This window comes from Grampus griseus, assembly GCF_964374135.1.
Source record: "Grampus griseus genome assembly, chromosome: 13".
Taxonomy (NCBI): Eukaryota; Metazoa; Chordata; class Mammalia; order Artiodactyla; family Delphinidae; genus Grampus; species Grampus griseus.
The window spans coordinates 86293154-86364662 of NC_139007.1; the positions used below are offsets into that span (position 1 = coordinate 86293154).

The following is a 71509-nucleotide window of genomic DNA, read 5'->3' on the forward strand; positions in this document are numbered from 1 at the left end:
CTCCTGAATTCTAATTTCTCTTGTAGGCTAAAGTCTTTGAAAATATACTCTTGTGTATTGATTTATCCGTCTCGTCCACAATATTATCAACTCCTCGGGACAGAGCTGTGTCTTTCATTCCTTGCATGTCTCCGCTGTGCTGTGACAGGGCAGGCACTTAATAGTTATTAATAAGCTAGTTTATTGCTTTCGTCCCATTCAGCCAAACGCACTTTGTCGGAAGATATGCCCCATATGTGCTAAAAAACAAAACAAAGCAAGCAAACCAAAACCCCCACCAAACCCAACTTACATTTCTATAGTCTTTCTGGATTAGAAAGCATTTTACTTCCATTATCTTACTTCGTTTTCTAACAACCCTGACGGTGGACAGAGCCGGAATTTACATCCCTTCTCCAAAAGGAGGAAAGTGAGGCCTTGAGAAGCTCAGCACCTGACGAAGACACAGCTCCTCGGTGGGTGAGCCGACGGCAGAGCCAGTGTAAGCCTTCAGATTTCTCTTCCTCCTGTACCCCAATAGTTCTAGAAAATGTGTAAGAAATGTTACCTAAAATCTTGGCGATAATGCAAAAAGATGCTTCCAGGTCCTTTGAACGTCATCCTGGAACATCACCTCACAGGCCCCCAAGGATGCTTTATTCTCTGCAACAGCAGTTCTCAAGCTTTTTGGTCTCAGAATCCCTTATACCCTTAAAAATTATTGAGGACGCCAAAGAACTTTTGTAAATATGTGTTATATTAACAATATTTACCTTATTTGAAATTAAAACTGAGGAACGTCCAAAAGTTTATTACTTAATTTTAAAATAATGGCAAAAGCCCACCACGGATTAACATAGATAACATATTTTTAATAAAAATTAACATATGTTCCAAAACAAAACCAACTGAGTGAGAAGAGTGGCATTGTTTCTACATTTTTGCAAATGTCCTTAACGTCTGGCTTAATGGAAGAAAATTGGATTCTTATACTTGCTTCTGTTTTTAGTCTGCTGCAAGAGGTTGCTTGCATAAAGAAAATCCAGGCCCACGCAGGTATGTAGTTGGAAAGGGGAGGAGTATTTTAATAGCCTTTTAGAAACTGGACAAATAATCTAAAGTGATAAAAGCTCAGCTGCAATGTGGAATCTGAAGCTCTATCCGTGAACGTTTTGCACTCTTACCTGGGAATCCATTGCTCTTTCTGGAACGTTGAAGGGCATCATTTGTCCACGTGTGGTAGGCAGAATAATGGCCCCGAAACACATCCCCGTCCTACTTCCCTGAACCTGGGAGATGTGGCAAAAGAGACATTTGCTGATGTGCTTGTGAGGGACACTGAGAGGGAGACAGACGGACAGAAGAGAGTGACAGAGATGCAACAGGAGAAGGACTCAACCCACCATTGCTGGCTTCAAAGACAAGGAAGCAGATTCTCCCCTGGGGCCTCCAGAAAGGAGCACAGGGAGACCTGTGTCAGACGGCAGAACCGCAGAACTGCAAGATCACAGAGCTGTGTTGTGTGAGGCGCTAAGTTTGCGGTGGTTTGTTGCAGCAGCAATGGGAAACTCCGACACCATGTAGACTTTGTAATGTCGTGAGCTGGTCATTTGGAAAGTAGTGGTTCACTGGGTTATGTGCAGATTTTCCCAGTGTTGACGTGGTTCATTACACAGTCTCAGAGAATCATTAATATCACACTGATTTCATCAGAAAACTCTTTAAATATTAGGAAGCTTTCAAGGACTCACAGCAGCTATCCAAAATTTTCACTTGAAAACTTTAATTTTATCCTTGGCAACAAATACTGTCAGCGGTTTTCCTTGAAGTGACAGACTAACTTCATGCACTCTTGAAAAATGTCTCCTAAATACTGAAATCTAAACAACCAGCTTGTCTCTCATTGGTTCTTGCAGATGAAAATGGGTCTCGGGCTGGATTAACTGAAGTGAGCAAAGGAAAAGACAAAACAGCTCCGGAAGCCTCAGGTTCCTCTCCTTTGCTTCTTTGTCTCGGGCTCTGACTCCAGGGCCACCTTCCTCCTTTCCTTCTAAACCACCTATACCTCGCTATAACCTCCATCCGGTCACACAAATTTTCCCACCAAACTTTCTCTTTTCTCACTCCCTCTTCCTCTGAACTTGTCAGAACCCGTCCCTTTAAAATTAAGCCTTCTGAGAATCCAGGGACTAAACCCTTCATTTTTCATATTCCCTGGACTAAAGCTGAACTGCAAACTGTAGCCAAGGATTTTCTCAAAGTGACTGAAGATCTTCACAGATTTGCCGAGGAGTTTAATATAGTCAGTCAAACTTATCAACATGGTTTCTCTGACTCGTAGCAGCCAGTTCAGATGCTTATCAGCGAGGGTCAGGCCCAGATTCAATGAAAACTGCTAATTTGGAAAGTCCCAAAAGGTGTCTAGAATCACAACTGGGAGACCAGCCCTCTAACTTATTATATGATCAGGTTCAAGCAATTCCCAGGGCTTCTCCAAAGCCTGTTGCCTGGAACAAAATTCAAGCTTCACACAAAAATCTGATGAACTGTTCATGGTTATTAAAATTGACTTCAGAATGTTTTTAAAGAAAATTCTGGTCTTTCTTCAGATGTTGACTCCACCTGGGTAGCTTCTAGTTCTGTTTATTAATAGGCTGAACTGGGATCTTTCTAGTAATAAGGGCCAGGCTGGAACGGGAGGCTGTGTCCACTCCAGATTTGGTCACCCTGCCAAGTCAGCTCTCCCACACTCTAGATCACTCACCTCCAAGGAAGACCACGAAAATTCTTCACCTTCACCTCCAGCAAATGAAGGCTCCTGAACAAACCCCAGACCCTCCTAGCTCCTGCTCCTGTTGCAAAGAGCCAGGACATTGGAACGGAGAGGGTTACAAATTTGAGCATGTCAGGGGCCTTCCGCTCTCCAAGCAGCCTCTCCAGGGTCCACCCGGTTCCCGGTGACGGCGTCCGAGGAACTACAGGGGCTCTTCCCAACCCTCCCTCTTAATTGGCCTGAACATCTCTCCAGATGGGGATGAGCCTTTTCCAGTCCTAACTGATGCTGGAGTCACATGCTCAGTGCTCAGCCCCACTACTATGGATGGAAAACAGTCCCTGCCTTGGAGTACTAACACAGTTCAAATAGTGGGGATCTCTAATGAACCTCAAAAGGTTCCTGTCTCTGGGCTTCCCTGGTGTCGCAGTGGTTGAGAATCTGCCTGCCAACGCAGGGGACGCGGGTTCGAGCCCTTGTCTGGGAAGATCCCACATGCCGCGGAGCAACCAGGCCCGTGAGCCACAACTACTGAGCCTGCGCGTCTGGAGCCTGTGCTCCGCAACGGGAGAGGCCGCGATAGTGAGAGGCCCACGCACCGCGATGAAGAGTGGCCCCTGCCCGCAGCAACTAGAGAAAGCCCTCACACAGAAACGAAGACCCAACACAGCCAAAATAAAAATAAATAAATAAATAAAAATTAAAAAAAAAAAAGGTTCCTGTCTCTGAATCTATTCCCTTTTGTTTAGGCCCTTTGAGAAATACCCAGCCTTTTCTCCTTAGTTCGTCCTCTCCAGACATTTATCAGGCTGAGACTCCTTAGAGAAGTATCATGCCACAGTTTCTTTCTCCCAAAAGGTGGAAATAATTCTAGAATTTGGGAGTAGTCATCAAGTAACACACAAAGTGAATTAAATGACCCTTTGACGTCTTGTATTTCCTCTGTCTCTCATCGTACTAGAGCTGATGCTGAAAGCACTGATCACCTGTCCCTATCGAATCAGCTACCACCACCTTATGGGCAAAATCTCCAAGTGGCAAAATTAACAGCACATCTCCCACTGAGGTTCTAACAGACCCCTCAAAAATCTCTCCCCAGAATTAATCAATACCCTATAAGTAAAGAAGCCCTTCAAAGCATACAGCCTGCAATAGAAGATTACAAGGCTCAAGGTCTCATCGCCCCTTGTACTAGCTCCTGAAACACTCCCATTGTACCAATGAGAAAAGCCTAAGGGCCAAGGGTGAAGGCTTGTCCAGGACCTCTGAACAATAAACTACATTATTATCCCTGACACCGTGTTATTTCTAACCCGCATATGTTACTAACATCCATTCCCAATGGAAGCAAATTCTTTCCGGTAATTGATTATGCAGTGCATTCTTTAGTATCCCAGTTGATGAACCTAGGCAATACCTTTTTGCGTTCAGTTGGAAAGAAAAACAATTTGCCTGGACAATAATGCCTCGGGGTTTTACTGAGAGTCCTTCTTATTTCTCACAAACCCTGAAGGCTGATCCGGGTGATCTGAAGTTCCCCAGGAGTCCTACTGTGTTGCAATATGTGCATGATTTGCTTCTTTGCTCTTTCTCTAAAGCCTCCTCGCAAAAAGGCAGCGTCCACCTGCTAAAGCTTTCAGCCTTAATCACATCTATATTCTAGCTCTATGTGAGAGTTACTTCTTATGTCTCTGCAAAAGGATGATGGCTCGAATTTTGGACCAGAAGAAACTAAAACTGTTAGAAATGTTGAAAATATTTTATGAATTTCCAACTGTTTCCAGTAACTTTCTCATATTTAAAACAAGAATAGCACGTGAAGCAATAGATAGTGAATCAGCCTCATATGTTGAAGATTCATTGTATGGAGCAATGGGCTGTGTAAGATTTAAATGGACAAGAGTCTGAAAAATAGCAATTGACCAAATTTTTAAACATTAAATTGAAGGTGAAAAGGCTCAATCGTTTCCACAAGAATGTTCTCCCACAACTGACTTATGAATAAATACAATCTTGACTTAGAGTATTTTAATTTTATCCAGTGAAATTAACTATAGAGGTTAATCACTAGACAGAAAGCATCTATCCGTCTATGTTTTTATCACATTCTTTTTGGTTAAATTTTGAGAAGCTACAGTCATGTAATTTAGTTTGGAAGTAATGTCAGTCTTCATGAGAGGTTATGCACACACACACACACACACAAATGTCTTTTGACAGCATCTAAATGCTTCTGTCCATATCTGCTTCTAAATCTAAGAAGTAATTCTCTTTGAAAGAACAGCCTTATATAAGCTTCTAAAATCCTAATTATGAGCTCAGAAATTCAGCTTTGAATTACTTAAATTACATAAAATTGATATTAATCATAGGTGCAGAAAGCCCAAGGTCAAGGCAACTGTCCGGAAAGCCACTCAGATGTCTCAGCAAACTGGAATGGAAACAGAAATGAAAGCTATAAAAATGACTAAGAGTGAAAAATGCACAGATTTTCTATTTGTTATCCGGGTTTTCTCACAAAACTCTGCCTGTGAGATATACATACATGCACATATGCACATGCACATACATATATGTACAGGCACCATGTGTGTGTGTTGATTGAAAAATAACTTTTCTAAACATTACGACGCTGAAGTCATTTCACTTACCTATTCACTCAACAAATTTATTTCCTACTCTGCCAGGCATCCAGTATGGGGAAATAAATATGAAAAGAAAATGCTCTCTTTCCTAAAAGGGTCCATGATCTACTTAAGAGACAAACATTTGTAAATTATTGATGAGTAACAACTAGTTGTAGAAATGTAGTAAATGTTATAATAAAAGTGTAGATTAAGTGCTATGTGGATGCAGAAAAAGAAATGGCCAAGTTGCCTATGAGACATAGAAGGTTCCTCAGAGTAGACAGCATTTGAGCTGAATCTTAGAGGATGAGGACTTTTCAGGTAGACAACACAAGGAAGCATGTTCTGGGTGGAGAGAATGAAGAATACCGAAAGATCATGCTGTGATCAGGGCACGTGAATAACGGCTCAACGTGGCTGAGAGCAGAATTCATACAGAGAGTGAGGAGAAATTAGGTTGAACGGGGCTGTTGACCTAAAACAAATAGGCTGCCAGATATTTCTCCAGCAAAGATGGGTTTATTCGGGACCAGCAGAGACTTGCAGTTCAGGGTCTGCAACCATGGCGTGAGCCACATGCAATCCCTGCACAGGAAGGGATGATGAATGCTGTTATAGAGGGAAAAGGAAGTTGGGGGGCGGGGGCTACAGTAAACAAAGAGTCCGTGGCTTTTCATTGGCTGAGTCCTTGCGGAAAGAAGATGCCTCTTTCTCTTCCGGTTGGGCTCTGCCATCAACCATCGCAGGGAGTGAGAGCTCCTCCTTCTGGTCTCCCAACTCTGGTTAACTGAGGTTTCTGTGTATTAATTTTTCACATTTCCCCTTTTGATCAAGATCTTTCTCTGAAAGCATCACTGATCAAGAGTCAGGTTTTATATTTCAGTGGATTTTTGTCCCTCGACGCCAGGAAGGACTTTTCAGCGTGTAGTGTCCTACGTCGGAGGGAAAGTGCACAGATTGGAAACGTATTGAGGTCACATTTGAGTAGCAAGGAGGACCAGGAGGGAGGGAGAACTCTCAGACACTTTTTGTCGAAGTCTATATGTGGGCTTCCCTGGTGGCTCAGTGGTTGAGAGTCCGCCTGCTGATGCAGGGGACACGGGTTCGTGCTCCGGTCCGGGAAGATCCCACATGCCGCGGAGCGGCTGGGCCCGTGAGCCATGGCCGCTGAGCCTGCGCGTCTGGAGCCTGTGCTCCGCAACGGGAGAGGCCGCAACAGTGAGAGGCCCACGTACTGCAGGAAAAAAAAAAATTCTGTATGTTATCAGGATCGTAGACACTGGAGATCATCTAAAGCACTATGTCATCTTCAAAGGTTTGGAGACAAACTTCCAACCGGCCCGGTCTAGATATCTTGGGAAAGCTATCTCATCAATTCTGGGAAATCTTTACTTTCAGGTCACCAGATGACATGCAGGTCCAGTCAGGGTTCAGTGCTTTTTTTTCAGGTGTACCATGTGAACCCAAGAGTCTCTTCTTCGGAGTTTGGTGGCACAAGGGTGGGTTAGCAGCACCTGATAGGGACCTTTCCAGTGAGATGGAAGAGAGTTCTTCTGGAGGTGACTTTTCCAAGAGACCAGAGCTCCAGGTTGCAAGGTGTGATGCTTAAAGTCTTGTCTCCTGAGGGCACACTGTGAAGACTGCTTTACCAAAACATGGCTATTTTGAAATAGAAGCAAGTAGGCCTTTACAGTGTTGGAGTATCTCTCCTTTTATCAGCTGTGGGTCAAAAGAAGGAGGAGCCAAGTGCGTCGAGTCCCTGGGACTTTCTCAAACGGTGAGAGGTTGTGAATTCCAAAAAACATGCATCTGAGATTTAGAAGGACCAGTGGCAAACTTTTGGCCAAGGTATTTTGCCAACTGAGTCTTAGGAATTCCCTTAGCATGTTCTCTTAAACCAGAGGATTGAAGGTGGTTAGCACAGTGGCAGCGTTGTAAAAGCAGCTGGACAGCACAGGCCTATCCAAGCACCTGGCCAAGGGGTGGGTTCCTCCATCACTGTACAGTTTGAGAGGACAATCTTTTCTGAAAGGACTTTAGCCACCGAAGAGGCAGTAGCCTGTCTGCAAGGGAAGACTTTAGTCCAGTGTGAAAACATACAGACCATGACTAAACATATTTCTATCCAAGAGATAAAGGGAGTTGTATGAAGTCCACTTGCCAGAACTTGAATGATCTATTGGGCAGTTTTAAATGTCCAGGGCAGTGTGAGTTGTCTTCCCTGGATTGTACTTTGGACAAGTGGGACAAGTGAGGTAGGCGGTTTTGCGGCCTTTTAAAATGTTTCCCCACTAGGGACTTCCCTGGTGGCGCAGTGGTTAAGAATCTGCCTGCCAATGCAGGGGGCACGGGTTCGACCCCTGGTCCAGGAAGATCCCACATGCCATAGAGCAACTAAGCCCGTGTGCCCCGACTACTGAGCCCGCATGCCTAGAGCCCGTGCTCCGCAACAAGAGAAGCCACCGCAATGAGAAGCCCGCGCACCGCAACGAAGAGTAGCCCATGCGCGGCAACGAAGACCCAACACAGCCAAAAAAAAAAAAAAAGTTTCCCCACCAATACTGATTCATAATAGCTATCGTTTTGCCAGAACAATGTTTTGATGCATGTACAGCAGTGGAGAGTGGGAACTTCAGAGTCTCCAGTAGGACTGGCTTATTTGGTCCCAACCAGAGTTTCTCTTTCTATCAAACCAACAGTTGTTGAATTTCCAATCTTGTTTTTCCTTTTCTGAAGCCAGTTGTTGGCCTTCTCTAGGCAATTTTTCTAAGTTATTATTTGGGGAAATTTCCCTTTGGACCATGACAGAGGTTTGGCTTCTGTAGGTCCTTTTAAGGGCGGCATTCCTAATATATTATTAATAAGTTAATAATTATTCAAATATTAATTTGATCCCTAGAGGGTCAAGTTTAGAATGCCCTGGAATCTTAATATCTGAAGTGGCAGGTTAAAGTATTGCCTTTAATAATTCCTGAACATAGGGAACATTTTAAATTTTACTTCCACTGGAAGTAAGGAAGCCACGTTGCTTCCACAAGATTCCAATATCATCAGCTACTCCAAATGTACACCTACTAAGAGTATAAATATTGGAAGTTTTGTCCTTGGCTAAAGCACGGGAGTATATAATTCAGCCTGTTGGGCTGAAGAAGCCATAGGTTCTTGTTGTCCTTACCTCAGACGACATCAAAAGGGCTTGTAATAGCACACCCAACACAATGTCTTCTTCTGTCATCTTTTACATAAGAACCCTCTGTGAGCCTTGGAATTGCCTGTGGCCCATCACAAGGAATCAGGATGTGGTCCTTCAGTGTTGAATGGTCACGAGGGACTTTGTCATTGTTGGAGGGCAGAGAAGTAGCCAGGGTAAGGCTATTACAGTGTAAAAGAGGTATGTGGGGGGCAGTTAACAGAAGGGCTTCTTAAGAGGTGAGGTGGCTGGCTGAGAAATGTTGAGTGTGGTGGGAATTCAGGAGGGCTTCCGCTGCATGGGGTAAAAATGGTTACAGAGAATCCACCAGGATTTTGTCGGTGGCCTTAACCAAAAGGGCAAAGGCAATAATGGCTCTGAGGCAAGGGGGTAGTTCTGTGCCAGAGGGTCTAGTTTTGAGGGATAATAACCTTATGGGTCAATGGTGGTCCCCATGTTTTGGGGTGAGTAACCACAGGGCATTCCCTTCCTTTTCACGTACAAAGAGGAACGTGATAACTGAGATGCCCAAGGGAAGGTGGGTTCATCAAACTTTCTTTTAAGGCCTTGAAAGCCATGTCATCCAGTTATTCCCATAAAACTGGGTGTGCGGTGTTACTGTTGAGGAAAACATATAGAGGTTTGGCTCTAAGAGAGAAATTTGGAATTCAGTTTTGCGATAACCAATTATCCCAAGAAAACCTCACAGTTGGCGATTAGTTTTGGGTTTGGGGAAACTTAGGACCCCATGAAATCCATCTGGATCTAGGTGTAGCCCTTGTTCTGGTATCAGAAGCCCTAAATATAAAACTCAGGTTCGGGCAAACTAATTTTTTCCTTTGTAACCTTATGTCCCTTTATAACGGGGTTGGCCGAATGTAAATGACATTCTAGAAGTTCTCTCATTAAGAATGTTTTGTCTTAAATAATGATGTTTTAAATATAGATGTAAACACATATGTGTATACATAATATATATGTATTGAGAAAAAGCCTAGAGAAAAACTCTGAAAAAATTTCTTTTATTTATTTTCCAAGGTTTTATGATGACCACATGCTACTTTCGTAAAGAGATACAATTTAAAAAATTAAAATCTAGAAATACAAAACTTCATCTTCATCTGGTTTCTTGTCAATCTAATTAAATTCACAAGTCTTAGCTGTTCTAGAATACTGGGCACAATACTGAAAAGCAGGCATAGAATTCTCACTCAAAGTAGAATAGAAGTATATAGAAAAACGCTCAATCAAACCTCCAAATTAAAATCTTTCAAGCTGCACGAAATGACTGATTATCCGTCCGAATAATACTTTGTTTTTTTAAGTAACATTTGGAGGTCAGTGTCTGCCACGTGAAATTTCCTATAAAATATATACTAAACACAAGAAGTTAGTAAATGAAAAAAGTATAACATTTTAATGTTATAACATGTGTCATAATAGTTTCACTTAATGAAGAAATATTCTTAAAGTAAAATGAAAATCTTAAAGTAGAGCATACTTTGTTTCTAATTAAAACATTCATTTTATTATCCTTTCAAAGTTATTTTAAATTATGTCCCAACTGATTCGTGAATAGTTTCCAGTCATATCTTACTGTTCCCAGAAGCAGCCTTTTTCAACTCCTTTTGCTGTTTCCACAGATACTCATTTCCCTCATTCTGTGTTTGTACTTACATCTCTCCCTGTATCACTTTATTTATTTATTTTTTTACTTTTAAGTGAAGTTTTTATTTATTTATTTATTTTTATTGGAGTATAATTGCTTTACAATGGTGTGTTAGTTTCTGTTTTATAACAAAGTGAATCAGTTATACATATACATATGTTCCCATATCTCTTCCCTCTTGCGTCTCCCTCCCTCCCACCTTCCCTATCCCACCCCTCTAGGTGGTCACAAACCACCAAGCTGATCTCCCTGTGCTATGCGGCTGCTTCCCACTAGCTAGCTACCTTACGTTTGGTAGTGTATATATGTCAATGCCACTCTCTCACTTTGTCACAGCTTACCCTTCCCCCTTCCTGTGTCCTCAAGTCCATTCTCTAGTAGGTCTGTGTCTTTATTCCTGTCTCATCCCTAGGTTCTTCATGACATTTTTTTTTAATTCCGTATATATGTGTTAGCATACGGTATTTGTCTTTCTCTTTCTGACTTACTTCACTCTGTTTAAGACATTCTTGGTGGTCATCCAATAATGGAAGATAAAGACTTAATGGCTTCTCTAATCATCTTCCCAAATTTTCCTCTTTCCTGCCATGCAGTAAGGATTAAAACAACATTAATTTACCCTTTATGAAAATATAAGTACTTTTTCCTGAGAGACAAGTTGTATACCATGATTCTATTTCTTATTTCTTTCTTTTACAGTGTTTGCTTTTCCTAGGGTTAAAAATTTAGGTGTCTTCTATCATTTCTCTTCTTAGGCTCGCCAAAAGAATTATGTTAAAAAACAAAACTAAACTAATTGCTATTTCCAAATGGCCAAGCATATCAGCACATCGGGGAGTTATTGTTTTAGCCTCTCTGGCATCATCCTCCGTTCCAGTAGCAATAGGTTTCTTCCTAACCCTTCTGTACACCTGTCCTCCCAGGACTTCCGTTTACTTCTCACTTCTGCTGTATTTGCATCTCCACAGCCAGGAAAAATTCTCCGCTTTTAAGGACCTGTGTGATTAGATTAAACTCATCCAGATGACCCAGGGTAATGTGTTGAGAGCGTTAATTTAATCACACCTGCAATGTCTGCTTTGCTAGATAAGAAAACATATACACAAGTTCTGGGGATTAGTATGCGGATATCTTTGGGTACCCATTATTCTGGCCACCTCACATATCTTTTGTATCTTCCTAATTTTGTTCACTTATTTCTCTTAATGCATTATCAGTTTGGTTAATTTGCTCTCGTGTTATTATTTTTTATAAATTTATTTATTTTATTTTATTTTTTGGCTGTGTTGGGTCTTCATTGCTGCGCGAGGGCTTTCTCTAGTTGCGGTGAGTGGGGGCTACTCTTCATTGCGATGCGCGGGCTTCGGTAGTTGTGGCCCGTGGACTTCAGTAGTTGTGGCACACGGCCTTAGTTGCTCCGCGGCATGTGGGATCTTCCCGGACCAGGGCTGGAACCCGTGTCCCCTGCACTGGCAGGCGGATTCTTAACCACTGTGCCACCAGGGAAGCCCTCATGCATTATTTTTAACACACACAAATTTAAGTTCCTTCCTGAGTTTGTCACTTCCTTTCTGAGTTTTTCTAAATCTGACATATGTTGCTTTTCCATATCTTATGTCATTCTTTATGTCTGCTATAAACCTAAAACAATAAAACAGCCAGTTATTTTACCAGCAAAACAGGTTTATTCAGGAGCAGCAAAGAATTGCTATTTGGGACCGGCAACTATGGTGAACCACATGCAAGCCCAGTAAAGTAAATGAGAGAAAACTCTTTTCTAGAGGACAAGGGGACGTTGGAGGCTGTAACAAACAAAATTCCCTTGGAGGAAATTAGTTTAAAGTATAGTGGCTGTTCATTGGCTGAGCTGTTTCCAGACAAGGAGAAAAAAAATCTTTCTCCCCACTGCGGGAGATAGTGAAGTAGCATCCATTCCTGGGGGAGATGCAAGGTACGTCTCCTTTTGTTGGAGTCTGTATTGACCTTGAGTGGTACGTGCATGAGAGCTCCCCCTTCTGGCCACCCCACTCTTTTAGTGAGGTTTCCCTTTAATAATTTCCACCTTAATTTATTTTAAAATATCAGATTATCGTTCCCACCTATGTGGGAGGCGTGACTTTCTGGCTTCCCTAGAGCCAGTGATCCCAGAGAGCAACATAGGAGAGAGCGCCCTCCTCTGGAACCCAGCCTCCGAAGCCAGACGTCACCATTTCCCTCGCATCCCACTGGTTGCACACTTATGTCCTCCCGGTTCAGTGTGGGAGGACATATGGACCCTAATTAAAGGACATTCTACAAAAGACCTAACCTGTACTCTTCAAAAACGGCGATGTCATGACAGACAAGAAAGGCTGATGCCACTCCAGCTTACAGGAGACTAAGGGGACTTGACCAGTGGTGACTGTGGACTGACTGAATCCTGAAATGGGAACAACGTCTGCTATGGGAACAAACAAATGGGAACAAAGTTTGACTATGAATGGCAGATTAGATACCAGTGGTAGTGGGCCCAGGTGGCCCAGAGCTTACGGTTAAATATTGAGGAATCTTGCAAACTGGGTGTTAAATTGTCGGTAACTTGAAGTCAGCCATGGCGAGCCATTTCCCCTGGAAGTGGCAAGTGTTAGGAATTAGGACTCCCCCTGCCTCACCCCCAGTGCACCAGCATGCCACGTGACAGTTGGATTGTGACAACATTCAATTTCCTGATTTTGGTCACTCTACTGTGTAGGGCGACCTTCTTTTTCTCAGGGAGTCCACAGGGAAGTATTTGAGGGTAAAGGGACCCAATGTCTGCTGCTTGCTCTCAAACAGGTCAAGATAGATCAATTAATCGATCATACGTAGATACACATTCACAGGTGATAGACAATAATACAGTAATACAACAAAATGGTGACCTTTGGTAAATCTGGGTAAATAGTTCTTTGTACTATTCTTGTCACTTTCTGTACGTTTTAAATTAAAAAAAACAAAACAGAAACAAAAAACTCCAACTCTAATATGCTGTAGGCTATGAAGCCCTGGAAACATGACTGACTCGCAGAAGTCACACAGGATGTAGCTCTCTAGTCTAAGGCTCTCATAGCACCTTGAAGTGGCCTTTCTTAAAGATTTAAAATTTTCTTTAAAATGTCTTATGATAGGGCTTCCCTGGTGGCGCAGTGGTTGAGAGTCCTCCTGCCGATGCAGGGGACACGGGTTCGTGCCCCGGTCCGGGAAGATCCCACATGCCGCGGAGCGGCTGGGTCTGTGAGCCATGGCCGCTGAGCCTGCGCGTCCGGAGCCTGTGCTCCGCAACGGGAGAGGCCACAGCAGTGAGAGGCCCGCGTACCGCAAAAAAACAAAACCAAAAACAACAAAAAAAGAAGAGATGGTATATGTATATACACGTATATATGAGACATTTGAAGTGGCTGGGGTTTCTTTCAATGGACATATCCTGATCTTTGTGTGTTGTGTATATGTTATTCTTCTTGTTTATTTTTTAGATTCACCAATTAAAGGAGCCTAATTTTCTATATCACCCATGTTTTAGAGAATGAATTCACATCTATCTTGGACTTATAATAGTATTAAATTTTGTTTGATTTAATTAAGTTAATGGTTTTAATTAATTTATCCTAGCTCTAACATACTGGTCAAATTCTGAACTTCAGCGTCAAGGGTATTTAACTAATGGGTTAAAACAATGGATCAAAATAGGAACGACAACTCAAAGTGATTTTTTAAAATCTCAATTCTTCAAGAATGAGTAGTACACAGCTTCTAAAACACAGAGAACGTACATTTCCAAGGTTTGAATGTACCATACACTGATATGGTACCATAGAGATGGCTTCTTGTACCAGCCACTTATGCTTAGACGTGTACTTAGCAACAAGATAATTAAATTCATAAAGAGGGCTAAACATTGTAAAGCTAAATAAATAAATAAAACCTGAGAGAAGTCGTGCAGTAGAAGAAAACCACTTTCATATTGTCCTTGGCATTGAAGAACATCTAATTTAAAGGCATTAGCTAAGTGGTGAATCTATTATCTGACAGCATTAGCTATCATATCTTAGAGCAGTTAATGAAAATTAGTGAGAAAGGTGATCCTTGCCAGTTGTCCTGGTGCACGCTGCCCCCGGTGGCTCTGAATGCATCTTTGAGAAGGTAGACTCCCCTTTCCTATCGCCTGCAGTCCATGTCTTCAACCAATCATTTTTTTCTATTTCTTTAATTCCATTTGATTTAATCAAGTTACATTATCTAAACATTGGGAGGAGTATTTCCATAAACTATTTTGAGAACCAAGTAGACTTGGATGGTTCATCTCAGCTGCTGTGTGACTGTGGGTAAGCTGCCTAACTTCTCTGAGCATTAGTTGTCTCATCCATAAAACAGAGCTTAGAAAACACAAAAATTAGCTCAGAGTGTCATGGAAAAAATGCGATGAGGCTGTCTATAAAACCAACTCATAATAGTTAATATTCTTATCGTGCTCTCTGTTTTAGACATTCAATACTATCTAGCAATCTTTCTAACTATACATATTCCCACACACGGAGAATTTTACCCCGTTTACAAATCGGAAACCAAGGCACAGAGAGATTAAGGAACTTGCTACAGTCAACACAACCAGTAAGAGGATCTGAACTCAAGCAACATGGCTCAAAAGTCCATACTTTTTTTCTTTTTTTTTGCGGTACGCAGGTCTCTCACTGTCGTGGCCTTTCCCGTTGCGGAGCACAGGCTCTGGACGCGCAGGCTCAGCGGCCATGGCTCACGGGCTCTGCTGCATGTGGGATCTTCCCGGACCGGGGCACGAACCCTTGTCCCCTGCATCGGCAGGCGGACTCTCAACCACTGCGCCACTAGGGAAGCCCCAAAACTCCATACTTTTAACCACGACACAAAACCCGTTATCAAAAAATCTTCGTTGAAATAATGAACTAAGTAATTTCAGAAATGTATGATGAATATGCCAACAGGGGAAGTACAGACTTCTCTTTTCCAGCGTGTTAGTGTCGTTCGCACAATCTATGAAGCATTTATGAGAACTCATAGGTCATGAAGCACTTTGTTCATTCTTCACCTCTGTCTAAACCATCCTGACCTCTCAAGCACAGGACGGCTGACCTCAAGAGAGAAAGCATTAATACTCCTGAGTGCAGATGGAGGGACTATAGCCCCATGAGTCAATATGCATTTTCAATTTCTTGATATTAAAGAAACAGGGACTTTCTATGCCAAGAATATGCAAGTAGGAAGTCAGAAGGCATTTCCCCTGCTCCAGCCTCCTGAACTTATTATCAGAATCTAGTAAAAGAGTTTGTTTCTGTAACATAGTCACATCTCTTCAGTCCATCTTCTCTGTACCCTCACTTCCGCAGCATTGCAGCATGAGTCCAGGCCCTTCTTCTTCTTTTTTTTTTTTTAAAGCAAATTGTCTAATTTTAGGTGTCAATCAGAAATACATTGAAAAATATATGTTCACACAAAAAGTTGTACGTGAGTGTTCACAGCAGTGTTTTTCATAATAGCCCAAACTAGGAAGCAATCCAAGTGTCCGCTGACTGATGAGTAGATAAATAAAATGTTATAACCATACAATGCAATATTACCCCTTATTAATAGTAACACGAAACGAAGTACAGAGTCAATGCCACAACATGGATGAAAATTAGAATGCGGTGATGTTGCACAACTCTGCAGATGTATGAAAATCATTGACTTGTACACTTTAAATGGACGAATGTACGACGTATGAATTATTTCTCCACAAAGCTGTGACAGAGTGATACACTGAATAACTCCCATAAGGAGGTGAGTTCAATAATGTCAAATCATCAACTGTGTGCTGTTTCTCTTAAATAAAACACGGAGGCTAAATTAGAAAATACAAGAACAAGCGGAATGTGAGCACATAAACTGGTACCACATCTAAGGGGATCTTTTCTGTCATTTCATTGTAAGTATTTTTTTAAACTTTTAATCCATCAGTTTGGGTGAGATATGGAAATTAATAAATGAATAGCTCTCTTACCTCCCAACTCAAACAATAATGCATTTCCCATTTCTTCTTCCTTAATTTAAGGCTTATTTGGGACATTTTAAAAATTGAATGGTATGTTTCCTTCAGTTAGTAAAATAAACTTTAAGCAGTAGTATTAAAAATCCCATGTTTACAAAGGATAAATAGTGACATCTTCGGCCTTAAAGTGCTCAAGGAAGTGAATGCTTTTGCACAGAGCTTTGTTGACTTTATGATAGGAAAAACGCATGCGTTTTAAGGCAAATTCCCCCGTTGTATAAACGACTCCCTGGGAGTGAGGAGTTATACTAACTTTTATGATAGAGTAGTAATTGAAATAATACCCTAGTGACTTCGAAAGTTATCTTACAAAGCTGCTAAAAGAATCGAAATGGAGAACCGTAGCTTAGCTGAAAGAGGAACTCTAGTTGCAGACCTAGAAAAAGCCAAATAAAGATCAAGTGCACCGTGGCCTACTCACTGCCCACAAGTTCCCTCTGCCCGCGTCCATCTCCCCTCACCCCCATCAGCAACAAATCAGATCCACATTTATGTTATTTTAAATTACAAAACTCTATGAGGTAGGTTAATACTTGACAGCTGAGGAAACCGAGGCTGAGAAAGGTCAAGAGGCCTTGAGAAGTAACAAACGGTACAAATCCTCAGACCCAGGAAACCCAGCGAAGGCAGATGTGCTAGTAAACGTTTAACACCTGGCTCTCTGTTTCTTCTTTTTTTAAAGCCCTCATTTACAGTATTTGTCCGTTTCCTTAGTGTTTCCTACCATAGTGGGTTTCAAGCTACCAATGTGATATCATGGGAACACGCCTTGGGTTGATAGTTGGCTGTCATATTCTTCCTTCAGCATTTTTCTATCATTAATAAAAAAAACCTGACTCCACAGTCTTTAAAATTTACCATTGCCCCCATTTCCACAAATGCTGGAGAGATCGCACAAGTCAGAGCCCCCCGCCCCACGTGCATCCCCTCCCGCTTAGTCACAACTGCAGAGCTGTGACACCACCCCGGGGGGTATGGCCACCCTGCTTACTACCGAGGGTGGGTCCTCGTGGCCATTCGGCTGGTGAGTACCCCGATTCCAGAACCCCCTTCCCAGGTCTGCTTCACATGACCCGATCTGGGGCGACTGTCTTGGTTTGAGTGCCCCAGAAGCAGAGCCTAAGATAAGGCTTTGGGTGCAGTTTATTTGGGACAGGATGCCAGGAAGCACCAGTGGGGAAGTAGGGAAAGGGGACCAGGCAGGGAAGGAACTAATAAAGGCTGTGTTTTCAAGCACGTTTCTGTTTAACTAGAGCTCAAACCCGAAACACTGGAAGCTAGTGGACACAACTTAGATGTGCCACCTGACCCCAGGGGCGAGGGGCTAGCGCTCCTTACCCACTCATTGCCTGCAGGCAGACAGCTTCTTTTCACAGACATGTTACAAACACACAAGTAATTTTTCTACTTCCCTAATTTGGATCCTTTGCTTACCGTCTTTTTTTTTTTTTTTTTTTTGCGGTACGCGGGCCTCTCACTGTTGCGGCCTCTCCCCTTGCGGAGCACAGGCTCCGCACGCGCAGGCTCAGCGGCCATGGCTCACGGGCCCAGCCGCTCCCGCGGCATGTAGGATCCTCCCGGACCGGGGCACGAACCCGTGTCCGCTGCACCGGCAGGCGGACTCTCAACCACTGCGCCACCAGGGAGGCCCCACTTACTGTCTTTTAATTTACTAATTTCACGTCATAATTCCTAATCATCTCTCTCCCTCCCTCCCTCCCTCCCTCCCTCTCTCTCTCTCTCTCTCTATATATATATATTTATATATATTCTGCCTCATTCTCTTTAACTCCTGCATTCTGTGTAAGGATGTTTCACAGTTACGCTTTGTAACTAGACTACGGTCCATTTGCATTTGTTTTGTTGCTGTGGAGGTTACTCATATCAGTGGTTACGAACACAAGGGGAAAATACTGAAAGGTCTGAGTCCTCCCTGTTCCCCTACGCACCACCTGGTACCATACCCTAGACTCAGCTACAGTTAAGGTTGTTTTTAATTCTTCTAGTTCTTTTCATTATAACTCTAAATAATAACATCCTGACCCATCAACCGTAAATAGCATATTTTCAAAGGATAAAATTTTATCTTCTCTTTCAGCTCCTAATTTTAAAACTTACATTACTTTTAGTTCTAATGGTGGAAGATTTTGTGACTTTATTTACCTAAGTCATTATTTAGAAACTTACATATTCCCTATTGGCTCCCTGCAAAGGGAGATGAGGAAATTAGTATATTTACTCTCTCACCCCCCCCACCAACGTTATAAGTCTGAGTTCTACTTTTATACTGTCAAGAATTTGCATTCGCCTCTGCAATTATGATTACATCTTTCAAACTTTGCCCATAATTGACTGAAAACACTCAGCAGCATTCACGATGTTAGGGGTACAGCAGGTCTGTAGGCAGCTCGCATATGCCTTTCAGCTGAACCTTTTCTGCACCCGGGTCAGCCTCCAGCTGTCAGCACTGAGATGACTTGGTGTCAGCTTTGGCTTTTACCGGCCACCCGAACCTCCTCCGCTTCGCCCACCGCCCCCAAAGCCCCCGCCTCCGGAGACGCCCGAGGCCCCGCCCCGCGCCCGAGGCCCCGCCCCCGCTCGAGGCCCCGCCCCGACGTGACGGCTGGCTGCGCGCCGGCGCCGGGAGCGTGGGCTGACCCGCGTTGCCGCGCGCCGTGCGGGCTGCGGCAACCGTCGGCAGTCGGCGCGGCTTGGGCGGTTGTCTTGGAGAAGCAAGATGGCGGCGACGGCGGCCGCGGTGGTGGCGGAGGAGGACACGGAGCTGCGGGACCTGCTGGTGCAGACGCTGGAGAACAGCGGGGTCCTGAACCGCATCAAGGTTGGGCGGGAGGCCGGGGGGCCGGCGGAGGGGAGGCCGGCCGCGGGCGTCACAAAGGGGCAAGGGACGCATCCGGCGGGCCGCCTGGGCTGAGGTCCGAGCTCGCGGGCCACCTCGGGGCGGTCCGCGCTCGGGTCGAGGGTCTCTCCCGGGGAGCTTCCGGGCCGCGCGGCGGCGAGCGGGTGGGGGGGGCCCGGCCAGCCTTCGTCGGAGGAGGCCGACCGCGGCGTCCGGTGGTCGAGTCGCCCGCTACCCACTCTGGTCCCGTTCCAGGCCCGGTGGTCGAGTTGCTCCCCGCCCCTGGGTGTCCCCCGCCCCTGGGTCTCCCCCGCCCCTGGCCTCTGCTGCTGGGCAGCGAGCCCCTCCCGCTGGCAGTGACGAGCGGGTGGCGGGCTGCTTCTCGGAGTGTACTTTGCAACCTTGACGCGACCGATGGGCGTCATGAAGGACCGGAAATCAGGATCGCAGCCAGAGTGATGGGTGCTGACAGTGCCGGGGGACAGACGGTGGGCACGGGGCACAGAGAGCTTGCGCCCCTTCGTCAGGACGTCTCGGGACGCCTTCTGGTCTCTCTTTGCACCTGCCTGCTGAGCGTTATCATCTTGCTAGTTTTCCCTTTGCCTTTTGAAATTTCAGCTGGTGAGCTTCTTGTCCTGAAAATGTCCTGAGATCATTTTTGTTCCTTTACCCCTGCCCCCCGCTTTTTTTCAAGGCTGAACTCCGAGCAGCTGTGTTTTTAGCGCTAGAGGAGCAAGAAAAAGTAGAGGTACGAAATCTACAAAGTTTAATGACTGTATTCGTTTATGTTTAATTTCTAATTACTTAAAAGCCACTCTAAAACAGTGTTTAGAGGAGTGTGTAGCCAGGGACAATTTTGAACTAAGGATTAAACTTCTTTATTGTTGGGAGAGGGTCAAGATTATTCTCTTTTCGTGTATATTTTAGAGGTTTGGAGTAATCTAAAGAAAGTTAAGGCACCACAACTCCGAGGCCAATAGTAAATCTCATAGATCTCTTTCCCTAGGGGAAATCCAGAACACCTGAAGAAACGGTTTCACAGTAAGTGGGTTTACTGCGGGACCCCTTAGAACCTTTAATATGCTAATATGCACTGTGAATCCCCACCAGGTGGGAGGAATATCGTATGCAGCTTTTCTCCAAGTTATCCGGTCACCCAGTTATTTTATTTCATTTATGTATGTATGTATGTATGTATGTATGTATGTATGTTTGCGGTATGCGGGCCTCTCACTGTTGTGGCCTCTCCCGTTGCGGAGCAGAGGCTCCGGACGCGGCCATGGCTCACGGGCCCAGCCGCTCCGCGGCATGTCGGATCCTCCCAGACCGGGGCACGAACCCGTGTCTCCTGCATCGGCAGGCGGACTCCCAACCACTGCGCCACCAGGGAAGCCCCACTCAGTTATTTTAAAATCATGTAGTCTTTCTTATGCCAAAGGTCCTGTCACTTCTCTCTGTATAAGTGTATTTAGTTTTTTCTCTCTACGGCACGTCCTGCCACCATCTTGAGTAAATATCCTGGAACCTGCCGTCAGCAAGCGTTACTCCATAATCAAGGCCTTCAGCTTCCTCTGTGACAAATCAGCCTCTTCTCCTTCTCACTTTAGACCTAGATGCCTTGCTCCTCTGTCACTTCATGAAGGTCTTCACTTCTGTGTTTTTCCAGACATGTCTTCTCTTAGCTGCCTCTTGTTCTTAGCTGGTCTGGACCCCATGGTCCATATCTCAAAAATCCTCACTACCTCGGGCCTCCCTGGTGGCGCAGTGGTTGAGAGTCCGCCTGCCGATGCAGGGGACACCGGTTCGTGCCCTGGTCCAGGAAGATCCCACGTGCCGCGGAGCGGCTGGGCCCGTGAGCCATGGCCGCTGAGCCTGCGCGTCCGGAGCCTGTGCTCCGCAACGGGAGAGGCCCCAACAGTGAGAGGCCCGCGTACCAAAAAAAAAAAAAAAATCCTCACTACCTTGCCTTCCAGCCATACTTGATTTGGGGAAAAATCTTAACGGTCATTTAGTTGAGCCGATTAACGCCCCTCCCCGTTTGTGTCCGTCTGCGCTCGAGCGGTCCCCGCGCTGGACTGCTCATGTTCCTGGTTGGCGGTTCCAGCTTCTGAGGCCGTGAGCTGCTGACCCTGATTCTCGTCTCTGCTCAGCAGCTCCCACTTCGCCTTCACGTTAGCGTCCTACATCACCTGATTCCTTCACTGTTGACAGACGGTCTTGTCTCTCCCTTCACTAAATAATAGAAGCATCAGATCCTAACTTTTTGTGTCCTCCCCCACAATCTGTCACTCATCTCAGAAAAAGCTCCCCTGCATCTGTGTTCATCTGTTTCTCGTTCCTTCCTGCTTTAGTAGAGGCGACTCTATCTTGTCCAAGAATAATCACTTTCTCTGGGTTTTACCTTCTAGGTGTTAGGTCAGTGCCTCTTCTATACGCTGTTAATCTTTGGCCTCTCCCTTTCTGCTGGCTCTTCTGTTGAGCATGGAAACATGTTTACATCTCTGTCAAGGAGAAAGCTGATTCCCTGGACTCATGTTCTGCTTTTTAATACCTCTGCAACTTTTTCCCTCAGTTTTGAAAGACTGTGTCTGTCTTATACCTTTCCTTGTGCTCCAGGCACCCTCTAATTCATTAACATCTTAAATCCATCACTACTACACCTAAGTAATTTCTTTTGTTGCTGTCAAGAAGAATCTCCTAATTGAGTATATCTCAGTCCTTACCTGTCTCAGTCCTTACCTTAGCAAAAAGTAGTTCCTGTAGTAATCAGTAGTTATAGAATGGGTTTAGCCATCATTTTGTGAGTGACAGTATTTAACTTAATATCTTTGCCAAAAAATTAAACTTTAGTCTACATTTTGTAGTCGTTTGGGGATAAATGTATAACACTTAAAATATTTCATTTTTTAACAGAACAAAACTCCTTTAGTCAATGAGAGCCTGAAAAAGTTTTTAAATACGAAAGATGGTAAGATGTTTGTTGTTGTTTATTTTGTCTGTCTCTGAATTTTCAAATCTTGACTCCATTTGGGAGAAATGAGGAATTTCAGATTAGTTTTTGAAGTATCTGATTCTTCTAGGTGCTCATTTTAAATTGTATATTATTGTACAACTGAGTTGCCATTAAATATCAGTGGTCATGGGAAATTGTTGGTTACAGCCAATTTTATTGTAAAAAGCTGATTTTCCTGTGAAAAACAAAACACTCATCCATTTATGAAATGTCACATTGTGTTACTGATAGTTCCAGACCAATGGTCCTAATGCAGAAATGGCGGAACTGAGATGTTCATCACTTCATTGTATTATTCAAGAGAAGAAATTTGCACTTTGAAACATTGAGAAACTTCTTTTCTCCCTTTACTGTAGTTATCTTACTTCCGTGTCAGTGAGGAGGCCTCGGGCTCCTAAAGACCCTCTCCCACCTTCTCTTTTGCTCTTTGCAGGCCGGCTGGTGGCTAGTCTCGTTGCCGAATTTCTTCAGTTTTTCAATCTTGATTTTACCTTGGCTGTTTTTCAACCTGAAACTAGCACAGTAAGAATGATGCTTTTTACGTCTGTCTCTGAAACTGCCTTTGATACAGATGGGTTCATTACAAGCTGAAAGTTAACAAAATTTGACAACTTACTTAGTTTAATCTTGCATAAAGATTATATTTTATAGTTGATTATCTTTTTCTCAAAAGCCATCTGAGCTGTCAGATAGCTGGCATCAGTGTCCCTGCTTCACATAACTTGACAGAAGTGTTGTTATAGAGTTAACTTGTTCTGCTCTAAGCCTATACCTGGTAATGGAGACTTTGAAGGCAGAGACTTGGTAAAAGAAATATATAATTCTTAAAAATGGATGTTTCATTCCTTAGAAAAATGGCCTCTTTGAGTTTAGAGATGTCTTTAAGTTCTGAAAATATTTTTCTTTAATCTCTGAAAATAACTTTTCTATATTTTGGTGCATTTATACTTCTTTATATCTTATTTCTTTCCCAGTTTCAAGGTCTCGAAGGTCGAGAGAATTTAGCCCGAGATTTAGGAATTATTGAAGCAGAAGGTACGGTGGGTGGACCCTTATTATTAGAAGTGATCAGACGCTGTCAACAGAAAGAAAAAGGGCCAACCAGTGGGGAAGTAAGTACAGTCCTGCCCTTTGTTACCTGTTTCTGTTTTCCAGTCATTGCCTGTCTAGTGCGGCCACGCAGATTAGTGCATACGTAATGATCGGATTTAAATAAAAAGAGGTTATTCCTTCAAAACAAAAGAAGACATACTCAGAGATTGTATAAATGCACATTTTGATGATAATTGGAGATGCGGTAGCTCTGAGGCTGCTGCCGCACCTGTCCTGGGGAGTGATGCTCAGATCAGGGAGTTCAGGGGCTGGGCTGTGTGGAGCCAGTCCCAGCTCCTCCACTAACTAGCCTCCGGCCTTGGTCCTCCTTTGTGGGTAGGATGGTAGCCTTCGTTGCAGGCGTCGTGGGGCTTACAAGCGTGAGTTAGTCCACGCGTGAGTTAGTGCATGTGAAATGCTGAGAACACTCAATTGTTAGTTGTTACTTTTACTACTATTTTTAAACGTAGAAGGGCTGAATTATAGACTAGTTAACAATTTTTTGAACTTAAAGGCTTTTTTAAACTAGGCTTAAAACTCTAAGCTGTTGATTTTGCAGTTTCTAAACATTTTCATACTTCGTTTTTTCGATTAGCCATTGTCTTTCTTATCCTTTCTTTTTAGAAATCGTGCTAATGAGATTAATGGTCTGATTTCCTTTACAAACATTAGTGTTACATAAAGATACTGTTTCATGGATGTAGACAACATCGTGACTGTTCCAGATACCTGGTTGAATGTGTGCTTTTAGGTCAGGTTGGTCTGTAGGAATGTGGAAGGTAATGGGCTGTGGACTTGTGATGCTGGAGAAGAACACTAGGTGTGGATTAGCCCGCTGAACTCAGTGAAGCTTGTACCAGAAGTGCATGTTAGCCCCCCCTTAAAAACCAGGTTGCTATGCCCACATCTTTTCAGTCTTTTCTATTCATGATTGCTGAATTAATTCAGCTCTTTCTCTATTTCTTCCCTCTTTAAACGTTACAGTGACTATGTAATGGCAACTGAATAGTCTCCAGGTTCCTCAGCTTGAAGATCCTGCATGATGTGGCACGAACCTGGCTTTCTAGCCTTACGCCTTTTTTTGAAATGTGCAACCTTGTGCGTAGGCCAGGTGGAGCGTACCTGTGAAATGGCTTTTGCTTTCTTGCCTTCCCCCTTTTCTCATCTATTCTGCACCTGAAATGGTACATCCTCTCCCATACCTAGCTGTGCAATGTTACCATCCATTGTCTCTCTCTTTTTTTTTTTTTTTTTTAGTATATTTATTTTATTTTTTGGCTGTGTTGGGTCTTCTTTGCTGCGTGCAGGCTTTCTCTACTTGCAGCGAGTGGGGGGATATTCTTTGTTGCGGTTCGCGGGCTGCTCATTGTGGAGGCTTCTTTTGTTGCGGAGCACGGGCTCTAGGCACACGGGCTTCAGTAGTTGTGGCTTGCGGGCTCTAGAGTGCAGGCTCAGTAGTTGTGGCTCACGGGCTTAGTTGCTCCACAGCATGTGGGATCTTCCTGGACTGGGGCTCGAACCCGTGTCCCCTGCATTGGCAGGTAGATTCTTAACCACTGCACCACCAGGGAAGCCCCACCATCCATGTTCTCTTGACTCTGACTTCGGGGACGTTTTCTCTTGTTTTTACTCACTCCCTCTTGGCAGCCCCTGTAATTTAGTGCCTCATCCCGCATAGTTGTAATAGTTACCTGTTTTTTTTTAAAAATTTAATTTTATTATTATTTCTTTTAGACAGCAGGTTCATATTAGTTATCCATTTTATACATATTAGTGTGTACATGTCAATCCTAATCTCCCAGTTCATCCCAGCCCCCCCACTCAGTTACCTGTTTTTATGGGAGTCGCTTATATCTATGAATAACGCAGCACCAGGAGCCGCTTTTGGAATGTACTCCTGTTTTTATGAGAGTTGCTAGTTGATTTTTTTTGAGACAGTGAAGTAAGGAAGCAAGTCAAGGGAAGGTAGAAAGAGTAGATCTTTGAGAATCACAGGACAGTGTTAGTGTGGCGAGTTGGGAAAGCAAAGTGAGAAGGTTAAATAACTCTGGAAAGGAAGCTTGGGGGCATGTTTAAATGTGGCCTGAGTATAGCCTGTTCAAGGTGTTTGGGTGAAATACTCAGCAGGTAATTAGAATCACAAATCTGTTTGCTTTGTGTTTTGGTAAAATTTGAAGAAAATCTAATGAGGATATTTATATTAATAGGAAGAAATAAAAGTGCCAATATTGTATAGTGGTTTTAAATGCTGTTATTCTGTTGAGGTATAATTGGTATGTTCATGCTTTATTTTTAAATGTTTTAATTTTAAACTGTGAAATATTTCAGGGTGCACTAGATCTATCTGATGTACATTCTCCACCAAAGTCACCAGAAGGAAAAGCAAGTGCACACACTCCTCCCAGTAAGGTGAGTGGGCTAAGGCTCCACGGGGCTCTGCTTTCTGTCTCTACTCTTGTTACAAGTTTTGTTGTTGTTAAAGTGCTTTCTTGTCTTTGATGAAGTATATATTTTAATGTTTATTTATTTATTTATTTATTTATTTAGAGAGTCTTCTAAAACTTTAATAAGCTCCTTTGGGACCATTATTGCAAGACAATAGGTTTTTAAAAATGCCATGTAAATATGCTCTTAAATTTTTTGTCGACAATTTATATGTTGAGCCACGTGAGATTTTGATCTCAGTATACACTTTCCATTTTTAAAATACTGAATTTATTAAAAAAATTTTTTTAATTTTTGAAAATTCTTTTGCTTTGATATTGTTTTGAATATTGTATCGTAGAAAGAAATATGCTGTTAAATAACAGAATTGTAGGATGTTTGGATTCATTTGGTGCTTTGAGCGTTTTGTCCTTCAATTAACAAGGAAATTTACTTTTCATTTATAAATTGCTGTAATTTGAGAATACCAGGCTCCAACATATAGAATTGTTATGTTGAATACTGTAGACAGGGGCCCAGATTTGGAATTGTAAATGACCATGATTTTTTTATACTAATGAGATATTTTAAGGATTTATAAAAAGTCTATGCACTCTGGTTATATTTGTATGAGCTGTTAAAGTTAAGGCCTTCTGATTTCAGGGGTTTGGATTAACGGAGAAAACAATTGTGTGGAACCTTTGAATTTAAAATCAAGGCTCTCTGTAATAGTAGGAATGGATAGAAAGGTGCTGGTCTGGAAAGGCATCTTCCTGTGCCTGGCTGAGCACAGCACGGTGGATGAACCAGCCCATCTTACCCCAGGGCGGGCTTGGGTCTGATTGTGTTGTGTGACTTCCTCTGACTTCTGTTTGGAGAGGTGCCGTGGAGTACATCCCCAAGGTGGCTCCTGGTGCTGTGTTATTCGTAGATACAAGTTGTGTCTTTTTAAATTAGGTGAACGTCTGGAGGGCAGCAATTGTGCTGCTAGGTTCCTTGCTTTTCCAGATGCCTGGGCGTAGACACCAGTGAATGGTTCCTGTTGCTGTTTATTGCTGGTTCTTTGATTTTGTTGCTCCTTTTTATTTTTTAGATTTAGAAATCAGAGGAATGCTGTGCCTTGGGAACGAGGCTCTCACGCTGCTGGTAGCTGTTCTTTCTCCCGAGGCCTAGTTAGCCTTTCCTAATAGGGTCGGTTGGTCTTGGAAGCATTTTCCCGTGATGCTCATTGGAGGCTGGAACCTGCTGTACAGGGAGAACGAGGTCGTGAGTGAATCTAAAATTCACTTCAAATTAAGTGCCAGATATAAGAGCCTTAGTAAAAAGAAAGGTTTGCTTTCTGTGAAAATATCTGGCTTTAGAGGGATTAAAATTAACCATATTCCAAAACACGTATTAACACCTATAGTATTGAGTTATTTGGAAGTTCTCTTTTTAGCATATTATTTTCTAAAGCATATTGGCAGTACTAATTTTCCACATATTGTGTGTCTTCAAGATAAAATGTTAATGCCTGTTTTACATATCCGTATGCTCTCTACATAAAAAGTTTTAAGCTCTATCATGAGAATTATCAAGAGAATCTTAAGTTTTAAGTCAGGAAATGTTGCTCTAAATACAGAGAAGTGATGGTAATTTTTAAGGTGTCTCCAGGTGGTCCCTGCTTCTGCCACCTTCCGATGGTTTTCAGCCTTGCCTGGGCTGTCAGTCGCAGCATCGGCCCGCGGGCGCAGTGAGCACTTCCGGACACCGTGGCCCGTCTCTAGTGGGGCTGGATGGGGTGTGTTTTAAGACAAGGCATTCTTTTGGCAGTTAGACCGCAGTTCCCCTGTCGTCCTACAGGGTCTGGATTTGGGATTCCAGCCCTTGCCCCACCCTTTTCTTGCCCGCTTTCTTCTCTCTCTGAGGTCTTTGAGTGGTTTGGGGGCTCTGCGAAGGGCCTACAGGGCGCCTCATCGGTCTGGAGAGCACTAAGAGTTCCGGGAAGTTGGGGCCAAGCACGGGGTCCAGCCAGGCCCTTAGAAGCGCGCTTTGTGTCCTCCCGGGGAAGGAGAGGTGAGGCCAGGGCGGGCCCCAGAGGAAGCTGCTGAGGCGTGCAGGCTGGCTTTCTTAGCGCGCTGCTGGACGGAGCGCGACAGGAGTGAGTCCCCACCCACAGGAGCTGAGCAGGGGCTCTGGTCCCTACGTTGAACCCTGGGACTGTCGGAGGGAGAAATTAAACGTGAGCTGAACCACTTTAGGAAGAGTGTGAAGAAAAGACTAAAACAGTGGATTTCAAAATGAAGCATATTAGTTAGATTTTCCATTTTTAAGAAATTTTCTAATAGGAATCTGTATTGGTTTGGTATGAATTAGTTTATTTTTAAAGATTTATACTTTGTGGTAAAATGTCATTTTATTCTCATGCTCAGATACCAAGGTATAAAGGACAAGGTAAGAAGAAGCCAAGCAGGCGGAAGTCTGGTGCCAAGGTAACGCGGGGCGGCCGAGGAGGAGAGCGGCCTGGGCTGGGCCGACCGCCGGCCTCACGCGGGCCTCCTCGGGCGCTGAGTTCCCACTGGCCTAGGGTTACGTTTTCCTTCGAAATGTCACTTTCTTTTATCTGTGATCAGAACATGCCAAAGTCATGGTGACGTAAAAGAAAAAGTAGTCTGACTTTCAGTTTTTATCCAGGTGAAAATCATAGTGCTGTATTTTAAAACTCTGCTCTCGGTTTTGCTTTGAGAATTCCTTGTTTTTTTGGCAACAAAAACAAGTTGAAGATACTTACTTTCCTCTTGAATGGATGGTCACCTATGTATTCTTAACGTTATGACTTTTATCTGAGGTAACTAGAACATCAGACTACTTTTTGGATAAGTTCCAGTCGATGAGTAAAGGCCAGCCCTGGTTTCCTTCAAGACACTTCTGTTTGTGTTGAGCAGCTCGTCAGCCCCTGCACGTGTTAGCCTTTCTGAGCGCTGCCCCACAGCAGACTCACGGGGGCGCCGCTGTGTCACCGCCTTGGCTGCTTTTTCTCCTTCCCAAAAGATCTGAGAATTCGACTAAGCTAGTAGATGAGCTGCTTATAAAATTTAAGTATTGGAGTTCTCAGAAGCATTAATTATCTGTATAGTTCTTACACTTATTTCGAATAAGATCAAGTTATTTAACGTTCAACTGTGTGAGAATATCACTAGTCCTGTTGAGCCTGTAGGTTTATGTGTAGATTTTTTCACTAAGTTGAGGGCTTCCAAAATTAAAGGCTTTTGAACAATTGTATTTGCTGTGTTAGCTGGCTTTAGTTCTAGTGGTTTCAATGGTAAGTTCCTGTTACTATATTTGTTCACACTATTCTTTATGCACTACTACATGCGAAGATGTTTTTAAATGTATTTGAGTATGTTTGAACATTTACATAGTGAAAGTCTTTGTTAAGTGCTGGGGGCAAGACAGATTTAACATGGGTCCTCACTTAAGCAGTTTATGGTCAAATTGGAGACGTGAGACAGACCTTAAGAAAAATAATTAAGCATATAAACTAGCATGCTTTTTTATAGATGTTTTAAGTCAGTTTCTTGTACTATTTTAAAGTATATTTCGTAATATTAAATTTTAAAAATCTTGTTGGTGTCATGAGTTTTAAAGAAGTTAAAACGTTTGAAAGAAGTTGATACGTAGAACCAAAGCCACTAGGAGACACATTTCGCTTTGTGTGCTGGACGCAGGGGCGAGGGCGCAGACATCGTCCCCCCTCTGCGCCTCCCTCTCACGTGCTCTGCGGGTGACTGAAGAGGCTGCACAGGCCTTATTCTGGAGCTGCAGGCTGCACGTCGGGCCCCTTTTATTTCACGATTATATTCCTGAGCCCAAAACACTTCCTCAGCAACTTGGAAACCTTTTCCATTCTATTTCCCTGTTCTTGTTTCCAAATTGCGTCTATAAGAAGTCCGTGTTGTACCCAGCGTTGCCTGTTTCCAGCCCAGCAGAGGAGCCGTTAGCTCTCCCTCCCTCTGCCTTCACCTTTTGCCCTGTGCATGCAGCAGGGTCCCAGTACCCTTAGTATCCTAACTTTCTTAACATCTTAATAATCCAAATCCTGAGCTGCATCTGGTCATGGGGGTTGTCCACAGCCAGGCTCCAGGGGGAGCCGTTCACAGGGTAGGTAGTGGCACCTTCGGGTGGGCAGAGCTGGGAGTGGTAGCCCAGGGCGCCCAGTAGGAAGTGTCTGTGTCTTACTGTTTCTTTTGCCTGCGGGGAGGCACAAGTATTAACTGCTCATTCAGAGACTTCTGGCTGTTTTCAGAGAAGCTATATTCATATCAGAAATAAACTTTAAAAAATCAGTTACATGTTTAACTGGTTTGTACTTAGTACTGTAAGCCCGTTAATATGCAAAGCAAAATCTAAGGGTTTTGAACTAATTTAATTTGAGTAAAAATAAAAGTTACGTTTCTTTTTGTTATTGTTGTAGGACAATAAAGGATGCTAGAAGAGTTAGAATACAAGATGCATAAATATTAGATGGGAGGGCATTTCTTTAACGAGTTAAACATTTTAAATGTGCATTAACACTTCCAGAGTATCATCCGTAATAATCCATTTTGGTGTGAACCGTTTTGTTGTACCAAGCATGGTGCTAGTTGTCTGAAAAAAATAAATGCATTTTATTTATTACAACAGACTTTTGGTAGGCTCCACTAAGGTTTTTACCATTCAGTTGAAAAAACTAAATAAGGTATTTGATGTTTTCGTTTGTTTTTAACATGAAGCTGTTCTAATCATCACATTAAATGTAGCATGGAAGGTTATCCTTCCTTTTCATAATCGATTTTTAGGTGTTTTAAAACTGATTTGTGTTGAGGTGTTTTTTTGCTTCAAGTTCTTAATAAATGACATTTCTAAATTTGTTCCTTGTTTTCAAAATTCTGGGATAAGCCCAGCTTTATGTTGATTTAGGGCATTGATGGGGATCACGTGTTGTGTACGTTTGGGAGCGTGTGTTCCCGCATCTTTTGCGGCTGCCTTCGGGTTTTCGAGCTGTAGAAATGATCCCCGAAAGTATAGTCTCACCTTAGGGTTTTCTAGATGAACAAAACAGTATTACTCTGTACACACACGCGCGCGCACACACCCCCCCCCACACCTACCACCCCCTCAATGAAGGGATGCATGTGGGTGAACAAGATGCCAGCACTTGGCCCATAACCCATAATTGTGCCTGGCCTTCTGCTTCAGATCCCAGACTTCTTGTCCGCTGAACCTGCGAGCTGGCTGCACAGGGTAAGAGAGCAGAGCCGCTGGACAGAGGGTAATCTTCAGGCCGATTTCACAGCCAGACATTGGTTCTCATGTGCATCTGTGGGAATTACAGATTGTTTATACGGCATGTACAGAAAAACTGAGTTTTTAGAAAGAGGGGCTTGTATGTCTGTTTTGTGGTTTTCAAATTCCACAGTGTTTACTTTCTAGATAAGTAAATTAAACCTTTAAATATATGTGTGTTTTACACACATATACAATGGTAGTAAAACTACTTTTCTAAAGAATTCATTAGTAAGTCATGGGTCACAAACTGTCTTTGGCGGAGTCGGGGAGGGGAGCTGCAGGCTGAAGTGTGGGCGGGGAAGAGAATTAGAATTGCACAAGTATTTTTGAATACTTTTGCAAAACGGGGATGTTTCTTTGGCTTTGCTGTTCCTCTGTTATGAACAGTACAGATTAAGCCTTTAGTTTAGAAAAACAAAATTATTTCTTCCAGGTTTTTAAGACATTCTACTGATAATTCAGTTTTTGGCTACTGGAAAATTGGTAGTTATTTCTCTGTGAAACTTCTTTATGATGCTGATTTGCTGTTAATCTAGAAATGATTGAAATCTTGAATGTGTAAGTATACTAGTAGAAAATTAAACATGCACTAGAACTTCCTTACAGTTTGGCTGTAATTTACCATAAAGCTTATTAGCCCTGGGGTCCATCCAAGGGCTTAAGTGACTGCTGTAGTGCTGTGCAGTAGGCCTCCTGATCTGGAAAGACAAGACTTTGTTATGTTTTATTATAATTACCTCTTAGTTCCTCGGGCAGCTGTAACAAAGCACCACAAAGTTGGTAGCTGGAAACAGCGGAAGTTTACTGTCTCACGGCTCTGGAGGCCGGAAGTCTGAGATCAAGGTGTCTGCGGGATTGCCTCCTTCTGAGGCTGGGACTCTGTTCCCGGCCTCCCTCCCGGCTTCTCGCAGCTCGCAGCAGTCCTCGGTGCTCCTTGGCTTGTAGACACATCGCTCCAGTCTCTGCCATCATGTTGACCGGGCTTTCTCCCTGTGTGTGCCTGTCCTCTCTTGTTGGGACACCAGGGGTATTGAGTTAGGGGCCTGCCCGCCTCCACTGTGCCCTCCCCTTAACTGGTTACATCTGTAGTGACCCTACTTGTAAATGACTGCACATTCTGAAGTACTGGGTGTTAGGACTTCAACTTACCTTTTGGGGGGATGCAGTTTAACCCATAATAACCTCCAAGGCTTCTGAGGTTGTCCAGGGAATGAATTCTAAGGCATTGCCATAGGAATTTTTTTTTTTTGCTTGCATTTCTTTATTTTAAACAATTCTTAATCTTAGCTGTTTAGATTTATCCTGAGTCTTAATTTGTCCACATCTAGGTGATAGAGACTTAAGTAACTGAAGTTTGTGTATGAGACTTGTCTTAAGCCATGATAAAAGTTTTTTAAACAGATCCCAGTCTATTTCAATTTCAGTTATAAGAAATAGACCATATTTTCACTAGACCAGTTCTTCTTCCTGTGTTCTCAATATCAGTTGATAGTCTCCAAACTTGAAACAGGGAGCCATTCTGAAATCTCACTCCTCTCGCAGTTCCCATATTAAATCCATTACCACGTCCTGCTAACTTAACTTGTATGTACTTGTCTGAACTGTCCGTCTAATTAACCCTTATTCTAGCTGTCAGTTTCCTCATAGGCAAAATGGAATGATACTGTGTCATTCCTGTCAGCATTATTATGCCAGCTTTACAGATAAAGAAATGGAAGCATAGGGAGATCAGGGCCTTGTGTAAAGTTACATAGAAGAGTTGGGATTTACACACAGCATCCAGCTGCTTCTACAAATCCCTTAAATCCCTTGTACCTTTTTTTTTGGAGTTTTACTCAAACAGCCTCCTAACTGCTCTCCTCTTTTAAGGGTTTTGGCTCTTCAAGTTTGTTTTTTACGTAGTCACGTGATCTTTCTAATCTGCAAACATGGCTCCTCCGTGAAATAGCTCTGTGATCTGGGACCTGTCTTGCTTTATTCTGCTGAGCCTCGCTTTAACTTTACACTTTAGCAATTCTGAGCTCTTTGTGTTTCTTGGTGCGTATCCGTTGTTTCTCAGTTTTGTGCCTTTACTCTAGCTAATCCACTGCCTAGAATACCCTGTTCTTAACTCCTGTCTTCAAAGTTCTGTTTATTTTTAAAACTCAGCTTAGACATCTTTACCTCCAAGAAGACATTTTAAAGCTTCCTTTTTTTTAAGTTTGTATTTGGTGTCTCCCATGTGTATCTCCATTATTAAACTTACCATTTAAAAATCTAAAAAATAAAAAAATAAATAGATCCCAGGGTATATGCATCGTGAGTTGATCTGTTGTTGCTCAAAAACTTTGGACTTCCTCCATGGAAAATTGCTCTTAAAGTTTTGCACTACTTTTGTTTCAGTCTACAGAATGTTTTGATAAATGCTTCTCCTCGTAGTGTGGATTTTTTTTTAATAGTAAAAAATATTCGGAATTAAGTTTAGTGAATTCATTACTAACCCGGTTAGGTAATGGTCTTTTTGATAAAAAATGAGCCATAGTTACGAAGTGACGACACATTCCTACGTGATTTAGAAATTGATTTTGACAGCGCTTCCAAAGCAGATTGCGTGTTTTTAAAGTTTAATTTTACTCCATAGATAAATAGAACTATAATTTTAAAACAAATTATTATTTTAAAAAATACGTATTGTGTTGAACATCATAATATGCTACTCCATGAAACTTGTCTTCCTAAAACTAGTCTTTTGTTTCATAGCAAGACTAAAACCTGTCAAAAATAATCATGGATCTGTATTGGTTATTAAGTTCAGATGGTTCATTATATGGACTTAAATTATGTTGCTGTGAATTCATGGGGAGGAAAGACTTTGCTGGAATAATGATTGTTTCCTGTAATGCGCTTTACTTTTGTATTGTCCGTTTCATGTCAGGTGTCCTTTTGAATTTTCTCACGGATGCTTTGAAGGAGACAGTCTTGCACTGTCTCAGTATCTGTAATCATAAATGTGTTTAAACAGCACGAGAATGCAGGGTATTTATTTCCAAATGCATATTCCTTTGAAAAGATGTAAATCAATTTTTAAAATATTTATAAATCAGACATTATAACGGGCATGAATACACTTAAGAAATACATAGGTGGGTGGTGCTTCTCTATAATTGATAATAATAGGAAGACTTCAAGAAAGTTATTGGGAAATTTGAAAATGTGTCTTCTTCTTTGAAAATATCCTATGTTGTCTAAAAGGGTGATAACTTGGTATTTATTTCTCCAGACATCTCTTTTTACAACCATTGATGTATCTGTATTAATAACATATGGAATGTATAGCTCTATACAAGGCCCTAAAAATTGTACAGCATATATCTTACCTTCTGTCAGCTAATCATGGCCTCTAATTAGTGTAAAACTGTAAGTGTATATCTTACTGCATAGTACCTTCTGTCTATACACAGATTGAAAGTGCAGTCATCCTTAGTGTCTCCTTGAGTAATTTCTAACCGGCGTTATTACCACTTTTCCCCAGCTGCCCATCCCTTTTTCCTTACCTCCTGGTAATAATTGGACTTGGAAAAGACTACTGTGGTTCAATTCTTGAGGAAATTCATGCCTGCGAACATTAAATTCCTTAAAATTACATAGTTAGTAGTCGAGTGTGGACTACATCACACATTCCATGTTTCAGGAGATGCTCATCTCACACACTGTGGCATCTGACGCAGCACTGCTCTCTGTAGTGTGAAGGCTGAATCTTGGGAAACTGTCATTTTTAACCCATAAAAACTACAGTTTCATATGACTCAACCTAATAGCAGAGCATAAGCCTTTAGAGCTAACCTCTGGAATCAGACTTTGATATCAGACGCCTTTACTCCCCGGCTTGACAAGTGACTGCAGTGTCTCTACATCTCCTTTTCCATTTCTGCAGAGAAAACAGAACCTGCCCCACACACCATAAGGTTATTTTGAGGATTAAAATGAGGTAACATATGGGAAGCATTTGAAGACTTTCCATAAATGTTAGCTACTTTTATTATTACTATCATGATATTTTGGTTTTGTTGTTATTATTTTTATGTTGTTGACATAGAAGTGTCTAAAGACAAAAAGAAATCTGACCAAGGATAGAATAAAATTAGGTTGTGAGGGTTAGGGCTACCTGAAAACAAGAAAATACAGTGTGCAGTATATTTTCTGCTAGCATCACCAGATCAGTAGGACAGGAGTAAAAATGCTTGAGAATTTTGTATGTTGGTTTCGGATATATAGAAACATATACGTCAGTACATGCATCCATGGGCGTTGAAGGGAGGTGTGGAATGGGGAGTTACTCTGGAAGTCTAAAGACCAGTGATAAAACTAGCAAAACCTTACTTTAGAAATGTGGACGGTAAAGGCGGCATCTTTCACCTTGATGTCCGCTGTATTTGGCACTGGATGGAAAACTAGTTTTATTGACGACCACTTAGTTTTAATGCTTGGTTCATTTATGTGATGAACTAATGATAATGAACTAATCTTCCTTATATCCTTTATTAGTAATGCTTTTTATTTGCGAGTTGAAAACATTAAGGTAATTTATGAAGCAGTGATATATATGTAAGAGGAAATGGGAAAGTTTGTGTATAAATGGGCTAGGTAAAGGTATTTCCATTTAGGGAGGGAGGAGAGGAATGGTACAAACATGTTTGACGCTTTTCCCCTTCAAAAGTTAGTTATGCTCTGAAGCCTGGGGATGAACTGGTAGGTCCGGGGGGTCCCACTGCACCTCATGCAGTTGCAAGACCCCACGTGTGTATGCGTGTGCATACACAGAATTGCGTATGTTCACGTGACTTTTTTTATTATTTAAGATGTCTTATTAAAGTTTTATTTCGCCAAGGAGACCTTTTCTCTTTCCCTCTCTTTTTCTAGAAGGCCAGCAATGATGCTAGTCAGAGTGATACCAGTATCTCATCATCAGAAGCAAAGAGTAAAAGTAGTCTTCACTTACTGGCCCATGAAACAAAAATTGGATCCTTGTTAAGCAACAAAAGTCTAGATGTCAAAGACAAAGCTGGTCCTTGTCCAGATGAAGATGATATGGAAGGAGATTCTTTCTTTGATGATCCCATTCCTAAACCAGAAAAAACCTATGGTTGGTGAGTAACCTGTGCTTTTATATTATCAGACTAGCGGCTTAAAAATAGAATTTCTAAATGTTTTATGTTTAAGAAATAATGAGCTACCAATGGTTCTGTAATTAGTGAATTTGTAAGTCTGATTTTGTGTCATTAAAGCCTTTTATGTTGTCAAACAATTCCAAGTTTTGAAGGACCTAGATGTTAATGATTTCAGCAGGTAGGTTTGTACTGAGTGCCTGCTGTATGCCAGGTACCGTTTCAGGTGCAGGTGCAACAGTGATGAAACAGGCAAAATCTCTGCTTCCGGGAGCTCATACTCTGGACGGCAGCAGCAATAAGTTAAGAGTCCCCAGGTGCTGTGTCGCCTAGATGCAGCCCGTGTTACAGGAACTGAGAGAACGGAACGGCGGAGGGCGGGAGTGTGGGTGTGGAGGGCGGCCGGTTCTCAGTAGCTGTTGGAGAAGGCCTCACCTCAAGGGCGAGCTTATGGAGGGGAGAGCAGGCCAGGCGTTAAGCTGGGCTGCCGGAGCCCTGCACAGGCAGAGGTGAGTGGTGCGGCGGGTCCGAGGACCTGCGGCAGAGGAGCTCGCAGGAGGTGGAGTCGGGCCAGGGGCCGGGGCCACCGCAGGGCTTGGCTTGAACCCGAGGGGCCCGGAAGCCCCGGGCTGTGAGCAGCAGCGTGACTGCTCCGACGTGCGCAGTGACACGGCCCCCTGGACGCTGGGTCTCCAGGCGGGAAGCTCTTAGGGTTTTCCAGGTGAGGGGTGATGGCGGAAGTGGTGAGCAATAGGCGGTAGGGGATGTATCTTGAGTTTGGGTCCAAAAGGATTTGCTGGTAAGTGTGCGAGAGGAGAAGCAATATCAAGGGCAGCTCCGGGGTTCTTCCCAGGGTGAGTAACTAGGAGTTTTTCCAACTGACCGAGGTGAAGAGCAGGGCGAGCGAGGCTGGATCGCGCAGGTGAGCCGCGCGGCGGCCCAGAGCTCACTCTCGACCAGCGAGTTCGAGAAGGTCGTCAGTGGAAAGGTGAAGCCTGTTTTCGGGGGTGGGTGGGCGTTCAGGGGGAGGCCTGGGCTAGGGGTGACAGTTAGGGAGGCGTCAGTCTTGGCTGAGGCCGCAGCCGGGAGACTGGAAGAGGTCACCAAGGAAGGGGCACTGCAGCGGGAAGGGGACCCAGAGAACCGGAGGGAGAGGCGTCCTTGGAGGAGGAGGCCCAAGTGAGCAGCTGAGTTAAGTTCTGCTGAAAGTCGCCCTTTGCACTTCGCCCCGATGCCCCTCGCGGGCGGCCCTGGGGCAGTGGTAAAGGGTTAGCGTGGGTTCAGGAAAGCCTGAGGCGAGAGGACTGTATGTGGCAGAATGATTTCCTGATGAGTTTTCCTGTACAGGGTGCAGAGGGATGCGCGGTGGCTGGAGAGCGGGCATGGGGCTAGAAATGTTAAACTGCGAAGAACAGTAGCACGTACGTGTGTTGATGAGAATGATCCGGTTTTAAAGAGGAAAGATGAACGAAGTAAGAGCGGGAGAGGGGAATTCCTGGAATGCTGCACCTCCGTGCCGGCGCCGGAGGAGGTGAGAGGGCGCCGGGCCGGAGGGCGAGCCTGCGGGCTGCTGGGCACTGCCCCGCGTCCGCTGCAGGCTGGCGGTCGGGGCTGTGTGCTGAGGTCAGCTGGTGGCGTCATTTGCGGCCCGCTCTCCGGGGCACGTCTGGGCTGTCGTGCTGTGCTCGTCAGCTTCTGTGCTGTCCCTTGCCTGCATCTCTGGGCCACGGAAGGGGCTTCCGATAAAATCCCCGACAGTGAAGCCCATGAAGCGGAGCGGTTTAATTTGTGAGACATCACACGCAGTTCTAGAGAGGGGGAACTTCCTGCGCGAACCTGCAGTGATTCTTAGTCTGTTTTGCCTTGCCAGGTGTACTTCATGATTTTGAATCTGTGAAATGTATATTCTTTATTGCCCAGCTCCTGTGTTGCCTACAAGATATATTCAAGCTGCTTGTGTTTTAATGGCAGAATGTAAGAATCCCATTTAACTGTACACTTGTTTCTTGCTAGGAGAAGTGAACCTAGTAAGCAAGTAGGAAGCCTTGCATCGCTCTCGGACGCCCCCCCCTTAAAAAGTGGACTCAGCTCCCTTACTGGAGCTCCCTCATTGAAAGACTCTGAAAGTGAGTGTCTGGAAGTTCCTAGGTTTGCTGACTGAAGACGTGGACTTTGAATGCTGATGATATTTTTTTCTCTAATTAATTAAGTAGTGTATGATCATTGTTTATTTTTTCAGGAAAATATATGTAAAATCATAAAAATAGCCCATAATTTTACTACTCAGTGATATTTTCTGTTAATATTTTATTTTTAAAATTCCTTTTGAGCATGGTCATATTCTCTATATTGTTTTGTATTCTGCTTTTCCTATGCCATGGAAATGTTTTTAGGAAGTTGACTTTTTAACCATCTTCTATAATAAATAGACATTATAATTTTTAAGCCATCTCTTTTTTGGACATTTAAATTGACTTATGTAGGATTTACTTACAATTAATTTTTAAAACTTTTTTTTTGTTTAAAACTTTATTCCGTAGATAGCACAGTAATCATCGTAAGAATGTTAAAATGCTATTCTCCCTTTAGGGATTTGGATCAGATGTATTTTTTATATGCAGCAGAGGTAGGGATTGTTAGCTAGACGTGGAATGGCTCTCCTACTGCACACAGATGGTGACAAGACCAAGGATTTCAAAAGCAAAGCCTTAAACATGTAATCATGCAGATGAGCTTTGTACAGTATATCATAGTAAATATAGGATTTAATTGGCAGAGTGTTTAGAGTATAAATGTGCCTCTTTGAGTAGAGCTTTATTAGGAAATTGCTGTGGGGTTTTGCATAATCTTGTAGTACTTACTAACCATTTTGTGTTATGTGATAGCACTGTAGTAGGATTTCTCGGGGCACATAAAGTAAACTAGCCATGAGCCTGTTAATTCGGCCCAGTTTCCCTCTTCTTCTCCTTTCCCAGGTATTGTCACCTTCAGTGAAGGAATCCAGAGTGTCATGATCATGTCACTCTTAATACTGACTAGGAAATAATGATTTAGAGAGGGCCTTGAGAACTGGGCACTGAAGAAATAAAAACCAATGAGGAGATAAGTTTGGTAAATGAAATAGCGATTAAATTGAAGCAAAATTTAGAAGTTCAAAGGAAAAATAAAACTGATGAGAATAATTAACTGTAGTCCATGAATTCATACCCAGTAGGGCTTCTTATAGAAGGCTGATATCTGATAGTTGGGTAGAAAATGATTTTGATGGTCAGGTTCCAATAAAAAGTAGTATGGCTACAAAAAGGATATGTAATAGTGTGGTTAAAAAAGGGCTGTGTGATACATAGTGTAAGCATATTCTATTGTGTAATGCATAATAATGCATAATGCAGTGTAATTAATCACAGTTTGTAATTTTCTTCTTAGTTTTTGGTTATGATGTATCAACAAACCCTGTACTGCAAAAAAAAAGTTGACATGGTTTAGAGACTATTATATTCTAAAAGTCAATTTAATGTGACTGTTTTTTCCTGTTCACAGGTAAAAGGGGAAACACGATTCTGAAAGATCTTAAATTGGTCAATGATAAAATCGGATCACTTGGTTTAGGTCAGTAGATTTCCAGTTGCAATATGGACTGCTTTAAGGCGATTATTATTATTATTTTTTGCGGTACACGGGCCTCTCACTGTTGTGGCCTCTCCCGTCGCGGCGCACAGGCTCCGGATGCGCAGGCTCAGCGGCCATGGCTCACGGGCCCAGCCGCTCCGCCGCACGTGGGATCCTCCCGGACTGGGGCACGAACCCGTGTCCCCTGCATCGGCAGGCGGACTCCCAACCACTGCGCCACCAGGAAAGCCCTAAGGCGATTATTTTTTAGAATAAAATCTTAAATGAAGTGTCAGTCAGCCTACCGTGAGCACCTCATGCACAGATGGTTGGACGGTTTTTATGTATCCAGGGTTACTGTGTCGGCCAAGGGTGGAGGGAGTAGTAACCACAGCGGATTCTGTCCTCGTGGGGTTTAAACCTAGCAGGAAGATGGGTGTTAAACAGGTGCCTTACGGGTACTTTGAGTGTTAGAAGAGTCAGGTCGCAGCCTTACGGAAGCGGGGAGTAGTTTGACTTAGCCTAGCCTTGGCGATGGGGGAGCCTCTCCCGGGAAGTGACTGCTCTGCGAGACCTGCTGGGGCAGGCAGAGGGGAGAGCCTGCCGTTCGGACCGCGAGCATAGTGCGTGCCGAGGCAGAGGCGCTTCCCTGGGGCTGGCGGAACGTGGTCCGGGCCCCAGGGAGTCAGTCTGATGGGGATGGACGTGTAACAGGAACTCTGGGGTGTTGTGCCCCGTCCTGTGGCCTGGAGCAGCAGCGGGAGCGGTACTCCTGCAGCAGGAGAAGCCTCCGAGTGCCCTGGGCCACTTGTGGGCACCGTACCGCCTTCAGAACCTTGACGCTTCTGGAATAAGGCTTTAGAGCACAGTTTAGTTTGGGAGACAAAAATATTAGTCAAAGGCACTCATGTTCACAGACAGGTGCTTCACATGTGTAAAGCACGAGTCGGCAAACTCTTTCTGTAAAGGGACAGAATGGGTATTTTAGGCTTTGTGGGCCACACGTAGTCTCTGAGTGTTCTTTGTATTTTTACAATCATTGGAAAATGTAAAAGCCATTCCTAACTTGCAGGCTGTAGAAAAACAGATTGTGGGCGGATTTGGCCTGCAGGACAGGCTTGTATGTGTGACCAGGAAGTCAGAGGCTAATGTTAGGCTCCAGCCCACTCTTCAGTGACTATTTTGTCCTTGAATTGGCTACAGAAGCCGGAGGAAGGTGGGGGAGTGGGTGGTTAGTTTCCCCCAAATCCAAACTGCAGCCCAGCTGTTCTTTTTAATGATGCCATATAATTCAGTAGTGTAGTTTTTGAAGGAAATGTGTGTCTAATTGTAGATAAATTGTGAGGTGTGTTTATATAAATATAACATATATATTTTTTCTTAAACTTACCAGGGACTGGAGAGGAAGATGACTATGCTGATGATTTTAACAGGTAAGAAAAATGGTTGGACAAGAAATACATAAATTGTAAACAGTTTCTGAACAGGCAAGTATGACAGAATTACGTTGGTGCTTATTTTAGTCTTTGATTCTCTTGTTCATATTGATTGAAGGTGAATGAAAGATAGTTAATCCAGAATTATACATTGGACTTCGAAGCGTGTTTTTGATTTTACATTAGAATAAGAACATCTGTATTATGTGCAGGGAACTTGATAAGAATAAGAAAAGGAAGTAACATTGAAGGATCAACTCAGAAGCCAGCAGAAGCAGCTGGGCCGCTGGGTTGTCAGTGCTTTCGTTCTCCCCTTTCTGATCTCAGTGGGGGCAGTTGTCTACATTCGGCTTAAACAAATTGCCCCCGCAAATGGTTTTTCTGAGTCATGTGACATTTCTTAATATTTTGTTTTAGGTAATTTTTTTATATATGTAAAGAAAATATAACCTATGACTTGGCTAATAATTAATTTGGAAGTAATATTTGTTGTAGATATGATTAGAAATTTTAAATCAGAGTTTGAGAATTTTATGTAACTGATAGTTTTTTTCCCCCAATTTAGAATTTGTGTTTACTTCCTAACATACAGTTTTTTGAGAGATGAAATTTTTAAAATCTGGGTTTGCTTCTTTCATGCCATTGTGACCATAGTCACTAGTATGAAGCTTAGTGTTCTCATCTGGTAAATGGACTGGACTATTCCTATGCCCTTGCTGAGTTATTTTAAGGCTCAAGTGAGATGAGATGTATGGAATTAATGATGTGTTAATAGTTTATTCTATTTTATTTAAAGAATTAAAATAATTACATGAAAGATTGAAGAATGCTAGTTACTCTCTCTAAATGTTTATATTCAAAGTTCTTATTTTTCTTTTTTTTTCCCCCTGAAATTAGTACCAGCCATCGCTCAGAAAAAAGTGAGCTAAGTATTGGTGAAGAGATCGAGGAAGACCTCTCTGTGGAAATAGATGACGTCAATACCAGTGATAAAGTATGATGTTGTGCTTCTCCCATGGAGTGCTATCTGTGCCTGTTGCCTTGAGTTACTGTAAAGCTTCAAAACTTTATACTTTTTGCAGGGCAGGAATAGAAAGGCAGACTTAGAGAACAGATGTGGGACACAGGAGGGGAAGCGGGGAGGGTGGGATGAATTGGGAGATTAGGTTTGACGTAAATACACTAGCACGTGTAAACTAGATAGCTAGTGGGAACCTGCTAGTGGGAACTAGCACAGGGAGCTCAGCTCGGTGTTCTGCGATGGCCTAGCTGGGTGGGGTGGGGGTGGGGAGGGAGGTCTAAGGGGGAGGGGTGTGTGTACGCGTAGGGCTGATTCACTTTGCTGTGAGGCAGAAACTAACACAACGTTGTGAAGCAATTATACGCCAATAAAATAAAAATTATACTAACTAGGAGAAAAGCAGTTGAAAGTTCCGTAAAGTTTATGACGGAGTTTCCTGGTCCAAATCTAAAAAGAATGTCTGTAATGAATGTGTAAAATTGTTTTCAGTTGTCGCCTGCTTTGTTAACTGAGTGCTTGTGAAATGCTGGCGTGTTATTACTGGGGCTTCAATTGCTGTGGGTGTAACTGGGCCATGGTGGGTCAGGATGAGAGTCAGAATCGACCACCTCAGGGTGTAGACACTGTAGGTAGGAGGTCCTTTTAAGAGACGTCAGTATCGAAGGTTTGTGTGTATATAAGATCCCTGTGAATGCAGGAGCTGAAGCAGAGACTGGGGTGTGGACTGTTCTGAGCAGGCAGGGAGACAAGACAGCAGAAACGGGGAGTCAGGGTGTAAAATTAGGAGTGCGTTTTGGAGATCACATTTGACCTTTTCTTGGGCAGAGAGCAGATACTTAGGTGTATGATAGATCTGCGATGTAAGGTAGCATCTCAGGATCAGATATCAGTGCCCACGGTAAACTGGGGGTGAGTCTGCCTTTGAGGTTGTAGGTCACTACAGCCTGGAGGTGAACCTTGCTCTCCAGAATGAGGAGAGACTCTCCAAGTGCTTGTGACTGTCAGGGACTGTCATGCAGGGAGAAGGCCTTGGAGAGAAGCAGCGTTTTATATGAATCTGGGCCCGCGTTCCTATCCTTTCATGCGTGTGCTTTCTCAGGCGAGCTGCAACCTTTGATCCTCAGTTTCTTTATTCTTGAGAGGAGGTGTCAATGCCTCCCTCACAGGCTTGTTCTGAAGGTTAAGTGATAATATATAACGTGCCTTCTCTAATTCTTGAGACGGTATAAGTTTGTAATAATTTGTCTTTCTCTTTTTACCTTATGTCATCCTAAAGAGGCCTGAAAATGTTGCTTTAAAGTTATGAAAAGAGCTACAGATGGGTTATTTTAACAGCCAGTCTTCTTGTTCATGTAGAGTTCAACTGTTAGCTCAGCTTTCAAAAAAATCTCAGAAAAGGAAGAAGAAAGTGAGGGCGAGGCCTTCTGCCTGTGCAGCAGTTTGTAGAGCGTAAGACGGCGCTTAAGCTACAGCGTAGACGTTAAACATTATTTAAGACTCTGCTTGCATCCTGACACTAGTTCTTTTCTTTCTTTTGAACAACGAAGCTTGATGACCTGACACAGGACCTGACTGTGTCCCAGCTCAGTGACGTTGCGGATTATCTGGAAGATGTTGCCTAGGCGATGAAAGAAGGAAGTATTCTAATCGGCAAAGGGACAAAGGACTCTGATCAGTTCTTTTTTTTTTATCCTGGACAATCTCTCTTTGCTGGAATGTCTGCTCCCTGTTGGTGCCTGTGTTCCAAAAAGATTACAGATATTAAAAAAAATTAACTTTTGGGCTTCCCTTGTGGCGCAGTGGTTGGGAGTCCACCTGCCGATGCAGGGGACACGGGTTCGTGCCCCGGTCCGGGAAGATCCCACGTGCCGCGGAGCGGCTGGGCCCGTGAGCCATGGCTGCTGCACCTGCGCTTCCGGAGCCTGTGCTCCGCAACGGGAGAGGCCACAACAGTGAGAGGCCCGCGTACCGCAAAAAAAAAAAAAAAATTAACTTTTCATTATACTAAACAAAATACTCCTATTTGAGACCATGCATGGAAGATTCAATATTCTTAATGTGGTTTAGCTACGTGCTTCTCTATGGAAGTTGATTACGCTCAAATTCACTACAAGGAGCGAGTCTGTGAAATGCCAGTATTAAGCGCATAACGAAGGCGCCAGTAAAGCCGTAGGTTCCCAAAGCTCCGCGTGCGCACCTGTGGGGCAGCCGCCTGGGGTCAGGCACTTCGGCAGCAGGTGGTTCTGCAGGTAGTTGGCAGGTGGCCTGGGATTTCTGCAGTCCTGAAGCCCATCACTGTAAGTTACATTTGATAGGTTGACTTTATTTTATATTTCCTTCCATTTGGAAGGTTTGTTAGACCATTAAGGTTATATTAAAATACTCGTGTGTGCTACTTAGTTTTGCTTGTTCTAAAGATTAAAATCCAGATGTGGTTATGACTTTTGATTCATGGAATTGTCTCTGACAGCACTTGCAGTCGCCGCGCTATGTCCATGTAAGAAGCTTTATTCACAGGTTCTCCTTGTCATAGTCATAATTTATTATTTGTAAAGATGCCTTGAAACATATTAAATACCAAAATGCATCTGAAACCATTAAGCAGTGCTTTTATTTCAGATCTATAAGTTGGTTATATTAAAATCCAAATTGGACTGTAACAGTAGTAATGGCCTAAGACCATATCCAGTTTGACAAGCTTTATACACTGTACATAGTTTCATTGTAACCCTTAGAAGTTGAGCCAGTGACAGAATTTCAGGCAGTCTCGTTTACATTCTATCCATTGTGCTGCTGTTTATGTAGGTTGCAGACATTACTGTTCCTGAAGTATCAAAAAGAACAGTTGGAAGTGATGCATGCGTGTTCATGTTGATGTAAGTAAAGCTGTGATTGTGTTAAATTTTGTACTTTTTAATTTCAGTTAAATTAAAGCTTTTTATTGTCACCTTTATTAATAAAAGGAGCGAATTAGACCTAATTCATTGATCTCAAGAAGTGAACAGACTTTGTGGTTTGTATAACATTAGTTTTTCATTGCATACTAGTCTAAACATTTCAGAAATATTTACTAGGCTCCGAAATGTAAAGGGAAGTGATCATGTATGGATCAAGGTTATGTGACATTAGAATCTGATTTTATACCATTTAAGTGAAGCTGAACCATGAACACCAAGAGGAAGCAGGACAGAATGTGGGCCAGGGCAGCCTGGGAGCCGCTCCGCCAAGCTGCCCTCAGTCTGTGGGCCGTGATCTCAGTCTCGGTCAGGCTTTTTGTTTCACGTGAGGAAATAGCGCTGCGTGAAGATGTAGTCTGTTGCTAAAAGTCCCCCAGTGTGCTCGCTGTAAAATGTATTTCCTTGGATGTCATCTCTGTAAAAAGTCATTTTCTATAAAGATTGTGGTTCTGTTCTGGCCCTCTGGAATCTGTGTCAAATGTGTGATTTATTTTTGATATTATTTGATAGGAGCTAGGTTTCTGTGCAATGATTTGAAATCGTTTCAATGGAATGATCATCGGGGTGTGGCGCTTTAATTTTGCAGAAAACTTTTGAATAGTAGCATCTGAAATCTGTCATTTTTCTGTTACCCACAGAATCTGATCTTTTTATGGTATCTGGGAGGATGGGGAGAAAATGCCAACTATGAGACTCGCTTTGTCATCAGCAATACATACATCTGATCCGATAGTTTTAATAGCTTAAAATTCAGCTGTGAAAAAGCTCTCTTTCCACATGGGTCCCTTGATTAGATAGAAGGTTTTGAGTGTGATTAGCGTTTTCTTTTTGTTGAGAAGTACATATTGAAACATTAACCCAGGAAATAACATTTTTATGGTAAAACCTGTATTGTACGGTGCAGTTTTTCAAATGTTTCTTTGTCAGATGTCAATAAAAGTCTTGTTTTATTGATGATGACTAAAGTGAGTGAAAGCTCACGCCCTTTGTATTTCATATTGACAGTAACCAGGCCCCAGTTGTGCTGACCTTGGTCCTGCCCCGATGGCCGCCGCCTGCCTCTGCCCCTCGCCCCTCGCCCTTCTTTCCTCGCTCCCTGCCCCAGCGCCACACAGCACCTGCGAGCTGCCAAGGTGGGTCCTGTCTGGGGTGTATCTGCCTCTCCTTGTGTGGATCGTCCTTCCCGCAGAATCCTGCCAGGCTGGCTTGTTTCCGTCTCGTTCTCAGAGAAGCTCCAGCCGGAAGGGGGTGCCCGTTTTCCCTCCCGTCACTGTCACGTTTGCCCTGTGTATTTTCTTCATCTCTCATTGCTGTCTGAGGTGCGCTGGGTTATCATCCGTAAGCTCCGTTGGAGCAGGGACTTTGTAAGCAGTGTGTATCCCTGGTGCCTGGAGCGGAGGTCAGCCCCAGTACGTGCCCGGGGAGGATCCAAGGCGACCACATGCACAGATCCAGGGGTCTGGGAAGCAAAGGCTGGGGCTGGGCAGCTGCCGCCCGAGGACGACACGGTACGCTTTCAGGGGGACAGCCATCCTTACCCTGAACCCAGGGAGGCCCCCGCTTCAAGTCTGAGGAGTGGCTCAGGGACAGCGGGCCTGGCTGCCCCGCCCCCCCCAGGCTGGTCAGAGCATTGCTCCTGACGGACGTGGGCAGGCCTCCTGTCTGTGGCTCAGTGTGGACACTGGCACAGGACAGCAGCGGGGTTCGAGGTTGTGCACTGACGGCCCCGTTGGATGTGCCGGAGGGCAGCGCTCACCTGGGGAAGAGCACGCCCCACGGCCCAGGTGCAGACCCTCCTGGACTCGGCCTCGGGCTGCCTGGGACCCCACCTGGTCTCTGCCCTTGCACGCTAACCCACGCCGCCCTCCTGACACGGTCTACACTGCCAGCCCCCATTGTACGAAGGGGCGTATTTGGTGGAAACAAGTGCAGAGGAAATGAGGGCAGCCACTCTCCTGGGTCATCCACGCTGGACGGAGGAGGAAAGTGAACAGCATGTGACAAAGGCTGAGATGAACCAGCAGAATGGCTTTTCTTGGGGGAAACGATTCAGAGAACAAAGTAATTTTAAAGTAAAAACCTAATTGAACTACTTGAGATTTGAGACCGTTTGTACCCACAAAAGGCCGCTATGAAAAAGGGGCAGTCAGAACGATCTTTTAAAATCAATTATCTTCGGCTGCGTTGGGTCTTCGTTGCTGCGCACGGGCTTTCTCTAGTTGTGGTGAGCGGGGGCTACTCTTTGCTGTGGTGCGCGGGCTTCTCATTGCAGTGGCTTCCCTTGTTGCGGAGCACGGGCTCTAGGCGTGTGGGCTTCAGTAGTTGCAGCACGCAGGCTCAGTAGTCGTGCCTCACGGGTTCTAGAGCGCAGGCTCAGTAGTTGTGGCACATGGGCTTAGTTGCTCCGCGGCATGTGGGATCTTCCCGTACCAGGGCTCGAACCTGTGTCCCCTGCCTGCATTGGCAGGCGGATTCTTAACCACTGTGCCACCAGGGAAGCCCCCAAAATGATTTTTGATTAAAAAATTGTTGTGCCAAGTCATTCGGTGGACGGATTGAATGATGGGATAATGCAAAAAAAAAAATAATAATTAGTAACCTCAAAGGTAAAGAACTCCCTGCACGTGTAGCAAAAAGACCAAGGTGGAAACAGAATGGTCAGGAGATGCGGACAGAGGATTGACTAAGGACTGCAGCAGCTACGTGTCCATCCACAGGGTTAAAACTGAGGCAGGAAACATTGGCAGAAACGTGCACAGGTTCAGAGACACCTGAGTGTCTGGATGAGTGAAAGCCAGGCCCACAGCTGGGTGGATCCTGCTTAGTGATCATTTTAAAGGAATGAGAATGAAATTGCCTGACCGGCTGCTACAAGTAATAGAGCAATAACTACAGAGTTAGGAGGGAAAATGAATTTTGAGCATAGAATTTCTACCCTGATGGAAAAAAAAAAAAAGCAACCTTCCTGCCTTGTCGGAAATGGATCGCAAAGCAAGGTAAGATGGGTCTGGCCTCTCACGTGGCATCAGGCTCACGTCACGTCTCCGCGGGGCAGTCTGTGCTGCTACCGGCAGTGGGAGGGGACTTGTGGACCCCTCCCCATCTTCTGGAGCACATTGGGCCTTTACCAGGGCTTTGCCTCTGCAGAATGGTAACTCTGGGTAAAGTCGGGCCTGCTTCCCCGGAACCAGGAAGGAGAAGAGAGGGCAGGGGGTTCTCAGGCCTGCATCTCAGGGTGGATGGAGAGGAATAGGGACAGGGGAGCAGCAGGATAGAGGTGTCTGGGCCATGCCTTATATACAGGGGTCATTTTGGATATTTTCACCTGAGTTTGTTGTTTTGGCAATTTATGAAATCTTACAGTTTGATAATGAAATTATTTTTCCCGTAAATGTTTAATTTTCAAACCCTTCTAGTTGCTAAAAGCCAATTTGGGCATGTTTTATAAATCACTAGACTATTGGATATGGACCTTAAACTCTCTTTTAAATCATTTATAGTTTGTAAAACTGAATGGTAGCTCTTCCGAAATGGAAATTTTTGATGAATGAGTTCCCTTTTTACTTCAGGCATTTTTACTTCAGGCATTTAGCATTTCTCTCCCCTTTCTGTCTCAGTCCATGTGATGTGTGATTTTTTATCTGATCTTCTGTTGAAATTTTGGTATACAGAATGCTGTGCTGCGCCCACCATCCTTAGTCTGGTGTTGGGTCTCGATGGCAGGCGCTCCTGCAGCCCCCGGTGCGTTGGCTGTTTGGCTGGGGTGCCACCTTCCCTGACCCCTCTTCCCCATTGCACACACCTGGGCTACGCTTACCCTTTCTCCTCTTTCAAGGCCCAGGTTAGAGGAAGCAAGTGTTTTGTCTCCTTCGTGTGCCAGGTACTTGTCATCTGTCCCTTTGACTCCCTGCACATCCCGTTGTGGGGGAAGTATACCAGAATTCCAGCCGATGTTTACAAACGTTTAAGGTGCTGGGTGCCAGGTGCTGTGCCGGTGCGCGCACGCTCTGTGCACAGTCGGCAACGGGGACTTGGGAAATACCACATCTGTGCCACCGCGTGCTGCTCACGGGCCCTGTGAGAAGGTTACAGCAGGACCACCAGAAAGATGATGTCCGAGATGATCTTTGGACTTCGGTTCCCTGGAAACTGGTGGGCTGATGGGTTCTGCCCAGGGTTGCCGGACTCACGGGGAATGAGCCAAGGGCCCTTCTGAGGAGGAAGGGTGTCACCAGCAAGGAAGTGTGGGGCAGCAGAGGTGCAGGGGGTTGAGTAGCAGACGGGTTGGGTGTACATGTTGCAACCACTGCACAGATCAGGATCCTGGACACCTAACTTCCTGGCTGAGTGCTGTCGGGCAAGTTATTTATTATCAATGTTCTCAGTTTGCTCAGTACAAGGGGGAGTGAATACTGCCTGACCGAACGGGGCGGTTGTTGTGTAACATAAGTAACGTATGCAGAGTGTTGAGCAGTGTTCTTGGCAAATAATACTCAGTAAATATTAATGGTTTTTTTTACTAAGAAGGTAAGAGTCACGGGACGTAGTTTAACTTGGATGTGGAGGGAGGAGAAGAGAGAGTGCCTTGGGTAATGGCAGATGAATTTCTGTTCCTCTCCCGAGGCCTGATTCAGATGCCACTTCCCACCAAGCCTTCTTCCCCCCACCTCGAGCTACCCGCAGTGTAACGTGTTCATGGTCTGGGTTTTCCTTGTGTCCCCGTCAGTGGTGTCCCAACGGGGGTTTCTAGCTGTGACTGCACACCACTTAAAGGAGACCTGGTGTGGTAATGGAATGAAAAACACCCAGACTGTTTGAAAAGTCACAGTATGCCATAAAAATTTATATCAACTATGATTTTAACACCCCAAAATGTGTTGTAGTTCCTTTCACAAGAGAATTATGGGATTAAAAAGTAATTTCTTAGTGCACTACAGGCTGAGCTGTTAAGGGTGAGGTTCAAGCTTGAATGTACAGGGTGAGCATCTTTGTTCAGTCTTGCTGCTGGGGGTCTGTGTGATGAAGATGATGGAACATCAGAAGTTATCCCGAGTTAAAAGCTAATTGTAACAGGATACTTTCTCAGATCGTACCAAATGTAGTAATTCATGAGTTAGATTTTGAATAGAAATAATCACTAGGCTCTTGTATTATTCGATAACCCAATGAATGAAGAGGAGTGCATCATATAAGTACACTGTAAAAACATTTAGGTTTACTACTGATTTGACACAATATATTGATGCAGACCATATTAACACTATGATATGCTGTATGACAAGAACATTAATGAAAAACTGATGAATGGACATAATTAAAAGAGAGCATGTATGTTACTATAATGTTACTAGTCACTGAAAAAAAATTGAAACGCTATAAATTCCAAACCCATGTGAAAAAAGAACTCGAAAAAGTTTTCCAAAATTTGACAGTTCTAAAACTTACATGCATGACGTTTCCAAAATGAATTGTAATTGAACTCATCCATCGATGAAACTCTTAAAATATGTCAGTAATTGAAAAACCATTTTGATCAGTCATCCTAGAGTAAAATTATTTTTTTATCTCCATAGGAAGATGTTTTTAAGTCATTCTGATATGAAGAGGTGATATCAGAAAGTGTGCCGTTAAAGCAATGTAGGAAAAATGTATTACAAAAATACAGCAGTTAATGAAAATATTTATTTTCCTGTATTTTGCGATGTTTGTGGTATTTGTCAGATTTATTTATTTTTTATATTTTTATCATGCCAGCAGTACCTATTTATTATTGTTCATGAATGGTCAAAAGACTTACAAGGCTCCTTACTATTAGTATAACCACACATACGAAATATCACTTGGTGACATGGAGTGAAAAGGACAGTTTCATATATATTAAAAAAATACATACACATGTTCTCTCAAAGGCTCACCACTCACCGCTACAGAAGCAGGAAGCATCAAGCTGCAGGAGTTCCAGTATACATGACAAGTTGAAACATCTCAAGCGGAAAAACTGCACTTCAATTGCAAAAATAAAGTTTCTTCAAACATTTTGATCTGAGCTCAAGCAAAGCAAATGATGAACACCAATGAGTTTTATACTATTTAACGCACTTTAAAACAGAAAAGGACCAACAGATGCAAAAGTCCTGAAAATGTAGAGGTTATTTATAGGAATGAACAATGCATTTCATCCAAAAAAAAGTCTACAGCAGACGTGTTTCATCCTGGCTCTCACATATTTGAGAATCATAATTTACTATATTCAAACAGCAAGTTAAGCCAGAACAAAATGATAAACAGAAAACTCATGACTTCAAACAAGGCATTATTGTCCTTGGTTTCCTTAGTTTCACCAGTGCAAGAGCATCATTCACCTGAAAGATCATGAGTCACAATTAAGAGCACTGGTACAGAACGGCTTCCTTTTTTCTTTAAAAAGTGCCACATCTCATTTAAACAACAACAACACACAATGCTAATGAAAGACCATTTGTCTCCATCTCTTGTCAATGAGGAAAGGCCAGAGTGATTTTTTTTTTTTTTTTTTTTTTGCGGTACGCGGGCCTCTCACCGCTGCGGCCTCTCCTGCCGCGGAGCACAGGCTCTGGACGCGCAGGCTCAGCGGCCATGGCTCACGGGCCCAGCCGCTCCGCGGCACGTAGGATCCTCCCAGACCGCAGCACAAACCCGTGTCCCCTGCATTGGCAGGCGGACTCCCAACCACTGCGCCACCGGGGAAGCCCCAGAGTGATTCTTTGATTCCAATTCGAAATGGTGTTCACTGGCCAATGCCTAAGGCCTCCAATTTGGAGGAGTCAGGCTGAGCGTTTCTCAGACGTCGTTGTGCTCCTAAGACAGGACTGTCAGTTATCAGTCTCAAGTGGCTGCTGAGGAGCTTGAAGGCGTGTGCAGTTGCACGTGCCATTTCATACTTAGTCATCTGTTCATTGCCGGACCAGTGAAAGGTTCCGTTAACTGATGGATCTAGCATCCTCTTCTGTGATAACTGACGCACACAGTGCCACATCTTTGACGTGTGTGGGGAACCGCTGCTGCCGGTGGTCGCTGTTCGCAGACTTGTTGCTGAACTGCACTTTATCAAACATAACGGTCACGGCACTTTCCTCAAGCTTTTTGACTTCTCCGTACAGGACAGGAATTCTCAAAACAGCAGCTCCTAGATTGTTCTCCAGGATGGCCCTTTCTCCTTCTAGTTTTGTTCTGCCATAAAGATTTAGGGGACTTGGTACGTCTTCCTCTCTCTAAGGTGGGCTTGTTCCAGCAAAAACATCATCGGAGCTAATGTAGATTAGAAATGCTCCGACCGCAGCTGCGTTCTTCACCGAGTTCCCGGAAGCATCGACGTCAGGTTGCGAAGCAGCATCCGGCTGATTTTCGACAACATCTGGCCTCTCTCTGCTGCACAATGTACTAGGACACGGGGCTGAAAGTCATAAGTGATGTGATGAACTGCTTCAGACTCCAAGAGATTAAGCTGCTCAGATTTTGGTCTTGCTCTTCTAAAACCACAGCCGACGGCATGCCGATTATTCTGCTGAAATTCTGCTAAATTCTTAGCTCTGCCAAGAAGCCTGGTGGCACCAGTAATCGGAACCCGCCAGTTGGGGCTGCTAACTTCCTCCTCCACCAAAGGGCAGTTCACGGGGACAAGGTGGATACAGAGCTCCGTCTCCCGCCCGCCGTGCCCGCCGTGTTGGCGTCGCCGCAGACTCGTTTTCACTCCAGCGCCCTCGGCTCTCCTCCCCTAGGTCCGGGCCGGCCGATCTGTCAGACTTTTAAAATTTATAGTTTGCTGGGCTCTTGTGTTTCTTCAGAGTATGTATGTTTATAGCTAGCTTTGTATAGGCCATTTCGTATCCCTCCTCTAGCAGAAGGTAATCCCAGATGTTACGGGCTGCTAAGCGAGGCCCTGCCCTAGTCAGTAGGCTAGGAGTCTAGCCAACGGAAAACAGTGGAGACGGAAAAACAGTTTAAGTCTGTTATCAAGGAGCGTTGGTCATTGAAAATATGTAGGCATCTGAAATTTGAGCAGATTCTGTAGATCAAATGAGAAATATTGAAAGTTTCTTCATGAAACTCGAATCCTGAGAACCTCTGGTGGGAGAGTCCACAGTGCCGTTGGCACCCGTCTTCTCCCCGTTCTCACAAGCCTTCACGCAGCGGGCATGCGGCCTGCTGGCTACCCGTCCAGAGGGACACATCTGGTCGTCTCCCGGGCATCACGCCTGCTCCAGGGGTTTCAGCGTCACAGAGGCACTCGGCAGTCTGCTGCCGTCAGCTGCTTGTTTTGTACCCTCTGGTTCAATGGCAAGCTTCCTGGTTGCAGACAACAGTCTCAGTCTATCCCTAACTTAGACAGAAATGCAGTTTCTTGGAGAGATACAGGATGGAGAATCAGGCGTCAAACCAGCCAGGAGCCTAGGAAGATGGGTAAAGAAACAGCCTGGTGGTACCGCAGCAGGATTTTTATTTTTTAATTTTATTTTTTCCGTAACGTCATATGGAAAAACCCGAACAAACTTCTTGGCCAACCCTATACGTCTTGGATGCTCAGTTGTTCGAGCACCAGTGGAGAAAAAACTATCCCTTCTCCACCGAACTGCCTTTACTCCTTCATCAGAAATCAGACTGTATTAAATTTGACCTTTATAAAGACCCCTCCCTGAAAGTTTCTCAGCCAGCAAGACTGTTTAGTACATGCCAGAGAAATGTAAGGAATGATAGATGTATTCTCATTTGTTTTTACTTGCCTCTTAAAACGATTTGCATTGGCAGCTGTTACTAATAACCACCATTCATAGTAATAGGCAAAAACAGCTGAAGACAACCTTTGCAGTTGGTGGAGCGCTCTCCCAGGAGGATGGGCGTTCACCAGGCAGGAACTTTGTTTCAGTCACCGCCGTCCCTTTAGGTCAGTGACAGATGCTCCCAACAGCTCAGGGGGAATTACTTATTCCTCTTTTACCGGTAAGACTGTGTAAGTTGTAGAGGTGGGACCTCAGCATTTTCTGACAGGATGAGCAGGGCTTCTATCCACCAGCAGAACCAGGACGTAGTTCAGAGAGCGAGTTGTGGAGTCTGAGGAGTGGGGCTGCTCGCTGCAGACACATCGGGTACTGATTTGCATTGAAGTTTTGGTTGAAATCTGTACAGTGGCCTAGACCTGATTCTGATGGTGGCGAGGGCCGGAGTGGACATACCTTGGTAATTTTTCCACGCCCATGGTTATTTGTGTTGTCCTGAAAGTCGAGCTGGGGTTTCCTGGGTAGGGACTGATTATCCCTAAGAGCGATAACCAGATTTGTTTCCTTTGCTCTAGTGTTTCCCCTTCTGTGGTGAGGTGGTGAGGGCCAGATTGCTGTCACCTTACCCCTTTCGGGGGTCTGTACTGTAGGTGAGAAACCCTGAAATAAGAATCTGCAGGCTTATAGGCACATTGTTCCTCTCTCCTCCTGAGAGAGGGAAAGCAACTTGATTCTCCCAGTATAAGTAAATCCTCCTCAGGGAGAAAGGGGGAAGGCTCCTGGGTTCTTACTCTTTGGAATGTAATTCAGTGTCTCCAGGAGGAGAGATTGCTGGAATATCTCCATGGCTCCAGGGCTTCAAACCCTTTTGAAATGTAAGCACAGATCATGAGAAAGGTGAATCTCTATTCAGTGAAGACCTGCCCTTTGTCCAAGGTCCCAGTAAAATTTGTTCCGTAAGCCCTAACCATGCAGAAATATAGAAATACTTTCTCTGCAGCCTACAGTCCCACACCCAGTTGCTGGTTGTAACTCACCAAAGAACAAGCTGGAATAGCTGAGACAAACTTCGGGGCCAGAAAATGGTCAGGGTGTGCATGGCAGGCCGGAACATGCCGTAATGCAGCTCCTCTCGCTTTCCAGTAGTTTGAACAGCTTTATTGAGATATGTACACACCATGCAGTTCACCCACGTCAAGTGTACAGTTCAACAGTTTTTAGTCTATTCACAGAGTTGTGCCACCGTCACCACAGTCAGTTTTAAAATATTTTCATCACCACCAAAAAGAACCGCATACCCATTGGTAGTCATTCTCCCTTTTCCCCACCCCTCCGACCTTCCCCCAAGACAACCACTTCCTGACTCTCGAGAGTTGCCTCTTTTATAAATAGAATTATACAATATGTTATAATATGTGTTCCTTCGTGACTGCCTGCTTTCACTCAGCATAATGTCTTCAGGGTTCATCCGTGTCGCGGCATCTATCACTACTTTATTTCTTTTCAGTGCCGAATAATACTCTGTATGGATATGCCATATCTGATACGTCAGTTCGTACGCGGATGGACATTTGAGTTGTCCCCACTTTTTGCTGTTGTGAATACTACTACTAAGAATATTCGCACCGTATTCACACACAAGTTTCTGGGAGAACGTTTTCTCTTGAGTACATACCTAGAAGTGGAATTTCTGAGTCGTACAATAACCCACGTTTAGTATTTCGAGGAACTGCTGAACTGCATTCCCCAGCAGCTGCATCGTTTTACATCCCTGCCAGAAGTCTGTGAAGCTTCCAGTTTCCCCACATGCTCACCAACACTCATTTGTGTGTGTGTGATGAAGGTGGATATGATTTTATTTTATTTTTGAAGCTTTGAATTTTATTTATTTTTTATACAGCAGGTTCTCATTAGTTATCCATTTTATACATATGAGTGTATACATGTCAATCCCAATCTCCCAATTCATCCCATCACCACCACCTCCCCGCCACTTTTCCCTCTTGGTGTCCATACGTTTGTTTTCTACATCTGTGTCTCTATTTCTGCCCTGCAGACCAGTTCATCTGTACCATTTTTCTTTCCACATACATGTGTTAATATACGATATTTGTTTTTCTCTTTCTGACTTAACTTCACTCTGTATGACAGTCTCTAGATCCATCCACGTCTCTACAATGACCCAATTTCGTTCCTTTTTATGGCTGAGTAATATTCCGTTGTATATATGTGTCATATCTTCTTTATCCATTTGTCTGTCGATGGGCATTTAGGTTGCTTCCATGTCCTGGCTATTGTAAATAGAGCTGCAATGAACATTTTGGTACATGACTCTTTTTGAATTATGGTTTTCTCAGGGTATCTGCCCAGTAGTGGGATTGCTGGGTCATATGGTAGTTCTATTTGTAGTTTTTTAAGGAAACTCCTTACTGTTCTCCATAGTGGCTGTACCAATTCACATTCCCACCAGCAGTGCAAGAGGTTACCCTTTTCTCCACACCCTCTCCAGCATTTGTTGTTTGTAGATTTTCTGATGATGCCCATTCTAACGGGTGTGAGGTGATACCTCACTGTAGTTTTGATTTGCATTTCTCTAATAATTAGAGAAAAAGAACTGGAAACCAAACAGGAAAAAGAACTGGTCAATTTTTGCCCAGTAGGATATATACTTTAGGTGGAATTAGCAAACAAACATAATGAGGAACGAATGCTCATTGGAAATTGGAAGTGGTCTGTTTGAAAGAAGGAATCCTGGGCTGTAGTCAAACTAACTGGGTTCTGGACCTCTCAGCTCGGCCCCTCCTGTGGACTTTGCCTCTCACGAGTCAGCTGAGGGTGCTGGACCCTTGGTTCCGTGTTTTCACACAGGGCTGTAGGAGCCCAGGCCTCTCAGGGTGCCTCAGGGGCTGAGGAGGGGGAATGGAAAGCCACTTATCTGCCCATGACATATAATCAAGTTCTCATATTTGCAAAGAAGAATTTCCCTTTAACAGCTGCCCTGGGGGAAGCTGCTGGGCTGCGTGCCTCTGTTGCTGCGTCAGCATGCTGCCCAGAAGGTGTAACCGCCGGGCAGAAGAAAGCAACGTTTTGTAAAGAAAGCAGATGGGACTTCTCCGCGAGCAGCCAGCATATTCTAAGAAAACATGGTGTGCATACTGTTGTCTAGTGAGTCTTGCTCAAAGTTACTGAGAGTAATTACTAAAATTAATGTATTAAAAGCAACCCTCCCCCCCAAAAAAACCACCCACCCCCCAAAAAAAACCACCCACCTAAAACTGTGCCATGTTTAGGTATTAAATAACATCATCCGTTGTGATATGCCTAGTAGTAGGAGCGAGTCAAACTAGGTCATTTACCCAGTATGCGTTCTGAAGTCTTAGCACTAGAGAAGGAGGTGCAGTTGATCTGCAGCTATTTCCATTTCTTTGAAAAAGAAAAGAATAATTACCACGGGCTTCTGCAGACATTTGGCAATGGGTCTCCTAAGAAAGAGCAGAGAACCTTTAAAAGTTTTTACTGAGAAAACAGAAGACTCTAAAAACTTGGCCATAGAGTGTTTAAACACTCTGTAAGTTTATAACGCTGTAAGGCTATAAAATGGCCAACTTTATAAGAACAAAGAAATAAATATTGGTTGATTCATTATGGTCAAGTAAGGATGGAGAGGGAGAGCACAGGAGACAGACAAGGGAGAAAGTGAAAAAGAGAAATGGGTCGGGAGGAGGGGGGCGGGAGGAGGGGGCAGGAAAGCGCAAGGGCTGGACCCCAGGAAGGAGAGTGACCACGGGGGGCGGGGTGGTGGTGGTGGGGGGGGTGGGGATCGATGATTCCTGCAGGGAAGGAATGTGAAGCTGTCTTTGTCTTCCTCTTAGGAGACTGGGCCATCAGCTGATACAGTAGTGACCCACCATACACAGTTGTCTTATCACTTCTATCAGTGATTGACTTTTCGGGATCAATTAGCCGCAGAAACTTCCTGGGAAGAAATATTCTCAACTGCTGCGGTGTGGACAAAATCATCTACTAAATTACTTGCTTCAAGATATAAAATCCAGCAGATTTTCCCTTGTCCAGTTCTGAGGTTGCTAGAATCCGAAAGGCAGGGAGGGAGGTATATATATATATCAGGCTATTTTTATAGGTGATGTCTACTCCTTAAGTAATTCTCAAAAAACGAGTTGATAAAAAACTCCAGGATTCTCTGAGGTCTATCTCTGCATGTTGAAAAAGGAGTGAGATCTGTAGTGCTGTGAAATATTTTAAATATCTCCCAATATTTAAAGCCTGTCTGTGAGATTGAATACAGGGCCAGAGAGGCAAACTCTCCAAAAATACACATTTTTTTCATAGCGACTAACTCGTCGTGTGGGCTTTAAGAAGCATTAGAAATATAGGCCACCTTAGAATGCATGCCTGAATAGGAAACGTTGCAGAAGATAATCTTGCTGTTTCTCTCCAGAGTAGCTGAATTTTCCACTGTGGTTTGGCCTCTGTGGTTTTAGAAATAATTTATATGCTAAGTGCGTGTTCTGTTATATAATAGCAACCGTACTGTAGGTATCCTTGTCCATCAGCCTTTATTCACCATACTTGTATGCGGTAAAGCCCTGCTTAGTAAGATGACTCATAGGTGGAGTGCTCTCGTTAATTAAATTTTACCTTTAAATAAAAGATTTGGAAACTTTAACATAGAAAATGTTTAAAATGCAAATCCATTAATTAATAATCGTAATGTTCAGACTAAGACGTCAAAGTAGCTACTATAATAATGCTTCTTTTTTTTTTTCAGGTAAAACTAATTTTAATAATAGATTTTCTCAAACACAACAGATCCAACATACAAAAACATATTTATATAACCCAATATACTTCATCATGCAAAAAGTATAAAAATATTAATAGGCTATTTTACATATTTTAAGTTTAGTTTTAAGTTTAGTTTTAGTTAGTTTAGTTAGTTTAGTTTAGTTAACATTACTTGATTCGTAGTTAAAAGTAACCATGATAGAAATCAGGTTTGGTTCTCCAGTTTTTGAAAGTTTGTTCCCCAGCTGAGTGCCTTGTGTCCAGAAAGAAGGGGAGAATAGAATTAGTGGGAAAACTGGCCATCAGTTAAATTGCCTTTTTCTGTCCAAAATAAAACTTCATCAGTTTATAAAAAAACCAGTTAAAAAAAAAAAAAAAAAACAGTTAAATTTCTGATTTCTCCTTAAGAGTACCCGATTTGAGTACTCCCCTTAAAAGTACTCTGATTTCAGTCAGATCGGAGAGGGAGACAAGGCAGCTCTGCTCTGGCGTGGGCCTGGCCGTGGGATGGAAAGACGAAGCAGACGAGTTTTCTTCGGCTCCCTTTACAGCGTTTCTCCTCCCTGGTGTGTCCCGTGGCCTTATTCCTCATGATGCAGCTGGCCAGGCACCGGATCTTTCTAGCAACCTCCAGAAAAACTTGGCTTTCTTGTAATCCACTTCTGAAACACCTCGTACCATCACGTGTGGGGAGAGCATGGGACACATAAAGGACAGATTTTGGACTGAAATCTAATTCTGATATGCAGTACATGTATTAGGGCCAAGTTATTTAATCTCCCTCCAAGCCTCAGTTTGTGCATCTGTAAAATGGAGATAGCACCTCATTGGCATAAAGGTTGTGAATACTAAGCAAGGAAGCAGCACCCAGCACACAGTGGGTTCTCAATTCATCGTCTCCCCCTCACCTCTGTTTTCGAAGACTTATTATTCCTAAGCAATATGTGTGGATTTTAACAAAGATCTGTGGGGCCACCAGTATAAAGTCAGCATCTCCAGATGGTATGTCTTCTGTACGTAGGGTGAGGGTATAGAGATAAGTCAGTATGTTGTAAGTACTCCATTTACTAAGAACATAACGGAGTCCTGGGGTCCGATCCTGGTTTCATTACTTCCTGGCCATGTGACTGTGGGCACGTTTCCTCTCTGCTCTCAGCTGTAATGTTTCCTCCTCGTAGGTGTGTGGAGGAAACAGCAGATTACCCATGCAAAGTGCTTATTAGCACACTGCTGGGTGCAGAGGTAGGGACCCAGGCATGGCACCCAGAATTGAGTGCAGCTTTTCTAATACCCTCTAGGAGGTGGAGCCCACTCTCTTCAAAGGGCCAGAAAGGACTAAAATAACCCTGCTTTAGAGCCACTGAAGTACGCCTCTTGAAGAAGTGTTCTAAGAAGTTAAGAAAATTTTAGATCATTTCTCTTTAGGGAGATCTTAGTTCACCTTTTGAGTTTTCCAAACTTGTCACTTAAGATAAACCAACCAGGTCACTCAGGGTAGGCTAGATTCTGCTACGGTGGCAGCCTCATGTCTCGCCCAGATCCGTGTCCCTCCCGGGCCTGGCCCACACTGCCATCACTTGGGGGGCAAGCTGACAGGGCTCCCCCGTTTGGAGCGCCACGAGAGGAGAGAGGATGTGGCTACTTACGGGGCTTTGCCTGAAAGTGCGAGGGGTCTCCTCCAGTCTCGTTCACGAAGGAAACCAGCTAGGTGGGGAGCTGGAACCTGCCCTGTGCATGTGTACGGACGTGCATACAGAAGCAGGGCATTTGAGCACACCAATTCCACCTCGCCCGTGGGAGGACTCTGCATTTCTGGCAGCGCTGCACTGGGGGATGGCGGGGTACGTGGTCCTCTTTGATTCCCAGAGGAAAATTCCAAACAAGACCCACCATTTCACGGCTGAATTTACAGTGATTTTTAGGAATAGCTTTTTCGAGGAACTAATGATCGGATAAAGATGGATTTGGGACCTAGAGACTTGAAGCCTGGAACTGTGATTTTATCTAAAGTGAAAAGCTGAATATCATTGCTCCTAATGGAAATTAAGTGTTCAATAATTTTTGCCACTGAGAGGCTGATAACAGAACCTCTAAGGAAAAGACAGCGGGTTCATACGGACCATATTCCCACTTCAAGTGTCAGCAGGAACTTTTTTTTTGGTGACAACTTTCACGCCAACAGATCTGTTATTAAATAAGGCCCCACGAGTTCTGTGTTACGTTGGGAACTGGTCTTTCTTAAGATGTGTGCCCAGTGTACACATCTTCAAGTAAGTGGTAATTTTAGAAGATCTCACCGATAGCAGCAGATGTCTGGTTGGCTTTAGCATAAACTGTGTCCGCTGATTGAGATGTCACTTAATATAGAAGAACACACAGCAGAAACACTCGGGGATTGTGAGTAATGGAGTGACAAGGGTACGTCCTTCTGCTGGGAGGGTCGATTCCAGGGGTTAGGGGAAGGATTAGAGCTGTGCAGACAAACTGAAATTGACAAACAATAGGCTTGTATTTTGTCCCATTTGTAGAGTGTATTAATGTGGAAAAGTGAGTAAATAATGAACATGGGGGGCAGCAACATACCTAAAAATGCTTAGTGCCTGGCTCAGAGTGGGTGCTTGACAGTTGCTTTAATGGAACTCCATCAGCGCTCTTGCTGTGTGTTAGCTCTGTCCTGGAAACCTGGGGAAGTCCCGGTTGCTACAGCGAGGCCCTTCACAAAAGCCTCAGTTTCAGGTCCTCAAGTTGAGACATCCTTTTAGTCAACTTGCAGAGTTTCTAGTCACACATTCTTGCCCCTCCCAGGGTTTATTTAGTGGTGGGAGAGCTGGGAGGGCTGCAGACCTTCCAAGAGCGCTCGGTGGATCCTAGATCAGCGCCCGGTCTGTGTTCTGGAAACTTGCTGCCCAGCGAGCGGTCCCTGCACTGTATCAGCACTGTGTCTCCCAGGGCTTGTTAGAAGTGCAGACTCTCGGGCCCACCCCAGGGCTGTGGTCCCAGTGTCCGTGCGTTCACGAGATTTCAGGGGATTTATGTGCTCCTTAAATTTGAGAAGCACGAGGCTCTCAGAATTAGAAATGATGGTTTTCTGGGTTCTCATCTAAGAACGGGCTGTTGCACAGCTAATCAAAGAAGGCTGCTTCACAAGGCCTGAATTTTAAACTTCTGGTAGGAGGAGACATGTCTTCTGTTTTCTTCCACACTTTGATCTCTAATGACCACACTCGGGACTCCTCATGGAACAGAGAGATGACACACAGCTCGGCCCGTAACAGATGACCGGAGGACAACCACGTGAGAACGTTCTTGCCTCTGCTGCTTAGACGGGTCCATGGGCCCCGTCCTCTCCGGCCACCCTGGCTCTGTCTTGACCGCCTATCAGCACTTGCAGCGCTCTAAGTCAGCCAGCCGAGGACAGCGTACCCCCTGAAGCAGCACGCGTAAGAGGGGCTTCCATCTTAGGACGCGGCCAGTCCTTTAACTATCTGCTTGTGGGCTGTCTTTGTTCTGTGTTGTTCCTTTCATCTTATGCATTAATCTAATTTTTTAACTGAAGTGTAGTTGCAATAGTATACGTTACAGGTGTACAGTGTAACGATTCACAGTGTTTAAAGGTTATTTACTCCATCTATAAAATACTGACTGTATTCCCCATGGTGTACAATATACCCTCGTAGCTTATTTTATACATAACAGTTTGTACCTCTTACTCCCCTCCCCCTATTTTGCCCCTCCGCCCTTCCCTCTCCCCACTGGTGAGCATTAGTTTGTTCTCTATATCGGTGAGTCTGCTTCTTTTTTGTTATATTCACAAGTTCGTTGTATTTTTTAGATTCCACATGTAAGTGATATCATACAATATTTGTCTTTCTCTGACTTATTTCATTTAGCATAATACCCTCCAAGTCCATCCATGTTCCTGCAACTGGCAGGATTTCAATCTTTTTTATGGCTGAGTAGTATTCCATTGTGTATATGGACCGCACCTCCTTTCTTTGATTCATAGCTTTCATTGCTGCTTCTCGTGTATCTGGCCCTGCTCCGGAGAGCTAGCCCCTGGTTTCACCTTCTGCCCGTCCTGGGTTGCAGCCTCTGGTCACCCTCGCCAGGTGACTCCAGGTGCCTCCCAACCCCACTAAGCTTTGACCCTGGTGCATCATCTCCTCAGCCTGCTCAGGGCCCTTCTGGATTCTACCGAGACCCCAGGAGGCGGGCAATTGGACACACGTTAAAACGTGAACTTCTTCCGTGAAGGGGCTGAATTTGTTTGTTGCAGCGCCTGGAATCACGCAGGTGTTTAGTATTAAATGCCGGATGTTAGACGTCCACCTCCTTTTACGACGAAGGAAGCCTCAGGAGAGATTTGTTCCCATCCTAACAACAGGGAGACTCCAGGTCATCTGTCAAATCACAGCATTTCTTAAGCCCTTCAGGGAGCTTCAGGTGCAAGACAGCCATGTGGGCCGAATTCCGAAGAGAGGGAGAGCCCCATAGAAGAGAGATGAGATGCATGAAGCATCCCAGGCTCGGCACGGGAAGGAGAGAGAGCTGGCTGTCTTAACCGTGGCAAAGAGAGCAGCTGATCGCAAAGGATCCTTAAAGGCCAGAGATGGGCTGGAAGATCAGGTTCAAACAGCGGGGCCTGGGACACAGGGACGTTCATACTTGCTTGCAGGCTCTTTTCTTCAGCCTTTCCAGGTGATCACAGGAGTGCTTGGGGGCAGGACCCCGGAGAGAGGCCACTCAGTGGCACAGTTTCCCACGAGGACTTCAGGGTCCTGGGAAACAGACATAAAACTCTGTCCTTTTCCCATTACCCTTTTCTGCCGGGAAGCAAAAGCCTTGAGCTACTGAGAGAAGAGCTGTTAAATCTCTTGTCCAAGGACAGACAATGATCTGTTGCTGCTAGGGGTGGGACAGGAAACTTTCTCCCCCCCAAGACCAACCACAAATACAGGCAGAGTGGAGCTTCCATGGGAAGGAGGGGCAGGAATGCTTTGAAAACCTTATGTCAGTGGTCCCCAACCATTTTGGCACCAGGGATCAGTTTCGTGGAAGACAATTTTTCCACAGAGTGGGGGTGGGGGGTGCTTTGGGGATGATTCAAGCGCATTATGTTTATTATGCACTTTATTATTATTACATTGTAATATGTAATGAAATAATTATAGAATTCACCAGAATGCAGAATCAGCGGGAGCCCTGAGCTTGTTTTCACTTGCCGCTCACTGATAAGATTTGATATGAGTCTGCAAGCGATTGATTTATGATGGTCTCTGTGCAGTCAGACTCGCTGCTAACGATAATCTGTATTTGCAGCCACTCCCCGGCGCTAGCATCACCGTCTCAGCTTCACCCCAGGTCATCAGGCGTTAGATTCTCATAAGGAGCACGCAGCCTAGATCCCTCGCGTGCGCAGTTCACAGTACGAGTTGTGCCCCTATGAGAATCTAATGCCACTGATCTGACAGGAGGCGGAGCTCAGGCGGTAACGCGAGCAATGGCGAGCGGCCGTAAATACGGATGAAGCTTCGCTCGCTCACCCGCCACTCACCTCCTGCTGTGCGACCTGGTTCCTAACAGGCCACGGACCGGTACCAGTTGGTGGCCCCGGGGTTGGGGACCCCTGCCTTATGTCAAGGCCCAGATTCATAGGGCTTACCTAAGGCTCAGGACAACAGAAAATCCCTCCTCCTACCACCAGGAGCTGAGCACGAATCATAAACAGTAGCCGTCTATTTCTGCAGGAGGGGCAGGGGCAGGAGACAGAACCTCGGTCTGGCACAGGGACCCAGGAATGGCTGAGGGGGGGGGGATGGAGCAGGGACACCGAGAGAAACCCACCAGCACGTTACCCACTGTAAGGGAAGGCAGCCTGTAGTGCACTGGAAGTAATGATTAAAGACCCAAAAATCTCAAATCCAGCCCGACTCCTGACTAGATAGACAACCTCTTCACCCCTGGAACCACACATACAATGATCTGTTATGAGCATAAAAACTATTTACTTTGGTCTCTACTGTTTCTTTATGCATGGTTTTCAGCAGTCAATCCAAAGTTGATACTTTAACAAGCAAAGCAAAACCAAACCAAGCAAATCATTGCCAACAGATAAAGCAACGAACAGAGCCAGAACTAGCGATGACCCAGATGTCGGAAGTCTAAGATAGGGACTTTAAAATAACCAGGATAGGGAATTCCCTGGTTAGCCTGGGAGTTAGGACTCGGTGCTGTCACTGCCGTGGGCCCAGATTCGATCCCTTGTCAGGGAACTAAGATCCCACAAGCTGCACAGGGCAGCCAATAAATAAATAAAAATAAAATAACCAAGATAAATATGTTAAGTTATCTAGAGAAAAAGATATATAGTATGCATGAACAGATGGGAAATTTCAACAGAGAGACAGAAACTATAAGAGACAAATAGGAATGCTACAAATGAAAAAGAAATGATATAAAACAAAGAATTCTTTCGGCAGGCTTACCAGCAGACTAGTCTCAGCTGAGGAAGGGTGAATGAACTTGCAGATAGGTCCACAGAAATTGTAAAAAGTGATACACGAAAAGAAGAAAAGACTGAAGAAAAAAACTATAACAGGGCCAGCAAGAGCTCTGGGACAATATCAAATAATCTAACACATTCAGTTGGAGCCCCCGTATAATAAATAAAAGGGAAAGAATAGAGCAGAAGAAACATTTAAAGAGATAGTGGCTAAGAATTTTCGAAAAATAGTGCAAGATAACAAACTCCAGATCCATGAAGTTCAGAGAACCCTGACAGTAGAAATACAAAAATAAATAAGTAGACTCCTAAACCCAAAAAGCACAAAAACCTGCCTAAACATACCATAACTAAACTGTTAAAAACCAAAGACATGGAGAAAATATGGAATGCATCCGGGGGTGGGGATGGGGGTGGGGAACATTACAAAAAGAAGAAAAACAATTACAATAGATTTCTTGGTCAGATGTTCAGCACACTAGAAGGTAATAGTGTGGTGGCACCTTTAAAGTACCCAAAGGAAAAAACAATCTATTAATCCAGTCAAAATATTTTTCAAAACTGAAGGCAAAAATTAAACTTTTTCAGACAAACAAGCTGAGATAACTATGTGAACAGACCTGTGCTGCAAGAGATGTTGCAGGAAGTTCTTCAGGCTGTAGAAAAGTACACCAGATGGAAATTTGGATCTACACAGAGAGATGGAGAGCACCAGAAACAATAACAGTAAATATTTAAAGTGTTTTTTCTTACAGCTTTTTAAAAGATTGTTGACTAAAGCAAAAATAGTAAATGGGGTTTATAACATATGTAGAAGTAAAATATATGAAAATAGTTGCACAGATGATGGGAGGGGGAGGAGTTGTAAGTATAAGGTAAATGCAAACTACTAAGATACGATACTTTGAAATTTTCAAAACAAAATATGTAGGCTTAAAGTAGTCATTTCAGATCAGTTGCTGGTATCAATGAACATTGTTGTACATGGAAAAGTATAATGTACGAGGGTCAATCTGAGACTTAAAATTGGAAGGAAACCAAAAAAAAATACTTGTTATCATTTAGTTCAGTGGTTCTTCAGTTCAGCCAACATCAGAATCATGTGGAAGAGTTGGTTTAAAAATGGAACCTTCTGGGCCCGGTGCTGCGGATCTCCCCGAGGCAAGGCCTCCTGTTTCACATGGACCCTCCTAACGTGTGTCCTCCTGTAGCGCATGGTGGCAACCCTCAGGGGAACAGGTGCTGCGTCCTTGGTTATGGAGCCGAGTCAGGGTAGGCCAGACTCAGGGGCAAACGGACGTTCTAGCTGCTGAGAGACTACAGCCTGGGCTAACGTCCAGAGAACCCCCTCCTTCTAACAAGGAGTCGTATCTTGCAGTGGTCAGCGTGGAGAAATCAGCATCCCTGGGAACAACTGGGTGTCCTTGATGAATCTAGGAACCTGGGGACCATGGAAATTGCGGGCCAAGTGTGGTCGACCACAGCAGCCTCTTGGTGTGGGCCTCTGTGTGGTTCAGAATGCAAGGCTCTGGGCCATGGCGAGATCCCACTGCCCTCTTTCCTCCAGACAGAGGTCACAGATCAGCAGTATCTCTTCAGGGACCCAGGTTGGCTCTGGGTCATGTGTGCAGCATGTTCCTTGGGGCCAGGGTTGCGCAGACAAGGTTGCCATGAGTTCCTGAATCCACCATGGCTTTGGTCTGGAGGTGAAGATGAGAGCAGAAGTAGCCATCGGTGTTGGGCCAGATCACCAAGAATAGGGATCAGCCGATGAGTGGAGAAGTGAGGTTGGCGGGCAAGCAAGAGCTGCATCCAGGCTGGGCTCTTGGAACGCGCTGCGTGGGCAGGACGGAGTGGGCGACTCCTTCACCGGAGGACCTCAGATGGGAGCGGGAACTGGATTTGTCCCCCTCCTTCCACGGAATAGCAGGTGAAGGATATTCTTTTTTCCTCTTCAGAAGGGGAAGTTTTTAGGCTCTGCTAAATAATCAAATGAATGGAAACTGGCGTCCCCTTAACTAGCCTTGATTTCCGCCAGGTGGTAGGAAAAGGAGCGGCCACCCCACCTCTCGTGGCTGTTTTGTTTCTTTTCTTGTTCCTCCATACCTACTTCCTCCACTTTGGGGGTTCCTCTGTAAAGCACTGGCTGACACAATGGTTGTATCTGTAAACCTCATACCTGAATGAGTAATTTTCCTATTAACCTTTTTTTTTAAAGGGCTATTTATTTATTTAATTTTTGGCTGCGATGGGTCTTCATTGCTGTGCCTGGGCTTTCTCTAGTTGTGACGAGCAGGGGCTTCTCTTGTTGCGGAGCACGGGCTCTAGGCGTGCGGGCTTCAGTAGTTGTGGCACGCAGGCTCAGTAGTTGTGGTTCGCAGGCTCTAGAGCGCAGGCTCAGTAGTTGTGACACACGGGCTTAGTTGCTCTGCGGCATGTGGAAACTTCCCAGACCAGGGTTCGAACCCACATCCCCTGCATTGGCAGGCGGATTCTTAACCTCTGCGCCACCAGGGAAGCCCTCCTATTAACCTTCTAAAGAGATGGTTCCCAAACGGCATTATCAGCTTCAGGTCTGGAGCTGCAGTTTAGCTGCTCAGTGGAAGTCTTTCACAGTCTTCTGACAAGCTGGACCAACATAAATTAGATCTACGTCATTCATCTCTTACGATGACTTAGGCATCACCTGTCTGTTCCTCCCCCTCTTAGGTCTTCACTTTGTCACATCCGCTACCTGTCAAATGCTTCCCTAGGAGGTGGCTATGTCCCCATACGTCACACACGAGGAAGCAGAGACTCAGAGCGATGAAGTAACTTACACAGACCTCCCAGTTAATACGCAACAGAGCCAAGCTTCAGATGCTGATCTAATTCCAAGGTCTGTTGAGCTGTATTACACCCTAGTCCAGTCAGGACCTCTGTCTTGGTACGTCTACCCCAGTCACGTCCCACTCCAGTCACGTCCTGCAGTGTCCTACTGGTTATTTACTTTCATGTCCTAGGCTTGTAATCTTTGTTTAACCAAGGGGGAATTTTAAGTTTAAAAGGAAATCCAAAAGTAATGTAGCCCAGTGTGGGATTCCATCTGTTTCCCCGAGATGCGTTTGTCCAATGGCCAATCTTCGTGTATTCCGTCAAACTAAGGAGCTTCATCTGATGAGACGGTCGTAGCATCTCTGTGGCCTCTGGTAAGGTGGCAGGCGAGGGGTCGAGAGGGAGGACAAGCTGGAAGGGAAGTTGCTTGGCCCCACTGAGCTTTGAGCACATGTCGCACAGGAAGGCCACCTACTTTTATTTCTCTTCACCTTAAAACCTCTTCCCCTTTCGAGATGACAAATCACAAAATCGGCCTGTTCCAGATTGTGGCGAGCTCCCCCACCTACGACCTGATCAGGTCTCAAGATTGCTGCAAAAACGAGATAAGATTTTTTTGTTTTTTTAGCACTTTTGAGATAAGCTTTTGAAAAACCCACACTCTTTAATTTTTGCGTGCCGATCATACTTCAGTCATCCATTCACTCAGCAAACCTTTCTGGAGCCCCTGCCGGTGGTGAGGCCCTGTTCCAGGTGACTGGGCATCTGCAGGAGTCAGCAGCCTCCTTCTCTCTGGGGCATGTGCACACTAGAGGCTGCAGACAAAGGAACGACCGGTGGGACAGTGAAGCAGAATGGGCCTGGAGCCCATCGACTGCCCGCCAGTGGGCAGGGAGGGAGGAGACTTGGAGCAGACACCTAAGGCCCCCCGAGGTTGTCTGGGGGATGCGTTCTCGGCAGAGAAATCCCAAGGACGAACGCCCTGAATCAGGGATGTGCTGAGCAGACTCAAGGAAAAGCCCGGATGCCAGGGTCCCGGGCGTTAACAATGGAGGGGGTGGGAGATAAAGCAGGGAGGGCGAGAGCGTGGGGCGGGGGTCCTGTGTTAGGGTGCCCTGTAGGTCATGGTTAGGGTGCAGACGTGCACTGGGGGCACCCTGGAGGATTTCGAACAGAATACAGACATGACTCGAATAACTGTAGAAGTCCCACAGGTCTGTTGCGTGGAGGACAGAGCGCAGAGGGCAGGAGTGGGCGGGGGACCCCTTGGAAGGTGAAAGCACCGGTCCAAGTGGCCGGCAGGGAAGGAGTGAGAAGCTGAGGGATTTGGGATACAGGAGTTACGTTACATCCCGAGGAGGTAGCCGAGGGGATTGGCTCATGTGCTTGGTGGGGAGGAAGAGAGGATTGGAGTGCCCCCAAGGCCACAGCCTGTGCCACCGGGGTGGAAGGGGTTCGGTTGCCTGTTGCTGAAATGAGCTTGTGGACAAGCAAGTTTAGGGGAGGAAAACTGAGTTTGGGTTTAGACAGGAGATATTTGAGATTCTTCTCAACGTTCTGAGCAGGGATCCTTATGTCTGGAGTTCCAGAGAGGGGTCCGGACTGTAGACACGGTTTGGGGGTTGTAGTCAGTTGAATAGTGTCTCCCCCAGATTCATGTACACCTGGAACCTCGGAATGTGACCTTATCTGGAAATAGTCTCTGCAGATGTAATTAAGCTAAGGGAGGGGACACAGACACAGAGAGGAAGGTGGTGTGAAGGTCGGGCAGGGACGGGAGTGATGCGTCTGCAGAGCAAGGAGCCCCACGGGCTGCAGGCCCCTCCCACAGCCAGGAGGGGCCCGGGGGTGGCCTCCCCATCAGACTTTCAGGAGGGACCAGCCCTGACCCTGCACTTCTGGCCTCCGCAACCGTGAGAGGTTACATTCCTATTGTTTTGAGCCAGCAGGTTTGTGGAACTTTGTGGAAACATCCCCAGGAAACCAATACAGGGTCTCAGGGTAGAGACAGTGTTGAAGTGAGGTCCAGGTGAGGTCACAGAGGGCCCAGCCCAGGGCAGCCTGATGTCCAGGGAGAGAAGGTGAGGAGGGCCCAGCAGAGGAGCCTGACGAACCTCTTTTCTTTCATCAATTCCAACGGAATTTAGAACTAGTCATAGTGGAAAACAATAGGGCGAGACTGGGGGCAAGTCTGCAAGTCGCTGTGGCAGAGGCGGGAATGAGGCTGTGCTGAGCTAACGGGCGTCGGATCTCACTCCTACCCCTGGGCCCAGTCCTGGAAATCGGCCTACCTGCATCTTTAGCTGCTTGGGAGGGGTGTCACGTGTTTTAAAAGGTCAACTACATTGAGATGTAATTTACATACAACAAAAACGCATTCATTTTCAGGATTGTTTCAGTGAGTTTCCACAAATTTATACCAGTGCAACTACAACCACAACCAGAACAGGAAATGTCTCCACCACCCTCGAAGGTTCCCTGCGCTCCTCGCCTGTCGGTCTCTGCCCCTCCCCGCTCCACGCAGCGCTGATGGCTTTTCTGTCACCGTACGTTAGCTGCTTCCCCCTAGCTTCCGTGTCACGGCCTCACGCAGGGGGCCCTCCTCTGGGGCGCCTGCTGCTCTCCGAGTCTCCCACGGGCGCCCTTGCATCCAGGGTGTCCTGGGCCTGGAGGCGCTGCTGCGTCTCTTCCCAGAGTCCTGCGTTCAGTGACATCAGCTTGGCTGCTCGACGTCGGCCAGAGTGGGGGGGGGGGCATTTGCTCAGCAGGGATCGGCACGCCTACCGGTCACGGCTCTTTCACTCCTGGGGAGCCGGCTGATACACACGTACGAGTCCACCACCGTCCCGTCCGTTCACAGAGTTACTTCCTGATCGCTGTTCCGGCCACGCTGTCAGGAGACCCGGCATCTACGCTGCTCCCATCTCCTGGCCCTGCTCACACCTCAATCCCCCAAGGATCCTGAGAGCTTGTCCTCGAGGGCCTGTCCCGCTCCGCTCGCAGAGGCACGGCTGGGGGAGGAGTGGGACCTCTGATGCGTCCCCTCGCTGGAACAGGCGGGGGGAGGGGGGGGCGTTTTCCGTTGTCACGGCTTCCGCGACTGGGAGAAGAGGCATCGTGGCGGGGGGCGAGCGCTCCCCTGCTGTGCTAGGTCTAGAGCGTCGCACAGGCCAGAGGGGTTGTCACAGGAAGCTGGTAGCACCGCCGAGCGTGGGTGCCTTCTGAGCGCGCGCAGCTTGACTTTATTCCCGGTGCGCTCAGCTCCCCGCTGCGGGGGCAGAGGCGCCTCGGACCCATCTTGTGGGGGAGCGTTGGGTCCCGGTCACCAGGCGACGCCTGCTTTCTTCACGGCTTCTTTCCCCAGGAGCTCTGGATGCTCTCCTGGCCAGTGGACTTCAGCTGAGACCTCCCGCATCATCGGAAATTTTAGTCCTGCTGAACCTAAGCAGGAAAGGTA

At 44.7% G+C, this 71509-nt stretch overlaps 1 protein-coding gene and 1 pseudogene across 7 annotated transcripts; one reads left to right on the plus strand and one right to left on the minus strand.

Moving 5' to 3' along the window:
* Positions 1–19054: 19054 nt before the first annotated feature.
* On the plus strand, positions 19055–46264 carry CEP43 (centrosomal protein 43; the record flags this gene model as incomplete). Of its 6 annotated transcripts, none has more annotated exons than XR_014297609.1 (14): positions 19055–19156; positions 19869–19922; positions 22088–22142; positions 22621–22709; positions 23162–23299; positions 25608–25688; positions 35910–36136; positions 38168–38280; positions 39695–39763; positions 41157–41196; positions 42097–42193; positions 43768–44517; positions 45026–45096; positions 46183–46264. XR_014297609.1 is itself a non-coding variant. In XM_082668872.1 (13 exons), 13 exons carry the CDS (start codon positions 19055–19057, stop codon positions 43840–43842), a joined length of 1200 nt encoding a protein of 399 aa, XP_082524998.1. In that variant the 3' UTR covers positions 43843–46070. The 6 variants fall into 6 exon arrangements, 2 of the variants coding, with proteins under 2 accessions (XP_082524998.1, XP_082524997.1); XR_014297611.1 differs by lacking the exon at positions 46183–46264 and adding an exon at positions 45373–46070; XR_014297608.1 differs by having other exon boundaries at positions 43768–45096.
* Positions 46265–51640: 5376 nt separating this feature from the next.
* LOC309831522 (methionine adenosyltransferase 2 subunit beta-like) lies at positions 51641–53387 on the minus strand (annotated as a pseudogene). The gene is made up of 3 exons: positions 53298–53387; positions 51898–52930; positions 51641–51690 (listed from the first exon to the last, which is right to left on the minus strand). The product of its transcript is annotated as a methionine adenosyltransferase 2 subunit beta-like (transcript).
* Positions 53388–71509: the final 18122 nt, after the last annotated feature.